At 36.4% G+C, this 72,089-nt stretch overlaps 1 long non-coding RNA gene across 1 annotated transcript; it reads right to left on the bottom strand.

Moving 5' to 3' along the window:
- Positions 1–41,075: 41,075 nt before the first annotated feature.
- LOC145279171 (uncharacterized) lies at positions 41,076–50,370 on the bottom strand. The gene is made up of 2 exons (XR_013868396.1): positions 50,282–50,370; positions 41,076–43,768 (listed from the first exon to the last, which is right to left on the bottom strand). It is a non-coding gene; the product is annotated as an uncharacterized LOC145279171 (long non-coding RNA).
- Positions 50,371–72,089: the final 21,719 nt, after the last annotated feature.

The raw sequence follows: 72,089 nt of genomic DNA, 5'->3' as shown, positions 1-72,089 counted from the left end.
GTGTATGTTTTAAATATATTTGTTTTTTTACCACTTTTCCATTCTGTTGAGTATTTTATTTTCTGTGGGTAATCTTGACTAAAGTCGTACGCAAGATGGTGGCCGCGAACAGATGTAAAAAAAAAAAAAATGAAACCGAACGCAAATTTTAGCCAGAACGAAATTAGCGATTCAACTGTACAGCCTAGCAAGAAAAAAATAACGATCTGACTTCTGATAACAACAACTAATATAATAATAAGCGTGTTTTAAGTTTAACTACTCTGTACGTGTTATGAATATGTTAATGATGAAATGAAATAACTAAGAAATGTTTTTTTTTCTTGTTTCAACTCGACTGTAACAATTTCATAATCAAAAGTTTAATTCCATCACATTTTCTCTGTATAATTACAAAAAGAAAACAATGAAATGAAAAATAAAAAAGAATAATGAAATTAAAAAATAATGTAATCTTCAATAAAAGTAAACAAAGCAATTTTAATGGGTTTTAAAAGAAGTGCGAAAAAATGTAAATAAATAAATTAAAACACAAAAAAACTTATCTAGTTAGGTAAAAAAAAAGTAACTGTGAGAAATTCCATTTACATTCGCCACCTTTTTTTGTTTAGGCCGCCTACGCAGTTTGGTGGTCGGATGTGATTGGTTAATTTTGAATGAGTCAAGTGAATTGCTTGGCGCCCTTTTTGTATCATACTTTTATTTTTGAGTCCAAGCAAGAACTCGGCAAGGGATGGACTCCAATTCAGCAGCTCCCACACGTGAAGGGAGTTACATCAATTTCTTCATGTTATATCATCAAACTGTTGGTGAACAAAGGATCACATTACAAGCAGAGACATTTTTATGTTGCTGAAATCATCATAATTACAGGATGACATTCATGAACATTTCTTCATGTTTTATTTACCAAATATTGGATCTTATGTCAATTCAACTAGAGTCCCAAGCGACTCGCATTATGTCTTATTATTGGCGCCAACATTCCCACCGAGTCCACCATGAATATATTATGGATCCTTTCGAGGAACAAAGACCTAACGCTCCGACAATAAGAGTTCATACTACCGGCTCTATGCTATGGAAGCAAAACTGGCCACCGTTTTGCAAATAGACTATACCACAACCAATAAACTTTTATTGCTGTTACTTCTTTTTTTTAAATCAATTTTCAACCCAAACAAGGCACAGTGCCAATTTGAAGTAGGGGGGGGGCTACTATCGGGTACATAAGTTGCAGGGGCATTATGAAGGGATATGAGTAGCAAGATGTTTGTTCACATTACATTTGAACTTCTGCATATCAGTACAGTTGAAGAAGCAGAATCTCGGAAGGGAGTTCTAAAGTCTTGCAGTTCTGGGTCTTGATAAGTGGTGACTCCTATGTAAAAAAAAAAGTTAAAAATTAAAACACGTTTATTATTAGTTGTTGTTATCAGCAGTCCAGTTATTTTTTGTTTTTTTCTTGCTAGGCTGTACAGTTGATTTCACTAAAATTTGCGTTCGGTTCCATTTTTTACATTCATTCGCGGCTGCTATTTTGTGTACGGTTTTTGTCAAGATTGCCCAAGGAATGGATGGCTTAAGATTTTTTTAGAAAAAAAAAAATTTATGTGTTTTTACGACAAACTCGTCCACCCCTCACAAAAGTTGAGATTCATGTAGAATAAAAAATCGAATGGTAAAGCTTGTTTATATATATTTTCTCCAAATCTACTACAAGTTGTATTGTGGGCCCCGAAGTTTTCAATTTTGAAAATAATTTTAATTTATGGGGGAGGGATTAAAACAAAATTAAACCTCCAGAAAAAAATTTATCCATAGAAAAATCAACAAAAATATGTCAAGAAAATCAATTTTTGCTTAATTGCCCTAAAACGCTAGAATAGCTCGAATATGAGGGTTTATTTTACATTAAATTTATATGTGAAAATGACCCCCGCTCTAAATTGTATTTTTTTTTAATTTCCTCTCAATTGGTGGATGATCTCTAAGACTATCTAAGAAAGCAGAAAAAGAGGGAGAAAAAGTAAATACAAAACGAATAAATGTTACCAAAGGCAAGATAACTCTTCTACCTAGTATTTAACTTTTACTACCTAGTATTTAACTTTTACTAAGGAAACAATTCGAACTTTCGCATTACATTAAAATACAAGTTTAAACATTAAACAAAAAGACAAAATATGTCAGTAATTATGTTTCAATTCATGAAACACATTTTTTATTTCTTTAAGATAGGTTTAAAATACATTTACATGTATTTTGTGCTTATGGAAAACTTGAAAACTGAATTGCCGAACAGAATCAAAAATATTATTTAACAAAAATAATTTCTACTAAGTAGCCAGAGATATTCTTGCTTTATATTGCCATCCAAATCCGTCTTCTCTCATGAAGAAATGTTGTTTTAGTAGACATTTGAACTGAAATCAAAGAAGAAATGAACCAACAAGTGTTGTCACATATAGGTGTGAAAAGTTTTGAATCTACTAATCCTATTAATGCGTAATTCATCTGAACAAATGCAGACATATAAACTGAAATCAAAGTAGAAATGAGCCAACAAGTGTTGTCACATATAGATGCGAAAGGTTTGAATTCATTAATTCCATTACTGTTCACTTCAATTGAGGCTAAAACTTTGAAATTATCAAGTTTGTTTTTGTAAGCAAACTTTTTGATAATTCCTTGTAAACTTTGCCAATGCTAGCTAGAGGACCAGACAAAAGCACACCGGACAAAAGCACACTGGACAAAAGCACACCAGACAAACCCCACCATCTTATCAAAACAAAACAAAAACAGATAAAATCCTAAATGAATCAAAAACATAAAACATCACTTTTTATATTTTTATTTTTATTTAATTAAATTTAGGAAAATTTAGACACTGGAGAACTAATTTTGGCAAGGTATGAAAATTAAGCATCGACAGAATAAATGTTAATTGAGGATAGATTTTAAGACCGTTCTTGGAGAGGATATAGAATTCATTTTTAACAGAAATATATATATTTTTTTATATTTACTCTTGTTTGAAAGCAAATAGGTCGATTTTTCTAAGTTAGGTGCGCGTTCTAAGACACTTTTCTTGTATTATCTTTTACAAGATAAAAATAAAAATAAAAAATAATTATTATATTAATAAAAAAGAAATAAATTAGAATTACCAGAGTTGATTCATCACAATACATTTCGGTTTAATCATAAATCAGCAATTATGAAATTTTGTTAATAGTTCGAAAAAAAATCAATTACTCCGTGACTGTTTGAAACTTGAAAGAAATTCAGCAGTATTTAAACTATCGAATAGAAAGCCACTTAAATAGTATTTGAGGTGTACTGTAGCGCTAGGTGTATCAGAATTTTTGTAGGAATTTTTGACACCCCTAACACGAAACAGCGAATAAAATATAAAAATCTCGTAATTTCTCTGTTAAAAGTGGGTTGTTTATTTTCTTTATGGATTATACTTCCAAAATAAACTATTAAAGTTGTTTTAAAAGTAATAGAAATTTTTTTTTTTAAACAGTAATGAATTTTCCGAACTCAATATTTTTCAATTTTTAAACTTTAAAAATTTATCAAAATTTTTCTATTGATTTTATTTTTACGATATTTTCAGAGCCAATGTGAAATTTTATGTTCTTTCCAATAAACCGAATATAATATTTTAGACAAATGTTTTTTTTTTTAATTCACGCCCCTCCCCATTTTCAAGTGTCTATTAAAAAGTAAATAATTAATTTACTCACCAAAAAGTAAATAATTAATTTACTCACAAATTGAAGAGAAAAGGTCAATAAATAATATATTCAAATTTAAAACAAAAAAAACGTAGTGTTTTTTAGAATTTTACCTGTAAAGTTTGAAGTTTAAAACCTTTTTTTAAAACCACGTTATTTGTTTGTTTGTTTTTATTTTGTTTTTTTTTTTAAATGGAACCTTGGTCCTTGCTCCTTTAATTGAAAAAAAAAATTAGGGCTTGAATTACATTTTTCGAGTAGTTATTAGCTTGGAAAGACAGGGGGTCGAATAATTCACGCCTCCCATTTTGAAATGTCTATTAAAAAGTACATAATTAATTTACTCACCAAAGTCTTATATATCACAAATTGAAGAGAAAAGGTCAATAAATAACATATTCAAATTTAAAACAAGAAAAACAGTAATGTTTTTTAGAAAATTACCTGTAAAGTCCGAAGTTTAAAACCTTTTTTAAAAAAAATCCCGTGTTTTTTTTTTAATGAAACCTTTATCCTTGCTCCTTTAATTGAAAATAAAATTAGGGCTTGAATTACATTTTTCGAGGAGTTATAAGCTTGGAAAGATGGGGAGGAATTATTCACTATTTTCACGAAATTTCTGACACACCTAGTGTAGCGCTTAGTTACTATTAAAATTATATCCCTTGGTAGGACGATCATAAAATCTGTTTTCAGTCGATTTTTATTCCCAAGTAGTTTAATGTTTCTACAATTCCAAAATTATGTAATTATCTGTTGCTAATGTTTCTACAATTCCAAAATTATAAAATTATCTGTTGCTAATTTTCCAGTGTCCAGATTTCCGTTGCATCATATAATTATCAGTGACGTTTGAAAGTATTTTTCTTGACAAAATGTTTAACTTTTAACAATATTTTTCGGAACATGTAAATCAACTGCTTCTTTGAAAGGTTACCTATAGAATTTATACACATTTAAAAAATGTGTTTTACAAATAAAATGAATTTACATTGTTATATTAAAAAAAATGAGTGTATGGAAGCAAAAAGGACAAACGAAGAAGTTTAGTTTAAACTTTTATTGAGGGTCAATCCAATCGTGGTGGATGGTGATGATATTGTCAGGGTGTGCCGGCGATGGTGGAGACGTCGATTAGCTGCTTGGAGTAATGATAGTGGTTGGGTGGCAGGCTTTTGGGAGTCGGTAGCAAAGAAGGGGTTGTCTGGATAGCTACTGTGGGTGTCGTCTAGGATAAGGTCGACGACGGCTGGCTGCTGTTGGTGCTGTGGGTTGGGGTGTTGCTAATGTTGTCTTAGGTGAGTTCAGCAATGGATGGCTGCTAATGCTATGGCTTGGGTTCCTGCTGGAATGACAGCGTCGACGGACAACCTCACTGCTCGGCGATCTAGCATATTCTGCATGGTTGTTGAAAACCAGCTGTATTTAGACTTGTATTTAGACTGGTATTTAGACTTGGCCTGCAAAAATTGTCAATCGCAATCCATATTGGCCTGTGGAAATTCGGTATTTTTATTTTTATTTTCAAGTCTCTAGCCTCATTAGTTCTTGTTGTTGTTGCTGTTGTTGTTGTTGTTGCTGATGTTGTTGTTTTTGTTGTTATTGTTGTCGTTGTTGTTTCTGTTATTGTTGTTGTTGTTGTTGCTGTTGTTGTTTGTTGTTGTTATTGTCGTTGCTGTTGTTGTTGCTGTTGATGCTATTGCTGTTGTTGCTATTGTTGTTGCTGTTGATGCTATTGCGGTTGATGTTGTTGCTGTTGTTATTGTTGTTGATGTTGTTGTTATTGTTGTCGTTGCTGTTGTTGTTTGTGGTTGTTATTGTTGTCGTTGTTGTTTGTTGTTGTTATTGTTGTTGTTGCTGTTGTTATTGTTGTCGTTGTTGTTGCTGATGTTGTTGTTTTTGTTGTTATTGTTGTCGTTGTTGTTGCTGTTGTTGTTTCTGTTATTGTTGTTGTTGTTATTGTTGTCGTTGTTGTTGCTGTTGATGCTATTGCTGTTGATGTTGTTGATGTTGTTGCTATTGTTGTTGTTGCTGTTGTTATTATTGTCGTTGTTGTTGCTGATGTTGTTGTTTTTGTTGTTATTGTTGTCGTTGTTGTTGCTGTTGTTGTTTCTGTTATTGTTGTTGTTGTTATTGTTGTCGTTGTTATTGCTGTTGATGTTGTTGTTGCTGTTGATGCTATTGCTGTTGTTGATGGTGTTGCTGTTGTTGTTATTGTTGTTGTTGCTGTTGTTATTATTGTTGTTGTTGTTGCTGTTGTTGTTTGTGGTTATTGTTGTCGTTGTTTGTTGTTGTTATTGTTGTTATTGTTGTCGTTGTTGCTGTTGTTGTTGCTGTTATTGTTGTTGTTGCTGCTGTTTGTTGTTGTTATTGTTATCGTTGTTGTTGCTGTTGATATTGTTGTTGCTGTTGATATTGTTGATGTTATTGTTGTTGTTGATGTTGTTGTTGATGCTATTGCTGTTGATGTTGTTGTTGTTGATCTTGTCTTTTGTCTGAGCGTTTCTGGTGTTTAAGTAATTATTGTTGCGTGTTTGTTGTTGTCCAATTTTCAGTTTAAATAATTGTTCTAAGTTACTGTGTAATGCGTTCATCCTTATATGATGGGTAAAATACAGAATTTACGGAAATTTATCAAAACCATGTTCGAATAAACTAGGGTTTAGTATTTTTAGAACAGCTTGGGGAAAAAGTAACAGTAATTCATTTTCTTCAATAATTCTGCAAACGAACGTTAAACATAGTTTTAAATTCCTTGGAAAAATATTTCTTCCAAAAGGAATGTCTTTTTCATAGACGAGATAAAAATATATGTCGACAGAAATAATAAAAATTTTCTAAACAAATGTCTTTTTTCTATAGAACAGAAAAATGTTGACGGCGAAGAAAAAAGTTCGAAACCTGTTTTTTTTTTTAGTAAGCCAAAATAATTCACTGACTTATTTAATGAGGCGAGCAATAAAACAATTCGTACTTCTCTCTTTTTGTATTTACGGGTGAGCCAAGATAGTGCCAAGCAAAGAGAAGAAAAATATGAAACTATTTTTACTTTCCACGTGTTTGCAATTCAAGCTTTTATGTCCATGCACTTATTTGTTTTGTGAGTTCCCCTCTTCCTCATTTCATCAGCGTTTTCTGAACACTTGCTTGGTTTAATTCAGCTTTCCTTCATGAGTTCTTTTGAATGCTGGGTGTAATTTAAAGTTGAACAAACTCTGTGATTTTGAAATCCGTGTCGCCATTATTATAACCCTTTTATGGGTTGCAAAGAAAAACGGAATGCCAAAATAAAAAAAAGTATGCATTGCAAAGCATACATATGTGAGCTGTTCGTCCTAGCCAGTGAACGACCTAGGTTGGTTCACCTGATATCGACTGGTTATTTGTTTCCCGCGAAACAAAATGTGACACAAGGTCGGTTTAATGTGGGAGATAACCAGTTCCCCTCAAAAGGGGAATTCTGCAAAAATAAAATTGCCGTAGTATAGAAGGGTTCCCCTTCATTGACTAAGGACAATTACTTTGAGTTCAGCATCTGAGCAGACACCACACTTCAGCCACCAGTCCAGTACGGGTACCAGAGATCGACTGACACCTTATGGCTTAGTTTTCCGGTATTTATTGAGATTGGAATAGTTTATTAGTAGGTAGTATAGGTTTGTTTTCAGTTTTTATTAATCAGACTTCACATAAATTGCTGCAGTTTTATACATCTTGGAAGAGATTGTCATGAGACTGAAACTTATTTACATGATAGACTCTTCCGCTACTATATTATGATGGGAGATAACACTCTCAAGGAGCAGTATTGTAATACTGTAGAACCAGAATGGGTACTAGTAGTGTTCAGTGACTACCCATATTAGATACGACACTACCCGATCATAAGCTCTACTTACTCTGTATCCTCTTGTGTCATTTTAGGTTAATATATGTCTCTTACACCTAATTTGTATTTTGGGTGTTCCTTCCGTAATTCCAACCTTGGGTCAATATCAAATATAATTTTCAATAAAACAAACATAATTTAAACTAAATCTTCTGGAAAATAATTTATGACACCAAAAGTAATTTTTATCAATTGTAAAACATTCTTTAATACAGAATAATTGTAGTGTCAGTAATTATTTTCAAGGAAATTGTTTTTCTAAAATTATGTCAGTATTATTGATAATTATGCTGTAACTCACAATTAATTTAAAAATTTATAAAACTAAAGTTATTTTAGACAAGTCTGATTAGAAAACTACTACTAGTTTACATGCAAATGGTCATTACATAAGATCATTGCATTAAGGCGTCGATAATGTAAACACTCTTTTAGATTTTTATTTTCGTACACTGAGAAAACTGAAATATCGTTAACAGTTTGTTTCTTGTTTTTAGGTCCCTAATGATGAAAAAGTGGTCATATTCCTATATTTATTGTCGAATTCAACATGGCAGCATCGACTTGTGACTTGATGAATACCTTTTTATCTCTTGTGTCATGGAAATCTGTATGCTATAGTTTATCGAAATAATGCATCCTTGAGTTCATACGTATTAAGCAATTATTTTCATACAAATTAAATAAAACGCAATAAAATATCGCTTTTTATTTAATATCAATAATATACAAGTTTGTTTACAAATAATTATCAGTAATGCAGAGTATATTTTACAAAAGTAAATTCTAATAAAAATTTTTTCTCATAGTTAAAGTTTGTATTGATGAAATATTATCAAATTTGTAACTTGTCTTGTATGCCACCTCAAACTATTTCTCTTCAATGTTTCCACATATGCATCAGCAATTTCTTTTATAAAAATGTTCGAAATATTCCACGTTGATATGTTTAAGATTCACCAGTTATATATGCCATATAATTTTTAAAAATATCTTTTCCATGATTATTTGAATTTTTCTTTAGTGTGTTTGCATGTGTATTAAGCAACTTGTAAAAGATGAGGAGTTTTGTAAAAGTGAAACACTTCAGTTCATTTTCCCTATCAAACACATTTTTATATGATCAACAAATACCAGATCATCATGTAAATAAATCTAATTAAGTAAAATCGTTTTCCATAATTTCCTTGTATTCGTTTTTCATATGAACTACAACATCGTGTAAATCTAACACGAATATTTTTATGATCTCTTTATATTTTGAAACATATCGGATCTTTATAAAAAAATCTAATTAAGTAAAATCTTTTCCTTTATTTATCATGAGCTACAATACCACAGAAATATATTGGTTTCATGTGATGCAAATTTATTTCTATGAAAAATATAATCCACACATTTCTCAAGAATTTGGCTTCTACAGATACCAAATCATCGTGTAAATGAATTTAATTAATCTTTTCTGTATTTTTCTTGTTTTTATGTGCAACAAAATAAGATTGATTTTCATACAAAATTATTTCTTTGTAAAATAATCCACACATTTCTAAAAATTTGGTTTCTACAAATTCATTTCTGTGTACAATAGAGCCAAAAGAATTTGGTTTCTCTCCAGTACATGTTCGCACATGTAGCATCAGATGCAATTTAATAGTTTTGATCATGCATGTGTTCACATATGTTGCAACATTTGCTGCTGATTTAGTAATGAACCAAATACATAATAAGATTAAAGCATTGCTTTAGCATCATCATACATTTGTTTTAAAATAACAGTTCTCATTATCTAGTTTCTATGCAGCAACTTATACATAATATATCTATGTAAAAGATGAACAAAGTATATGTTACAAGAAATGATTTTGTTTACAGTATGTGTTCACATGCAAGAAATTTAATTTCTTTTAAAAGATACAAATACTACATAGGATTATCGTTTATCTCTCTTTACAAATTGTAACATGCTCACACCCTCTATTTCTGTGTTTCAGAACCTATATTCGTCATTGTTGAGACCATTTATTTACTTAAAAGCATTACTAATCTAACCTTGATTTTGAACAGCCATTAAAATCATTTTATGATCATAATAGAGTGATCCTCTTTTTAGCCAGACTATTAGCACGTTCACCTTTGGTAAAAGCACTTTTTGCAAAAGAAATTCTTCGTATTATTTTGAGAATTTTCATGATGGAGTTTTTTTTGTTGGCTCTTGTTTTGTCATGTTTATACACTATTTTAAAATTGAGATTGTGGAAGCTCATGTAATATAGCTTAATAGTATGTTTTGGCATCTGTTGCAACATATGGTCTTCTTTTGTAAAAGAAGTGCTATGTAATAAACAAGAATATCATATGTATCATGTATGTGTACGCAAATGTTGCAGCATATATTCTTTCCTTGTAAAAGAAAAGCCACATACTTCACAAGAATATTGTTTCTTTTTTATTTTACTTTAGTTAGTTTTAAGAAATCAAGATAAAAAATCATAGAGCTTACATACGATTCCATTACAAATTAAGGGTTCTTTTAAGAACAAATGATGTTCCCTTTATGACTTCCAGGGACTGCTTTTAAGTATTTCTTAACGTTCTTTTTTATTAGGCACACTGCTTCTATTGCAACCGGGAAAATGTTTATTTTTCCAGAAACCTATGACTTTATTATTATTTTATTATCTTTTTTGTTCAGCTCTGTTAAGGCCAAAGTCATTTGGGACTGTAATAGCGCAGCTTTTCAGATTTGTTTCATATAATGTCTGGCTCGATGGCTTTGTCTTTTATGTATCTATATGTCTTTGTCATATAACACTGTCACTGTTCTGTTTGATGTTTGACGATTCCTTGTATTCCCAGAAGTTAAACGATCTGTCAAAATGCATCTCTCCAGAGATCTTCAAATCGTCATATTTACATACTTCGTTATAGCAAAAAAGACCATCTCCCAATAAGGTTTGGCATCCAGACATTGGGTGGCTGGGCTGTCAGTGCGTTTGCATGTTTGTCGCAAAATCACGTTTCCTTGTCAAAGAAAAGACACATACTTAACAAGAATATGGTTTCTCTCCAGAATGGGTTTCCATATGCTTCACCAAACAGGATTTTCGTGCCACAGAAAAGTCACATACTTTACAAGAATATGGTTTCTCTCCAGTATGTGTTCGAATATGTGTTAGCAAATCATATTTCCTTGCAGAAGAAAAGCCACATACTTCACAACAATATGGTTTCTCTCCAGAATGTGTTCGAATATGTGTCAGCAAATGAGATTTTCTTGCAGAAGAAAAGTCACATATATCACACGAATATGGTTTCTCTCCAGTATGTGTTCGAATATGGATCAGCAAATCAGATTTCCTTGCAGAGGAAAAGCCACATACTTCACAAGAATATGGTTTCTCTCCAGTATGTGTTCGCATATGTTGCAACATATGTTGTTTTTGTGCAAAAGAAAAACCACATACTTCACAAGAATATGGTTTCTCGCCAGTATGTGTTCGCATATGTGCCACCAAATGAGATTTTCTTGTAAAAGAACAACCACATACTTTACAAGAGTATGGTTTCTCTCCAGTGTGTATACGCATATGTTCTAACATGGCATGTTTCTGTGTAAAAGAAGAACCACATATTTCACAAGAATATGGTTTCTCTCCAGTATGTGTTCGCATGTGTGTCAGCAAATTAGATTTTTCTGCAGATGAAAAGCCACATATTTCACAAGAATATGGTTTCTCTCCGGTATGTCTTCGCATGTGTCGCAACATATGTTGTTTATAAGTAAAAGAAAAGCCACATACTTCACAAGAATATGGTTTCTCCCCAGTATGTGTTCGCATATGTGTTACCAAATGGGATTTCCTTGTAAAAGAACAGCCACATACTCTACAAGAGTATGGTTTCTCTCCAGTATGTGTTCGCATATGTTGCAACATGGCATGTTTCTTTGTAAAGGAAGAGCCACATACTTCACAACAATATGGTTTCTGTCTAGTATGTGTTTCCATGTGTCGGCTGATCTTTAGAAACAGAAATCAATTTTATATTCAATTAATTTTTATATATCAGATATAAATGATAATCAAACAATGCATAGAGATTCTCAAACTTCGGAAGGTTTCACAAACAAAAACAAAATTGTAATCTTAATCAATAGTAAATTTTCTCTTGTAGATGACGTAAATACTGTATTTATTAGCCATAAGTTCATCAGTCACATTCGCACATATTGAACTTATATGTGTGTGTGTGTGTGTATGTGTGATGTGCATCCATAAGTAAGGTTTATCCAGTTGCAAAATATAATCCAGCTAGATTTCTATTGAATAGGAGAAATACATTCAGTTGATAGGTATTTTTTTCCAATATATTGTCAAACATGTTATTTAATGAAAGAAAAAACGTATAGTTCAAAATGATTTCTTTCTATTTCAGGTTTTTGTCAATTTGCATTTTTCTTTTATTGATTGCTGCATCGTCTGCAAAAAAAATTAATTTCATGAAAAGATTGTACTTATATTCATGGTTTTGCAAAAAAAATATTTTTGACATTAAGGTAGAGGCAGTTTTTTATAATTAAAAATAGGTTTCAGCATAGCAGACTAAAGAATAGAATGATAAAATGCAAGACACTATTCTAGGTTGACTTGAGACATTTGCTTGAGAGTAGCTTAGAACGATCATCTGTGTAGAAGATCTAATAGAGTGAGTTGATACTCATTCTGTTGTGGAAAGAAATGGTCGCATTCCATTGCAACAGGTGTAGTTGTGGAAAACAATGGTTCCATGGCAGAAGATGCAAGCTGGCTCTGAGCAGTGCATGAGGACAAGCATATAAATTTAGCTGAACTTGATGCTGTGTTGCAAGGTGTCAACTTTGTATTGCAGTGGAAAACCAAAGCAATTTATTTACGAATGGACTATGCATGTATATATCAGTAGATAACTGACACATTGTCTAAACAAATGTTAATTAGGTGCCGCCTTTCCACACTCCAAGTTGGCCTCAGAATACTCACTGAAGATTAATGCAGAGCTCATAAAGTCTCCTGATAACAGAACCTACCAAGTAATGTTGGTACCACATCGGTGGTTAAATGAAATCCATAAAAAGACAGAATCCAGAGAACCTGTGTGTGATGTAGGCACAAAACACAATGTTTCTCACATACAGTCCAGAAGATACCCTGGTGTGATGAGGACGTTTTTATAACTGAAGTGAAATGCAGACAGTGAATAATGATTGCACAGAATGTAAATCCATAGATCCAGCCCCAGTTCATTAGAAGCCATGTTGGCTTCACTCCTCCAAAGTTAGAGTATGTTTTCTATGGATCTAACACATTTTAGCACTCAATTTTACCTGACGTTGATAGACTTGTCCTAACCATTTGCTATCAGAAAACAGTTGCACCAGCAATACTTTGTTAATCATCAAGCAGTTGGAGATTGTGTTCTGCGAAAGGAAGCCACCAATTGAGTTGCTCACTGATAATGGTGTGGCATTTTACAGGAGATTTGCTTAGTTTACACAGACGTGGGGCATCCACATACGATTTTGGTGTGTCCACGTAAGAAACAAATTTAGAGATCCTATTGCACAATATAGCAGATTGCAACAAGTCTAAGGAAGACACGATGGTTATGATTGCACCTATGCACATATAGGATCTGTTAAGTTGCTAGTCAGTACAAGGAGAGAGAATCAGCAGTTCAGCATGCGTACAGTGACAAAAATAGCCAACACTCAGTCTTAGTTAATGGAACACCATGCCACATAAAGGATGAAGCCTCACTGATAAATGAACGACCACATGAAGAAAGCTCCTCAGAGAATGATGCACTCAGGGATCCCAAACAGGAAGAGTTCCATAATGTGACAGGTGTACCAATGAGCTTGTATCATTAATGCGAGGTTTCAGGAAAAAATAAACTGCTCAACATTGTTATTCCTGTGACCTTGAAATCAGGGAAGAGTGTGACAAACAAGCACTAAAGAATTATGTGTCAATGCCTTAGTAAGGCTTACCTATAGTGAAAATGAGTTCATCCTATGGCTATAAAAAGCTGATACCAGAGTCATTCAGAGAGTATCTGTGGAAGTTGCTCAGTTGTTTTGACAGATTTGATCAGGATTGTGTTGTGTCGTTTTGCTAGAAGTGTTTGGTTTTGAATCAGCAGAGTTGTGTGAGATCCTGTCGAGTCATTTCCATGGACTTCTTTTGGATCATATCAGGGCATTTCAATAGTTTTTGTGTTCAAATGAATGGAAGTGTTTGGATAACTAAACAATGAATTTGTTACGTTTTCAATATCTAAATTCTTTTTGACAAGTTTGGAAAAAAAACTTAAAATATTTTTTTTTGCTGTCACTGTTCACAGTATTCTTCATTAAAAAATTATTTTATAAAAACTAAAATTTATTAATTGTTGTGTGTGATGTTTTAAGTAGTGGGTGGGAAGAGGTGTATTTTAACCAAATCCTTATGGTCTCCAAACTGTTCTCTTTTCTCATGCATCTACGTTTTTTTCTAGGTTTTTTTGCAAAATGAATGGCCAATACCAAGTATGCATAAAAATTATGGCCCATTACTTAAGAAAAAAAAATCACCAAAATCCAGGAAATCAACCAATTTTTTAAAGTTATAAGTATTTATTAATTAACGGTCACAGAATATTATGAACCCATTATATTTTTGTCAATTTTAGTGAAAATATATTATTTTGTGTAAACAAAAAACGCCTTTAATAATTTTATAGTTATATTCACTAAAAGTTATTTTTGCCTTTTTTTAAATAAAAATAAAGCATCGTAGATGTTAACAATTAACTTTATTTAAAAAAAAAATATACTATGAACATTCCGGAAAAAGAGCCTAAAGTCTTTGTTTATGAAATCCATATAACTTAAAAGAAAATTAATTTCTCGAATGAACGATAATGTCATTGAATCAAGCATAGTTTATTAAATATTTTAACAAAAACATATAATTGCAAAAAACATATTTCATGTGACTTTAAAATAACAATTCCAACTAAAAATTTAAATATAATATTATATTTTCTTTATACAATAGTTAAACATTAGCTTAAGAATCAAGAGAAATACAGATCTGTGCCTAAACCTAAATGTAGACTCCATGAACAAAGTTTCTTTCTTAGAACCGCACGCCTATGGAATTATCTTCTGTTTTCCTGCTTTCCACCTGACTACAATATGGTTGTCTTCAAGTCTAACGTAAACAATTTGATGAGCTGTACCATATAAGTTAACAAATTTACCGAATTTCCACTACTAATGATTACTATATTGTCCAATTGTCTACTGTACACTCTTTAAACCTTATCCTCGAGTGGCCTCTTGGCCTTGATAAGTGGTGATGCCTATGTACAAGAAAAAGAAAATTGCAAAAAAAAAAATGACAAGATTTGCATCCCAACGTATTCTACTTAATCTAATCCATATCTATAAAAGACAAAACGGTCGCACATTTTCTTGCATGTCCAGCAAAGGCTTTTTTTGCCGGGCTTCTCAGGGGATTACTATTCTTTAGAAATTTTTATATACTCCCTAGATTATAATATCTATGATTTGTGAAGAGATGTCGTCTCTACATTTATTTTGATCGACTTTTATAAACTTCATGCTATTCCATCCTCTCACGTGGTTTTTGTATAAAAGCGAAACTAATAGTAGTGAAAGTGGTTCGCTGGCCTTCTCAGCCAGGACCTCCAGAAAAGCATTTAGCTTTGATCAATGTGGGGAAAACCCTTCATATCAAACAATTGCTATTCATTTTGAAAGCTTCCCTTTCTTGGGGTAGCTGGTTTTCCCCAACATCATGGGGAAACAAATAAAAGGGCGGAAAGCTGAACTGGCCTTCAGCCAATGTGCATTTCTGCATTCACTTAGCAAGTCAACTTTTTGATTGAAATCACTAAATTTGAACGCTTTCCACTTCCTATGGTTTCATAACATTGTGGTAAAAGTTCATGTTTTCTTTTTCACCTTCGCGTCAAAGGTTCGTCACGGGTTCAAACTTGCCTGCCTATTAACACGTTTTTTTTTTCAAAAACACCCAAGCAAAGAATGTCACTTTTTCTTTGTGTTCAACACACATATCCAAACACCTGGCCAATGCCAGGTACCCTCGCTAGTCTAATATATAAAAGGCAAGATGTGTGTGTGTGTTTGTATGTCTCGCAAAAACTTCTGACAGACATGTCGAAACATGACGAAACCAGTATCGTTTTGAACCTCGATCATTAGGACGACAAATATTAAAAAATTGGCCAAAAGTATTAATTATTTCACTCTCAACTGGACAGTTTTCTACAAGAAGGGGTCGGTTTTTGCGTCGCCATTTTTGCAAGTTATCTTTTCATTCATCCTTTTTCGATTGACTACACTAAATTTTGACGCTCTCAACTTCCCGCTGTGTAATGGAGACATCAACTAAGACGTCACGTTTTTTTTTTCTTTCTTCGCATTACGAGTTCGAGCCTGCCTGCTTACTCTCACTTTTTTTAAACATCTCTTTCCAACCAAAATTCCAACTGTTGTTTTTCGGGCCTCCTTACTCCACACATCAAGGCAACGCTGGGTACCCCGCTAGTTATTAATAAATCTTTGTTTTAGCTCATGGCTGTTGAACAACCTACTTTTTTGTAAGAACACGTGATTTTTAATATACTTTCATTTTTATTTTAAAAGGACTCGTTTCATTTATTGTTACGGCTCAGTCAAAATAATATCAAGTCATCATACAAAAATGTAAATATTCTAATTAAAGAAACAGTTTCTTTTTATTACAACAAAATGGGATTACTTTAATTAATGAATATTTTTTATGATATAAAAATTAAGGTATATGTTTCAATTTATTCAAGAAATTAACAAACAAAATTGAATTTTTGACATTTTGGGCTTCTATAGAAAACCTACGCATCGCCTTTTTGTTCTGCTTTATTGCAGGGCAGTTTCTGTTACTAAACTCCAAAAGTTTGTTTTTTTCTTATAAAAACGAAATGTTTTCTTTTTTAATTCAGTAACTTAAGACTTTAAAAAGTCCAGAAAATAATATTTATCTTTCAAAGGATTTTTAGAATTAATTTAGTTTTCAAATTTAGCAGAATTGTCGAGTTTTCTCAGTCGTAGTGAAAACATTTTTTATTATAACTTTTTTTTTTTTTTTTTGTGTGTGTGTGTGTGTGTGTGTGTGTGTGTGTGTGTGTAACAATACATTTTTCCTCTTTAAGATGAACTTTGGATTATAATCTTTCAAACACAACCAAAAAGTCATCAAAAACTCATAAAAAATATGATAAGCCGGGTTTCAAAACCATGGGCTCAATCAGTTTGCACCATTAAATTACACACAACTATTTTTTGGTATGTATTTTGGGGCAGAAACAAATAGAACTCTTTTCTTTGTGCGTCAGTGCCTCCCCTGACTGCGATATGGCACATACTGACCAATCAGAGGCATAGCACAGGGACCTTCCTTACCCCCAAGGAACTCTAACTGCTTCCGTTCCAGACGAGAAAAACTCCTCCTTTTTCCAGTCAGACACCAAAGAGAGCTAACCTGTTTCCTCACTCTCTCTCTTTCTCTTTCTCTCTCTCTCTCTCTCTGCCTACAAAGGTATCGATGATTCCCACTTGGGAATAACTACTGGGCAAAGGCAGACAAGTTTTATCCGAGTTATATCTTTTTGGCATCTTACCCTGACTTGCTTCAATAAATCTTTTCCTTGTTAAGTTTTACGAAATTGTTTGTTCATTTATTCAGTAGCTTGTGTCGAATTATTTATTTTATTAGGGAGTACCCGAAAAGCACTAACTCATCTCCCTAAAGGGCCATTAGGTTAGCGTATGTTAATAACTCAACAACAAAGTTTCTTTTTACGTTTTCGGTACATGTACAGTTTAATCAAGAAAATATCGAAATAGGTTATATTGTACGTATCCGTTTTGGACTGAAGATCTCTGAAAAAAAATTTCATTTCATTTGATCAAGTAGTTTTTTCTTTTACAGTGGAAAAACACGTTCTGATGAGAACGCATTGAAGTCAGCCATTATGGAATTTGTTGAACACACCACGGGGAGATAACTCCAGTTAAAGCACCGATACTCCCTCCCCATTTTTTTATTACTAGCTTTTCTTCCTAAAAATCAAATCTTTTGCTCGATATCAGAACAAATTGTTTTTTTGCTGTAAAAAAAACCCCCCTACTTTTTTTCGATATTTTCATTTTTTTTAATGTCTTCATTAAACTGTACAAGTGCCGAAAATTCTTTTAACAGCATTCGAAAAAGAAGGAAACTTAATAAAAAAACCAAAAAATACCCGGTTTAAAAGCCTTCTATAAAATTACAATTCTTCGTTTACATTCAAACATGGAATGTTCACTCAGTTCTATATTGAAGCAAAGGGAAACATAATGGTTTGAACGAACATCAAAGAGCAGTTATATTAAATACTTACTTTTTGTTTGGCAATGTTCATCAACAGGAAAAAAAAAAAAAAAAAAAAAAAAAACGATTCTAAGATGTTGCAATTCAAACGAGATGAGTTTGACACTGGAAGTCGACGTTTAAGATGGCGAACGGAAAAACTAGTTCGCAGAAAATAAAAATAATTATTTACATTTATTGCGATTTCACGTTTGTTTTTTTATATTTTGTTGTCACGATTTGTGTGAAATTATAAAAGAATATATTGTTGAACATTTATTAATATTTTTTTTTTATAAAAAGAAATCATCTCATTTTTTAAAATGTAAACAATTAAACAACTTTTAATAATAATTTGGATGAGAAGACGATTTATCCGAAATAGGAACAAACAATGAAATGATCCCTGTTTGTTTTTGTCTCACAATGGGAGATAAAAGGTTTTTTTTTTTTTAACAAAGTACGAAAAACCAGAAGAACGGCCGACTCAATATCCGCAGCAAACGGTGTCCGATCAGATTCAATTAGTGATATAAAATTCCACCAGTAATATTATTTTCATCAAAAGTTCGGCGCTTATGGCAACAAAAACTCTGATCTAAGGGAGATAACCAGTATAACCATAGCAAAAATAAGCATATTTTGCAAGGTATAATTTGGGACGCTTATTATGAAGTATAAAATCCAACTTTTATGTTAGTCAAAAATTGACAGTTTAAAGGTTCCAAAATCACACATAAATATCGCTTAGGAAAGTAGAAATCAGTGTTAGGCTTTATATATATATATATATATATATATATATATATATATATATATATATATATATATATATATATATATATATAATTCAATAACTTGAGTGGTATTTCTTCTACCCTTCCCCTTCACACCAATAATTTCCTGGGTAAGGTTGACACTGTTGTCCAAACTTCCAACTTCCAAACTTTTGTATACGTAACGAACGCACCTTCTCTCAACTCCAAACGCACTTCTGCTGATTCAACTTATTTCTTCGAAATCCAACTCCAAAATGAATGTGCCCTCTAAAAAATCAACCCTCTTTTATCTCCAACCAGGAACATCTCATCTGCATATCGGGTGGTCACATTGCAGACATATAAAGAGATAAGGCATTCATTTTTGTTTCTTCTTCATTCATTTCGTTCCATGACCGACCCGTTGAATTATGCATATGTGCTAGTTAGGTAAGTCACACGTTTCCCTACACTATCCCCTGATCTCATGATCACACACAGGGCAGGGGGGGGGGCAGTCGTCTTTATCGGGTACTTCTTCGAAGAATCGGGGGCAGCACTTCCTCATTGCTATCTTTCTCATTAACACCGTTTTGCCACCAGTCTGTTCCATTATCCCCTCTTGTGGTTCCATATGTGGTGTTTCACAGTCAGGGCAAGGGGGCAGTATCCATCTTTGTCAGATACTCCTTCGAAGAATCGGAGGCATCACTTCCTTTGTTCCATCTTCCTCAGTATGTTCCATCATCCCCTCTCGTGGTGCTATAGGCGGTGTTTCACAATCATGGAGGGTGGGCAGTATTCGTCTTTCTCGGGTACTTCGATGGGAAACTAGTGGTATTACTTCCTCATGTCCATCGTTCTCATCACTATTGCCACTAGTATGTTCCATCATTCCCTCATCTGGTTCTGTAGGTAGTGTTTCTATGCTCACCTGAAGGGGCAGTAGGCGATCAGGATCATCCCTGAACTGTATGTGATCTTCCTCGTCGTCCTCAGAATCAGAAGGTGCATATCTTTTACATGACGTGGTACACCATCAATCAAGATGGTCTGAGGACTTATGATTTTGTCTATTTTTCATCTGCAAAATTTTACAGTGCACCCAGTATTTGGGAGTTTTATGCAAACACGGTCTCCTCCTTGATATGGTATTGACAATGCTAACCACTGATAGTGTGACATCAATTCCTTTTACATGCTGTTCATAGCGGTAAATCCCATTAGCTGGTACAGTTTCTGGTGTTGCATCGTCCTTTGGTGTCACATTATACCAGTACACAGCTTCTGGAATAGAACACTGCGTCTGGCCGCAATTCTTTGGATGGTACAGTGACACCACTCCGCTATACCGTTACCTTCAGGAAAATATGCACATCGCATTCTAATCCCCATTTCTGCGTGAATTTCTGAAATTCTTGACATTGAAACGTAGGGGTTTTATCAGTCAGAATTTCAAGCGGGGAACCATATTCAAAAAAGACAGCTCTCAACTGTCGTATAATGCTAGATGCATCCTGTCGTGTCAACAGGCGCCATATCGTGAAACGTGTCGGGCCACAATCTGTCAAGGTCAAAAAATGCTTGCCCCCATAATGTGTTACATCCATTCCTACTCGATAGCAGTTGTCCTCCACCTCAAGCTTCCCTTTTTGCCATTGGGACGGTGCCGGATCAATTTGCTGAGACTCTTCACACGAGCGTATAGCTGCCTTGATTGATGCTCTTGTAGTTGAAGGACACACTCTTCGGACAAAATATTTTGTCCTTCGAATTCCAGGATGTCCACTCTGCTGATGTATTGTACGGATCTGGTCAGATGTTAATTGATCTGTTACGGCAGCGCATGTCTGTTGTGGAGGATCAGATCCCTGCTTCATTACATCAATCCACCTCTTTGGTACTCTAGTCAAGCTATCAGCCAAATTCTGCATCGACGAAACTAAGGTAATGTCCACCTGCAAGCTGTATTCGTCAACTATACGCTTTATTATTGCCAGTCTCCTTCGTACTAACATCTCACTTTCAGCTCTAGTCTTAACTCGAGCCTTTCCAGTTAAAATGTCGGTCAACCAGTGGTAAACACACAACGAGTCAGTATGGAGATGCACAACCTTAGCTTGCCATTGCAATGCAAGATTAAGCCCTTTTAACGTGGCATCAAGTTCTGCCAAATTTATATGCTGGACATTATTTTTCAGATGAAGTCATCATGCTTCTTCCACAACAGCACCCAATTGTTCCAACACGACACCTGTAGCTAGTGAACTTGCATCAACCCATGTATTCAGTTCGTTTCCAGATACTTGCCACTCACCCTGGGCAGGGTCGTTTCTATGTACTCTGGACAACATTTCAGCCATCATTTGCTGGAGAGAACCATCATCCACCATGTCGTTCCACCCTTTGGTTACTGCAGTTACTCGTCTTTTTAACAATCCTGTTGCCGATTGGAGCCATCCACAGACAGGTAGATGTCCTACTAATTTACCGCAAATAGAAAACACAATGTCTTGTCAATACACTGGGTAACTCTAGAATCGTGCTCCCTCGCTTCCATCGCAAAGTATTGCCCTCCTTCCAGACCTCTGGGCCCAACACGAGCACCCCAACCTTTAGGCGCTTAGGGTCTTTACTTATTAACCCAAACGATTCCAGATTCCAGTTTTATTCTAACCACATCTGAAGACATTATATCCTCAATAACGTAGATGTCGTCAATGTAAGCTGAAGCAGCTTTTGCTGTGGTCTCATCCTGCATCAAAACAGTTTTAATAATAGTTGTCATTATTAAGGGTACTACGTTTAGACTAAAACCTAAACGTGTCAAACAATATCGTTTTCCCTTGATTATCACTGTCTGAAATGGCCATAATGACTTATGGACACGTATCTGCAGGTAGGCTCTCTTCAAATCCAGCAATGCTACATTACTCCCTTTCTGACACCACTCTCTTAGTTTAGCAGCGCACACATCTGTGTTTCCAGTGAAAGCATCAACATGTTGATTCAATTCTCGGTAATCCATTATGGGCCGAATTTTGTCTTTAGTAGGTTGTTCAACAACCATGAGCTGAATTAATCGTTTGGGGTTGTCCCAGACATTCCTGTGGGTACGGTATTAAACATCCATTATCAATCCACATCTGAAGTTCTTCTTCATATGCAGCCCTATTCTTTGTGGAAACTGCATACTCTGGAATGGTGTTGCACAGCCGACCTGGTGCCTGGCTCATAGTCCATTTCCACTTTGCAGTTCACGCCTTTTCGTTGTCGTCAAACGTAGCACAGAAGTCCTTTTCTTCAATAGACATGGCTGCACAGGCTTCTTTCCCTTCTCCAAGCATTACACCTCCAGTCGCCGTGATTATGACGCCTTCTAGTGCTTGTATTGCATCAATTCCAATCAACATGTCATAGCCAAGAGGTTTTTCTTGCATCACCAGAACGTCAACTTTGGCTGTGTCACCCTTCTCAGTACAGATCGTGACTGTCCCTTCGCCACAACATGCTCGGGACAAGACATTGATCGTCATACTACCGACTGGTTGCTCCCGCCACATCTGACAGTGATGTGCACTAACTATAGACCAGGAACACCCCGTGTCTATGAGTGCTGAACACTGCACATCGTCAATTTTAACTCAAATGACCGGTAATCCTGTGTTTATTGGTTGGCAAGGGGCAAGGGTGGCGATAGTACCTTGCCCCCCAACGTTGTTTTCCGAACAGTTGCGAGATATGTGCCCAAACTTATTGCAGCGATAGCATTGTACTGTTCTCTGTGCTCGTGGATATACACACCTCCTATTACTCCGGCACTCCTTAGCAAAATGATTGGCCTCTCCACATTTATAGCACATTGGGCCTACACGCTTATTACTACCTGGGAGAGAATCTACATTGCCTCCATGCGGTTCGACTGCTGCATGTCGAATACTAGTTGCTGCTGCAATTGGCTCCTGTTCCTTACAGATGTTTCGAGCTCGGGCTAATAACTCGTCTGTTGTCCATTCAACAATTCGTGATGATGCCCGCAACAGTTTGCTGATCTCCTCAGGTAAGCTTACTAAAAAGGCACAGCTTAATATCTTGTCGTTGACCCCACCAAATGGTACCGATAACTTTCATAGGTCGGCTAGGTACACGTCAACCGTTTCCTTGGGGTGAAGTCGCCGGCTCGTGAACTGTTGCCATGCAACAAACGGATCTGTATCGAACGCTGTATACAGACTTTGCTTGATTTCATCCCAGTCTGGTTCATCCCCAAGTTGCTGGTAAACTGCATAGGCCTCTCCTCCGGTTAACCTCAAAGAATGACTGTGGCTGGTTCTTTAATTCTGCACAGTTTACAGATCTTCTCGGCCTTTTCAACCCATTCGGCGACAGACGGTCCAGTGCCCCAGTGGTAGATCCGTCAAACTCAGGTATTTACTTTTTTAATATCCCATTTTGCTGTTTCGGATTATTTTACTAAAGTAAGTAAAGATTCATTATTTTTCAAAACTGTTTTTGTTTCTTTGTTTTTCGATATTTCGTCGATATTATTTAAGTAAGAGTGTTTAGCAGAAAAGCCAACAACCGACTACTCGAAAAAATAAATATACAAGAAATAAATGTTACCATAGTCAATAAAAGTTCAGTTCATGTTTTTTTTTTTGAAATAGTTTTTAATGCTCTTTACTTGAAATAATTTCAGCGAACCGAAATTAAAATGAAATTTGAGGCGATAACTACTTAAATGAATTTTTAACTACATATGCCATAATCGAATATTCCTCAAGCACAAAATAACGGAAAACATTAAAATATGTTTATAAATATTCCTTACGTTGAAGGAACTCTCTTAAAATGTTAACACAGAATGCTCAGGTGCCCCTCCTTCAAATTGAAAACGGGGCTCTCCATTTCAAAGTCGCTGCCATTTTTGATTTTTTTTAAACCGGTTTGTTAATTAAAATTTTTTTTTTTACAAACTACTTAAAAATACAAACCAATAAACTTTTCTCCCATAAAAGTCACTTTTATTGACTATGGTAATATTTATTTCTTGTATATTTATATTATTATTATTATTATTATTATTATTATTATTATTATTATTATTATTATTATTATTATTATTATTATTATTATTATTATATATATATATATATATATATATATATATATATATATATATATATATATATATATATATAACATTTTCTCTTTGTAAGGGAACATCATTTTGTTGGTCACTCTTGGCTACGAATAGAAACAAAGTTGACATAAAAAATATATTTTCGCGAAAATTATCTTTACTTTCATCATATTTTGCTTAGGGTAAAATTTACAACCCCCTCCTTTTCATAACTTATCATACTTTCATCAATCACAGTCCATTTTCTGTAGGCTGTTTTTTAACCCAGTAAACGACGGGTACTTCTGCTAGTGTATATATATATATATATATATATATATATATATATGTGTGTGTGTGTGTGTGTGTGTGTGTGTGTGATTTTTTTTATTACCGTTTTATCTGTTTGGTTACATATGTTTCAGATGTTGGATCATGTTTACGATCTAACAGCCTTGTCAGACCTTACAGAAGTTACAGACTTCTGTAAGGTCTGACGAGGCTGTTTGATCGTAAACATGATCCAACATCTGAAACATATGTAACCAAACAGATAAAACGTTAATAAAAAAATAAAAAACATATTTGCTCTGCAATAGTATTGAGCACTCTCTTCAGGTTTTTACTAATTACCAGTTTTACCATATATATATATATATATATATATATATATATATATATATATATATATATATATATATATATGAATCGCGTATGAAAAAAGAATAAACGCTTATAAAATTTTCAAAAAGTCAAAAACCTTTTAAAAAATATTTAAATATGTCATCCATCGAGACAAAATCGCGGTTAATTTTACTTTTTGGAAAATTTAAAATTAATAGAAAAAGTTTTATATTATTATTATTCAGAAAAGTTGCTCAAGAATAATGGATTTTAATAGATTTTAGTTCATTTAAAAAACAACTTGGTTTTTATTCAATTTTTGGCCGTGCCTATGTAAATATAGGCTTGAGTAGCTTTATTGACTGAAAAATGTTGACGTACCAAGCTGCAGTCATTTCACGTGTACGCTTTCTTAACATCTCTCTTATTGTACGATGTTTTATTAGTTTGGTTTGAAATTTCTAGTTGCAGTCTGCGCGAGCCTTTCCTAGTCTCACACAAAAACACGTTCACATTTCAAGCTATATTACTTGTCATATACATACGCGCATATACATACACACAGGACCGCGGCCTCACACCACTTGCTACTATGTGAGGCAAAAGCTAACAGACCGTACGTACACATTCTCATTCTTTCTCTCTCTATCTACTACTGGTCCCTGAGAACACCTTCGCGTAGCTGACTGCTAACTGACGTCAAACCTCTATCCTTTTCTTTGTCTACACGATGGACTGTCATTTCTCGTTCTATTACATTAATCACTTCTCTTCCCACGCGCGAACTTGAAATGAACACACATTTCCTTTTCTTTCTACAATACCAGTCCCGTAACGAACGATGGTTACGCCCGCGCGGACATGAACACATGTTATATCTAAAACATTCATTCTTTCAACAGTAAATAAGCGACTCGTTTATCTTATCCATCAATTGAGTTTTTGTTTCCTTCAATTCCATTCGTTTCATTATTCTTTTGTAACGGGATTGGGATTTATATATCCTAGTCCCCTACAAGTCTCAGTGCTCGCTTTCAGATAAAAGATCAATAAATAATATATTCAAATTAAAAAAAAAAGTGTTTTTTTTTTTAGAAATTTACCTGTAAAGTCCGAAGTTTAAAACCTTTTTTTAAAATCACGTTGTTTTTTTTTGGGAGGGGGGGGTTCTTAATGAAACCTTGGTCATTGCTCTTTTAATTGAAAAAAAAATATGGTTTGAATTACATTTTTCGAGTAGTTATAAGCTTGGAAAAACAGGGGGTCGAATTATTCAATATTTTTCAAGAAGTTTCTGACACACCTAGTGCACTAGTTGAGAGGGTGGTCACTTGATGGATGTGAATTTGGTTTCATTCTGTATGTTTTCCCATTTACTTTAACTCCTTAACTTCCCGAGCTTCTTTGCTAGAGATGATACCAAGTTTCCAATCGCTATTAGAGATCCGTGCTTGACATGTCACCCTAACAGACTGGTCTATAGTAATGGCCGGTAGTAGCTAAGTTCGACGGTCATAATATTTTTTTTTGCTACTTGTCTTTTATGTACAGGTGTCTGCTGTACATCGACTTGGACTTGTGGTGTGCACTCTATGGTTTTGCAATGTAGCATGGAGTGAATGCGCTTTGAAAAGAACCTTTGTGTTGGTGAACTGTGCATGCTAGGTGTGATTGTGTTGCCCTATTCCAGCATGGTTTTCCAGAAATCTGTTCATTCTTTATAATTTCTTTCATCAGCTTAATGCCGTTTTTAGCCCGTCCATACGATTGGTGGTGGGGCTGGGGCTGGAGTTATGTGCCTGACGTGTCAGGAATTTGCGGAAATCGCTGCTTGCGTAGTTGGCTGCATTGTCAGTGATCATTGTTATTGGTGTGGCATGTGTGGCAAATGTAGATTTGATCACTCTAACAAGGGAGTTTCCACTAGATCCATTTGTATGATAAGACGTTCCTCGGTATGTCATTCTTATGTCAGGTTTCTATTAATAATAACAGGACAAGGATATGTGACCGTTCAGACCAACATGGCCGACTGACGAAGTCTCGTTTATTCATGTTTACGTCCGAGAGTTTACATTATAAACATTGAACAAAGGGGGACAACTCCCACCGATCCAAGGAACATAACATCTCCCTTTTTTATTTTATTTAATAATGTTTAATGTTCTTTTACTATATGGTCTCTCTCTCTCTCTCTCTCTCTCTCTCTCTCTCACACACACAGACACACACACTTGATATATCTATTAAAAGAAAAGTGTTCATTTATTTACTTATATATATATATATATATATATATATATATATATATATATATATATTTGTATATACATATATTATAGGTCTAGTTTAATAGGCGGTCTTGACTGACGCCCAGATCTGGTTGTTGTATACTCTTGAGTGGGGCATGCTGTTTTGACTGTTTCTTCCCTAGGTAGATGACTGTCTTCATGGGTCTCCGACGTGTGAGCCTCGACCATTTCTAGTGGTTTGGGTACAATGTGTCGTCGATTCCGTCGGATTATTGTCCCTTCTTCTTTGGTCCGTAGAATGTAGGAACGTGGTGTATTTGCCATTCCAACAACGATGCCTTCCTGGTTTGGGGGGTCGGAGCTTCTGACCCATACCGGTGTGTCATTTTCGAGTGGTTGTAGCTCTTTACCCTTTTTTGATAGGCGGTGTGTGAGTTGCTGTTGAGCCTTCTGGTTCCTTTCCCCCTGTCTAAAATTCTCAAGATCGGGCCAACTGGGGTTTAGTAGATCCAGGTGAGTCGGGACGTTTGTCCTCAGACGTCGGCCCATTAACAGTTCGCTGGGGCTAAACCAACAGTCCATTGGTGTCGCTCTGTGTGCAAGCAAAGAAAGATATGGGTCTTTTGCCTTCTTTAACATTCCCATCATTGTTTTCACACAGGCTTCTGCATCTCCGTTGCTTTGGGAATAGCAGGGACTGTTTTTAACGTGCTGGGAACCCCAGTCATTTGCGAACTTGGCAAAGTCCTTCGAAGTGTACTGGCTTCCTGGGTCTGTTCTTAGGATGACAGGTACCTCATGTCTGGCAAAAATAGCTTTAAAACTCTGTATCATTGCGCTGGAAGTCATTGATGTAAGCATGGCGATTTCTGCATATCGAGAGAAGTAGTCGACAAGTATGACATAGCTGCTGCCTTTCAACTCAAACAGATCAGAGGCTACAGTGTGCCATGGTCTTGTTGGAAGCTCAGTTGTCATGAGAGGTTCAGGCGGTTGGTGTCTTAGCTCGGTGCATCTTGGACAGTTTTCTACAGTTCTTTTGATTTGTTCAGATAGTCCTGGCCACCATACGGACTGGCAAGCTCTTTGTCTGCACCTGGTAATTCCCTGATGACCAGAGTGGATTTTGGCAATAATAGTCGGTTTCAGTAGCGATGGGATTATGATCTGTGTGCCATACATCAGTAATCCATTCTCACACGTGATGCTGCCACGGTAGGCCCAATAGGGTTTAATTGATGCTGGGACATGATCCTTTGATGGCCAACCATTTCTTACATATTGTAATATGCAGTTGCTGATTTCATCAGTTTTAGTTGCTTCCTCCAGCTCTTTCAGACGTTTTTCTGTGGCAGGTAAAGATTCCATCATGGTGTGGACGAACGCTGTTGCTAACTCTTCGAGGTCCTTGTCTTGTTTAGTGGGTTCGTTGTCAGATACCGCTCTTGACAGAGCATCAGCTGTGTATAGTTCCTTACCAGGGACATAGCGAATTGTGTATGCATACCTCATTAAACGTATTCAAAACCTCTGTATCCTTGCTGGAAGTTCACTGAGGTCCTTAGTACCTAGTAGTGGCACCAGTGGTTTGTGATCTGTCTCCACTGTGAAGTGTAGTCGGACAAGATAGTCTGAAAAGCGTTCACAAGCTCATGTTATGGCTAGGGCCTCCTTTTCTTTCTGTGCATAACGAGTTTCAGTTTCTGACATGGCTCGTGAAGCGTAGGCGATGGGATGTAATTTTGTGTCATCCTGTCGTTGTAATAATACTGCTCCGAGCCCATTAGATGAAGCGTCGCTAGAAACCACAGTCTCACTTGATGGATTGTACAGGCATAGCACAGGTGCTAGACACAATGCTTTCTTGATGGAAGAGAATGCATCCTGCTGTTCATTGTCCCAAACAAACGCATATTTATGACTCAATAAATCCCTTAATGGTTTAGTCATGTCTGCTAGGTTTGGAATGAATTTTCCTAATTGATTCACCATCCCTAAGAACCGGCGGGTTTCTGTCATGTTCGTTGGTGTTTGGAATTTCGAGATACCAGTGAGCCTTTCCGGATCAGGTCGCAGGCCGTCAGCACTGAGTATATGTCCAAGAAATTTTACTGACGACTTGGATATTTCGCATTTTCCCGAATTGAGCGTAATACCAGCAGCCTGAATTTTTTTTCAGTGTGCTCTTCAGCCGGACATCATGTTCTTGTTGGTTTTTTTCCATATACTAAAACATCACCTTGCATGCATATGGCTCCAATTTCGGTCTCTAGTATTTGTGACATGCGTCCCTGGTAGATCTCACTCGCTGATGAAATACCAAACGGGAGGCGGTTGAATTGGTATCGTCCGAATGGAGTTATGAAGGTCGTCAGCGAACGAGATTCTGATGAAAGTGGAATCTGCTAATACCCGTTGTTGGCATCCAACTTGCTCATGATTTTTACTTCCCCTAATTGAGCCAAAAGGTGGTCGACCGTGGGGAGCATGTGGAGTTCACGTTTTACGCACTTATTGAGATTTGTGAGATCTACGCATATCCTAATCGTTCCATTTGCTTTTGGTACTACAACCATGGGGGAACACCATTCGGTGGGTGTGTCAACCTTGCTTATGACCCCCAGTTTCTCCATTCTCTGGAGCTCAGCCCGTGTTTTCTCCATCAAGGGTAGTGGTACGCGTCGTGGTGTGGGTACTGAGTATGGACTCGCATCCGGATGCAAGAGTATGGTACATTCTTCTCCAAATGTGCATAGGCCTGTGAATAAGTCTGGCATTTCTATTTTTGGGTCGAATGGGCGTTTCTGGCTGCTGATGGCATGTAAGTTTGGGTGGACAGTTACGAGCTTAAGTGCTTCGATGGCTGGCTTTCCTAACAGTGGCTCCTCGAGATTGGGGATAATAAATATCCTCTGTTCTGCTGAAAGATCTTCATGCGAGACAGTTGCAGTGACCACTCCGGTCACTTTGAATGGAATACGTCTTGGACCATGAAGAATTTTGTGGGTATCTGAGAGGTCTGGTAGGTCTCTCCGTAACTTATATATGTGCTCTGGAATCGCGGTCACATCCGCCCCAGAGTCCAGCTTGAATTTCAATGGCACTCCATTGATGGCGATATTGGTTCGCCAAGGCTAACTTATGCTGATCTCTGATATCGTCAGAACACCAAGGTACGCATTCTGATCGCTTTCACAGTCATCTGAGCTAGGTTTAATTTCATGCAGCCTTCGTGTGCGGCAGCACTGAGCATAGTGGCCAACCCTACCACAATTGTGGCAGGTGGTTGAGATGGCAGGACACGTGCGTCTCTGGTGTTGGGTTTTGTTACCACAGCGGTGGCACTCAGCCTCTGGTTTATACTGCTGTGTTGGCTCATTTTTTTGTCGATTTTCGTAGTGCAGTTCTCGCCCGGGTCTTGTCATGTGTTTACCCTGACCTTGTCTGCGAATTCGGTTGTCACTAACGTAGTGGACTGCAATATTATTGTCAGCTGGATCTTCAACAACGATATGTTCTGGGGACCGCAGGCAGGAGATGCTGTTGTGATTTTATTGTTTCACTCTGTCGTGCGCGTCTGATGGCCCCATCCAAGGTGAGGTCCGGAATCATTTGCAGACTTAGTGATAGCTTAGGACCTGTGCAGTGCACCCAACTACAATTCTATCACGAATTAATTCCTCGTGCAGGTCTCGAAAATTGCAGTTTTTAGCTAGTGTGTGGAGGTTAGTGATGAATGAATCAATGAACTCACCTTCCTTTTGACACCTTCGGTTGAATCTGGCCCGTTCATAAATTACGTTCGTATCACCCTTGAAATGGTCATTGAACTTTGCTACCACTATATTGAAGTTCTGGGTTTTCTCGGGTGCAAGTTTGAATGTGGCGGAAATGTCTTCGGCTTTATCACCCATACAATATATTAGAGTGTCCACTTGACAAGCATTTGGTTTTTCGCCAAGGCTGGACACTGTCCGGTAACGGTTGAACCGTCGTATCCATTTTTCCCATGACTCGGGTTGGTCGAATGAAAAGGGTTCTGGTGGACTTACGTGGCTATTCATACTGGGGGGTTATTATGGAACTTCACGTATTTCTTTTTTTTTTAACGGCTCTTAGGCTCGATATTTAGTATAACTCTTTCTCCGTATTTTTGCTCACATTTGTTTGTAAATCCCTTGTTCTAACACCATGTTATGTCAGGTTTCTATAAATAATAACAGGACAAGGATATGTGACAGTTCAGACCAACATGGCCGACTGACGAAGTTTCGTTTATTCACGTTTACGTCCGAGAGTTTACATTATAAACATTGAACAAAGGGGGACAACTCCCACCGATCCAAGGGACATAACAGTCATACTAGGCCATTTTAGAAGACAGTTAATCACGCTTTTTCCAGTATTCCCAGAGGCTGAGTGAACTGTAGTTTTTGTCCTCTGGCCAGCAATTTTTATGACTTTTATCAGTATCATTTACGTTGTGTCATGGCTAGTTTCTTCTCGCATCTATGAGGCGGTGGCCAATGACAAAGAAGCTATCTTCCAAATTAATTTTTACTAACTCTTCTGTGATTTCCTGTTTTTATAGTTACAATATGGCGAGGTTCTCTTCTGTTGTGGCTAAAGTATGGTGTAATGCTTGAAATAGTGTATCACTAATGTACATTTTAAAAACTGCTCCAAGACCAACTTTTCAACTATCACATTCAAGTGAAACCTCCTGACATCACAGCAGTGAAAAATAAAGGATTCAGTGATGAAGAACTGTTTGATCTGACTGGATGCTGTTTCATGTTTTTGTCAAACACAGATTCATAAGGCATCGCAGTGGTTCACATGTTGTACTGAGTTTAGGTACAAAATTGGTTAGGAAGTTAACAACTCCTAGTCATCGCTGACAACCTTGGATATATGTAGGGAGTTTCATCTGCGATACTGCTGTGACTTTATCCGGATCGGCTGCCAACTGCTGTGGTGCACTGGATATACCCCATGTAGCTGACAGAGTTTGTTTTTTTGTTGTTTTTTTTGTTGCTTTTTTGAGGTTGGGTTTATCAAGGTTGAGCTTTATTTGTTCTATGCGGCACTTTTCCAGAACTGCAATAAAAGCAACATCATCGCTTTTCTCAGTCTCCAGCTCGCAGTCACCGGAACGGTAGATTATGGTGTTTTCTATAATCACTTGGATGTTGCAGATTCCTTCGAAACATTGGTCGAGTCGTCGGTACCATTCTTGGAGGACTGAACTAATTCGGAATGGCATTCAGAGCCATCGTCTTCTGCCAAATGGGGTCTAATAAGTTGTTAAATAGGAAGATGACTCTTTAGCATCGACTACAGTATAAGCGTGCGTTCTATCCCAACTATCATCAATGGACCTGAGGTCATCTCGTCAACATCAGACAAAGCCAGACTTTTTGCCAAGAACTTTGCAGCTAATTATACCATATGCCACAATGACCATCAACTCCCCATATTTCCTCCTATAACAGACAACACGCTATGCAACATACACATATCTGTGCGTGCGTGAGGTCGCCAAGCTAATCAAGAACCTTGATTCCAGTAAAGCAACTGGCCCTAACGGCATTCCAGTTATAGTGCTGAAAAAGCTCCAACCAGAACTTGCCCCCATACTTACAAAACTGTTTAAGCGTTGCCTTAAGAAGAAGTGCTTTCCAACACCCTAGAAAACCTCATCAGTATTCTCTGTATTTAAGAATACAGGTGAAAAGTCATCTCCCTCCAAACGTAAAGTCCATGAGCAAAGCTTCTTTCTGAGAACTGCACACCAGTGGAACTCTCTGCCGCTTGCCTGTTTCCCACCTGACTACAACTTGGACGTCTTCAAGTTCAACATAAACAAACTCCTGAAAAACCGCCCCCTTAAGTAAGACACTCTATCAAAACCCCCAATACTAATGATTACTACAATACTATCTCATTGATTACTGTACACGCCATAACCCTTATCCCTGAGTGGCCTTCAGGCCTTGATAAGTGGTGACCTCCATGTAAAAAAAAAATCCACCAATTCATCGTTTTCTTTATAATTCCGTTTTCTTGGAAGAGGGATTTTTAGGCTTTTAAATGCTTTTAGGGCACACCCTAATAAAATAAATAACTCCATACAAGCTTCTGAAATGACAAACGCAACAACTTTATAAAAGGTAACACAGAAAATGTTTATTAAGGAGAATGTGATATGTTCCTTGTCAAAAGTTGGACTCCGGCTACCTGGTTCTATCAAGGTAGTTATTCCCCATGGAATCGTCAATACCGTTAGAAATCACTGAGGTGGAGAGAGAGAGAGAGAGAGAGAGAGAGAGAGAGAGAGAGAAGAAAAGGGAGGTCCGTTCTATTTGGTATCTCTCTCAGTAAGGACGAGTTGTTCTTCTTCAAACCGGATGCTGGCCGAATTCCTTATGGGATAGGAAGGATCAATGCGCCGTACCCCTGATTGGTCAGTATGTGGCCAAATAACACAGGGGAGGGGCATTGATTCGTGAAAGAAAAAAAGTTCCACTTGTTTCTGCTACATAACCCCCTGTTTAGGCAGAAAGCCGACAGAGAAAAAGGTAGTTATTCCCCATGGAATCGTCAATACCGTTAGAAATCACTGAGGTGGAGAGAGAGAGAGAGAGAGAGAGAGAGAGAGAGAGAGAGAGAGAGAGAGAGAGAGAGAGAGAAGAAAAGGGAGGTCCGTTCTATTTGGTATCTGCTACAATCTTCCCTTGCTTAGGCTGAAATGGCGAAAAATAAAAATGTCTTTTTGTTGTATTAATTTTTGCGAGAAAGAAAAAAATGTTCTTACTTTTGTGCGAAAAGTTGGGGAATATTTGCAACTTCTTGCAATAGAATATTTTTCTTTAAAAGAAGGGAAAACAAGGAAAAATATTTTCTTAACAGATATAGCAAGTTTTACAGTCTCTTCGGCCAATGTACCCATCGACCACTACGTGTACTGGTGACATGATCGTCTTCATTTGGAGCATTTACTTCAGGTGTATGCATGTTTTGATTCTGTGTGACAGTAGGGGGAATGTGTGGCTCATGTGTTTTTTTTTACTCTATCAATAGAAACAGTTTCTCCTTTACCACTGATATCTAAAGTAAAAAGTTTATCGGTACGTGAAAGCATGCAATAGGGGCCAGTATAAGGTGAAGTTAGGGGGCTTTCACGGCGTCCTTTCTAAGAAAAACATTGGTCCAAGACAAAATGTCCTTTGGGACCAAAGATCTAATGGTCTGTTCCCTAGTGTGTATCGGTGAGAACTTACTAAAATAAGCTCGCAGTCTGTTTACATACAGAGCTGAATCGTTTGTTGTTAACTCTATCGGGCTCAACATTTGGTCTGGCAACGATAGAGGTACTCCATATATAAGTTCGGCCAAAAAGTATCCCAGGTCCTCTTTGATAGCAGCACGACAACCAAGAAGGACAACTGGTACATATTCGCTCCATCGCTGTTGGTCAGGGTAAGCACGTAATGCTGCTTTCAATTGGCGATGGAAGCGTTCAATCATCCCGTTAGAAGCAGGGTGATAGCTTGTAGTGCGAATAAATTGGATCCCTAGAATCCTGGAGTTCCTGGAAGAGGTAGGATTCAAACTGTACGCCACGATCAGTGGTGATGATGGTGGGAACTCCGTAACGTGATATCAAGCCTGATATAAGGGCTCGCGCTACAGACTCAGCTGAAATATCTGTGAGGGGAATGGCTTCAGACCACCATGTGAAATGGTCTATACAGGTCAGGAGATAAGTAAATCCCTGACTGACCGGCCAAGGTTCAACCAGGTCGATGTGCACATGGCTAAACCGAGCGTCTGGGGTTGATGAATGTTCCAAGGGGTGCACGGATATGCTTGTGCACCTTTGACTTTTGTGCAGGATACACAGGAACGTGTCCAGGCAGTGATATCACGCCTCATATTTGGCCAGAAAAATGTAGCTGTAATCAGCTTCACTGTGGCTCTGCATCTGGGGTGTGCCAGATTGTGTAGGGTGTCAAAAACAACTCTACGATGAGTCATTGGAACGAATGGTCGAGGTAAATCCGTTGAAGTGTCACAAATGATTTGCGTGTCCGAGGTAGGCACGGACAGGTATGCGAATTTGCAAGTTTCAAATTCAGGTGACGATGGATCCAACGTGTCCAGACTTGGCTCGTCTAAGGCCATCTCCTGCAAGTCGATGTCCGGCTTAGAATGCAGTGCGTATGTAAGCGGATGGTGATCAGTGTAGATCACAAATTGACGGCCCTCATGTGAATGTTGGAAATGTTTCACTGCGAGGTACATTGCCAGGAGTTAACGGCCAAATATGCTGTAACGTTGTTCTGCCGGTTTCAGCTGTCTTGAAATTTATGTGAGAGGTTGTAACTGTTGTTGGTGCTGCTGTTGCAATACTGCACCTACAGCTGTGCCCGATGCGTCAACCATCAGTGAAAACTGGGCATCAGGTACAGGATGTGCAAGTAGAGATGTCGTCGCCAGTTTTTGTTTTCACTTCATTAAAAGCTTTAAGCTGGATCTCATTAAGTGAGATTTGCTCATTTTTTTTCTTCCTGTTATGTAACAGGTCGGAAAGAGGAGCTAGGAGATCCGCACAGTGTGGGATAAAGCGTCTATAATAGACCGCACAGTGTGGGATAAAGCGTCTATAATAGATCCGCACAGTATGGGATAAAGCGTCTATAATAGACCGAGGAAGTGCCTTAGTTGGCGAAGTGAAGTGAAGTGGGTGGTTGAAGGTCTTGTAGAGCCATCACCTTTTCTGGTAACGGAGATATACCGTCTGGGCTGATAATTTGGCTCAGGAAAACTAGTGACGATGCACTGAAAACACATTTACCAGGGTTAATCCTAACCTAGTATCGCTGAAACCGTTTGAATAGTAGGCCAAGGTGAGCGACATGTTCCTCAGGTGAGGCACTTGCCACGAGAACGTCGTCTATATAGTTATAGACGAAGTCCAAGTCACGCACTACTTCGTCCATGAAGCGCTGAAATTTTCTAGCCGCATTTCATAAATCAAAGGCATAGTTAAGAATTCAATGAATGGAGTCGTTACCGCAGTCTTAGGTATGTCAGCCGAATTCACTGGAATCTGATGGTAAGCCTTAACTAGGTCTAGTTTGGAGAAGGTATTACAACCATGTAGAGAGGAAGCAAAATCTTGTATATGTGGGATTGGGTAACGATCAAGTACCGTCATGGCATTGAGTCGTTGGTAGTCCCCAGTCGGACGCCAATCTCCGTCTCGTTTCGGGACCATATGCAAAGGGGAAGCCCATGGACTGGACGAGGGGCGTATTATTCCTAGCTGCAGCATATGGTTGAATTCTGCCTTCACTGCCTTAAGTTTATCAGTAGGGAGGTGGCGAAGGTGTGAGAAACCTGTGGTTTCGATGTGGTGTTTTTTGGTGTGCGTGGGTTTGCTTACCACAAAATTTAATAGGAGTGTAAGGCGGTCTGATACGGGTTATCTGAAGCGGCAATGAAGAATACTGGGCTGATAGAGGGGGTGTTTGTTTTCATACCAGAGATAGAAAGTTCTGTATTTGCGTCTATCAGCCGGCGTCTGCACATATCCACTATCAGGTTGAAGTGGTGTAGGAAGTCCGCGCCTAGTATGGGTAGGGTAAATCTGCAATAGTGGAGACTCACGTAAAGTCTCTCCGTAATTCTAAGCCTAGAGAACGAGAAATTTGACCGTACATGGGGATGGGGGAGTGATTTACCGCTTGCAGTGTGATGGACGACATTGGAGGCTTCTCTGTGTGAAGTTTCGGTGACCAGATACTGCAGGCCGCTCCGGTATCAACCAAGCAATGTGCTTGGGATAGGGAGTCTGTGATAAAATAGGCACGGTTATTTTAAATATCCCGTGGAGAGCCTGCCGTGCTCGGCTCCCCAGACCTTAGTTTCTTTGAATTTCCGCGCCTCCATACCAAAACGACTGATAAAAGCACATTGAATGTAAAGAGTTAGCCTGGAATCGTTGCCTGTGCAACTGCGGCTTCAGCTTGCCAAAGTTTTTTTTACCACGTGAGTGAGTCTCTCAATGGTTTTAAAAATAGCCAAATGATATCGTTAGGTTGTGACATCATTGCGAAGGCTCGCGGCAACTATTTTATATACTCGTATATATAAATCGACAACAGACCAAAAAAGATTAACTATCCGAAATATAGATAGGACATTGTCGAAAGACCACGTGAGGAAAAAGGGGATATATTCAACACGAGACAAAAAATACGAGAGAAAATACTTAAAGACGAAAAAAATAAAAGATTCCACAAAAATAAAATTTAAAAATATACTCTTGAAAGTAAAAGGCAGTGGTAAAAGAGTTAATAAATGCGTGTGTTTTTCTTTTTTTTTATCTGTACGTATATATATATATATATATATATATATATATATATAGAGAGAGAGAGAGAGAGAGAGAGAGAGAGAGCGAGCGATTTGTATATACGTAAAGCCTGAAGTTAAATCTTTTTAAAAAGGTACTTACGTTTTCTTTGGCCGAAAGATGAAGAGAAATATTATACAATGAAATTTGTAAATGTCTGCCGCCAATGTTTCAAGCACTTGTCGGCTGAATTGCTTTCTGTTGTAAAAATCCGTCTACTAATCTTTTATTCAATTAAGAATCTTACTATTCGTCTGCTTGACAAGCACAAATGTACAGCTTGGATTATCAAAAAGGAGAGAATCCATATTCACAACACTTATTTTCCGGATTCATACTGTCATATTTGAAATTTATTCATATAAAATATTTTCAGAATAGTTTATAAATCAGATCAAAATCAATAAGAAATAGCTTCATATATTGAGGTTAATTAACTTATTTTCAAATAGCTCAACACAAGAGTTTGGGCTTAATTCTAGCTGATATTTACTGTATAAATTTAAAAAGAAATCGTGCCATTATTTTATGCATATTTTGATGTATTCATTTATTGTTACTAAATCTCCCCCAAATATAATTATTTTGTGGAGGTTGTTTTTAACTAAATTTTCCAGTAAATTATCAAAATAAATCAAATTACTTTAGTTATTGCAGTTTTAAATGAATTGAGTGTTACAATTATCAATAACTGTATTATTGAAAACTGCATAATAATAATAAAAATAATAATAATAATAATAATAATAATAATAATAATAATAATAATAATAACAATAATAATCCTGAGTTCGTTTGATAATATCTCGCTGAAAAGGGTTTGGATTCATTCTCAGAGCACTATTCCTCAATCCTAGCTCCAAACCAAAAGCTTCAAACGTCAAGTAGTTTCCTAAGGGTATTAGTGATACAGACACTAGCAGAGGTTTAAAGGATATAGAACACATTAAGGATTCCTAGATTTTAAAAATATCTTTCCAGACAGACCAACTACTAATTACCCTTCTTGTTCTCTTTCACACACACATACACACAGCAACAATAAATTTATTATTGAAAACTGCACATATAATAATAAGAAAAATAATAATAATGATTTCTTTTGAAAACATTTCACTTAAAATATATGGGATGTATTATCAGGGGACTCTTCCAAGCCTTCTCAACACATAAAAATCAAAGATCGTGTTTCCTTAACTTTGTGGTTCTACAACAGCAGAGATCTGAAAGCCTCTAAACATTTAGGGATTCGTAGTTTTTCAAATTTCCTTCCATACGACTTCATATTTCAGCTAGCGTACCTACTACCACCACGATTACTTCTCGTTCTTTTTACCAAGAACAGCAATAATAATAAGAAAATAAAATAAACTAGTTTTCTATATCTACAGATTACTAAAAGCATAACTAAAATATTTTTCTTGTTTATTAAGATTTTAAAGTTTTCTTATTAACGAGTTAGTTCTAGTTCTTCAATCAGGTCTCATAAATTACTGAAGTTTTATACATCTTGGAAGATTGTGCGTGACATGATAATGATAATAATAACAATAATAATGATAATAATGATAATAATAATAATAAAAAGACAAAAAACTAGTTTTCTATATCTACAGATTGATAAAAGCATAATTAAAATACTTTTCTTGTTCATTAAGATGTTTAAGTTTTCTTATTAAATAGTTAGTTTTAGTTCTTCGATCAGGTCTCTCATAAATTACTGAAGTTTTATACACCTTGAAAGATTGTGCGTTACAATATTGTTGTGTGACTGAAACTTATTTTGATAATAGACTCTTCCAGTATGCGAGATAACAATATCAGCAGGATTACTAGCAGCATGTACGACTCCACATATTAGACACCACTTACTCTCTACCCTATCTTTGTTATCGGTTAATATATTTTTCTCATGCCTAATTCCTATTTCGTGTTTTTCAGAAAATTAGGTTATTTGGAAATTATGCTAGTATTCTTGATAATGTTGTAACTTTCAATTCATTCCAAAATTTATAAAACTCAAGTTATTTTAGACAAGTTTGATTGAAAAACTAGAACTATTGGAAAATCTATCAAAAATCATAAGCAAGAAAAGTATTTTATTTCGTTTCTGATCATCCATAGATATCGAAATTTTGTGTATAAACAAAGCCGATCATTGTGTTTTTACAACTGAGGAAAATGGGTTTTTATTCTATTAGAATATATTGAAAAATGAGGATTTTTAAAAATTCGTTCATTAAATCTCAACATTAAATCTAAAATCATTTAAATCACTTAAAAGACACTTATTTCAAAAATACTTTTGCATTTGCAATTCAAAAGATTATTGTATATATAAACGAGAAAAGGCAATATTAAAAACACAATAATCCTGAATTTAGTTCACCTTTTTACTTTATGAATTCACAGGAAGTTTTTGCTTTATTTAATATTTCAATTTCGATTGATAAATATTTTGTGAAGATTTGAAAAACTGAAATTTGGGAGAGATGATGCGCAAACAACATTTCCGCTCATATTTTTTATGAAAATCTTTTTTAAGAAATTAATACAAAATTGAATAAGTGTAAACCAGATGGTGGACCGGGAAATGCAGAATGTCCTTGCTGGCTGGGTTAGGAAGCGGTCAGCATCTGGGTGGTCCTTTGGACACAAGTTCTGGGATTTCACATTGTTGGATGTAACATTGATTTTCCATACTGTGAAAATTGGCAGTTAAGTTTTATTTGAAGGGCAACCAGAAAATCAAGTCAAGTAGATATATTGTGAGTGGATTTTAATTATTGGATTGACTGTGAAATCACTTTGGAAAGAAGGTCAACTATGATGACAGATTCACTTTTCCTACTTTATACAGATGGCCATTGGAAAACCAGCCTACAAGAAAAAGAAAAAAGGCAAAGACTTAACGAGAGTGGGAGTGAAGGCACTTAGGGCCTCCCTCTTTAGTAATGATGAGAGGTATGAATTGCGTGAGAAGAGAAAAAGTCCCTCAAAGCTTGAGAAGTGCAATTCTTTTTTAGATTGGTTTCTGCCGAATAGTGGAATAAAGTTCTGTTGATTGAAGGGCAGAGCTAAGCCTATGTGGTTCGGAATATAATAGAAGGCAACAATAGCCCCGAGAACACCTCTGCCTGACTGCCAAGAGACCTAGACCTCTGAGAGAAAACACATTTCACTTGGATCTCATTCTGCTCCAAACCACATTACGAAGAGAAAGGTCCCTCAGACTTAGGGTTAGTCACTCCGATTTTACTAACAAAAGCCACCAGTCCCTCCTCAAATATTTGTATTTGGAATCAGAAATGGTAAAAAATTGTAACTAATTATCTTGTTCTTGTTATACAACAAGCTGAGTTATCGAGTTGTCTTTCTTCCCTTCCTTTGTTTTGAAATGACCTCTACTTTCCAGTGACACTGACTTTGGAGACAAGAGCTGAACGGATTGCACACTCTATCAAAAACAACATGGGGAGAGTGGCAACCTATGCAACCGAATCGTTTTATCAGCATAGGTCCAGTAGTCATTCGAGATCAGAGCAGACCAGCCGGGTGGCATCAATCACTTTTTCATTCTTTTTCATAATTATTAGATTTTTTATTAGTGTGTTGCAATGTGTTGCAATGTGTTACAATGTGTTGAAAGCAACATGTAAGAGATGAATTTGTGGTGCTTCTCTAGTATGAGTTTTGCAAAAGTGAAACACACTTCACATTTTACTTCCTATCAAACACATTTTTATATGATCAACAGATAACAGATCGTGTAAATAAATAAATCTAATTAAGTAAAATCATTTCCATAGTTTCTTTATATTCGTTTTTTATATGGGCTACAACACAACAAAAATATATGCAAATGTAAAAAAAATCCACATATTACTAAAAAAAAGTTGTGTTTTTGAGAAATGTGTAAAAAGGAACCAAAAAGATTTGGTTTCACTGCAGGACGTGTTCGCACATGCAGCACCAGATGCGAATTAATAAAGTTTTGATCATGCATGTGTTCACATATGTTGCAACATTTGCTGCTTATTTATTAATGAACCAAATACATAATAAGAATAAAGCTTTGCTGCTGATTTATTAATGAACCAAATACATAATAAGAATAAAGCTTTGCTTTAGCATCATCATACATGTTTCAAAATAATGTTATATAGTTCGCATTTATATAGTTTCTATGCAGCATCTTATACATAATATATCTATGTAAAAGATGAGTGAAATATACGTTACAAGAAATGATTTTGTTTACAGTACGTGTTTGCATGCAAGAGATGTTATTTCTTTAAAAAAAACACAAATACTACATAGCAATATCGTTTATTTCTTTAAAAATTGAAGTAGACTCACACTCTCTACTTCTGTGTTTCAGAACCTATATTTATCAATGTTAAGACCGTTCATTTACTTAAAAGCATTATTAATCTAACCTTGATTTTGGACAGTCATTATAATACTCTCTTGATCATAACAGAGTGATCCTCTTTTAAGCCAGTCCATTCACACATTAACCTTTGGTAAAATCCCTTCTTTGCAAAAGAAATTCTGCTTAATAGTATGTTTTGGCATCTGTTGCAACATATGGTCTTCTCTTGTAAAAGACGTACCATATAATAAACAAGAATTTTGTATGTGTCCTGTATGTGTACGCAAATATTGTAGAAGAAAAGCGACATACTGTACCAAAATGCGCGATGTTTCATAGACAGCACTCGCTGCAGTGAAATAGAGTGAGGAGTATTCTTTCCTCATAAAACAAAAGCCAGAGTTTCCTTTATGGCTGCTATCCGTCTTTCATTACAGCTCAGTCTTCCAGGGACTGCTTCTAAGTATTTAGGAACTTTGTTTTATTAGGCCAGTGCTTCTATTACAACATTTGCTGTTGGTTTCTTAATGAACAAAATACATTATAAGAAATTTTTTAGATCATTTTCAAGTCCTGATATTTTGTTAGCTTTTCTTGTTCAGCTCTGTTAAGGCCAAATTCTGTCTTGATAGGCTTGTCTTTAATGTATCCGCCCACCTGTATGTCTTTGTCATAGAACTGTAAATTTTCTGTTTGATGTTATCATCGGTGGTTAATTTTTCCAGATGTTCGAGGATTCGTCAAGTTGTATCTCTCCACATCAGGTTTCATTGCAAAAACCCCCCCGCATCTTTAACAAGAATATTGTTTCTCTCCAGTATGTGTTCGCATATGCTTCACCAAACAGGGTTTTCTTGCAGAAGAAAAGTCACATATGTTACAAGAATATGGTTTCTCTCCAGTATGTATTCGAATATGTCTCACCAAATAAGATTTCCTTGCCGTAGAAAAGCCACATACCTCACAAGAATATGGTTTCTCTCCAGAATGTGTTCGCATATGTTCCAACATATGTTGTTTCTGTGTAAAAGAAAAGCCACATACTTCACAAGAATATGGTTTCTCTCCAGTATGTGTTCGACTATGTCTCAGCAAATAAGATTTCCTTGCAAAAGAAAAGTGACATACCTCACAAGAATATGGTTTCTCTCCAGTATGTGTTCGCATATGTTGCAACATGCTTTGTTTCATTGTGAAAGAAAAGCCACATATTTCACAAGAATATGGTTTCTCTCCAGTATGTGTTTGCATGTGTGCCACCAAATTGGGTTTCGTTGTAAAAGAACAGGCACATTCTTTACAAGAGTATGGTTTCTCTCCAGTATGTCTTCGCATATGGTCCAACATGGCATGTTTCTGTGTAAAAGAAGAGCCACATACTCCACAAGAATATGGTTTCTCTCCCGTATGTGTTCGCATATGTGTCACCAAATGGAATTTCCTTGTAAAAGAACAGCCACATTCTTTACAAGAGTATGGTTTCTCTCCAGTATGTGTTCGCATATGTTCCAACATGGCATGTTTCTGTGTAAAAGAAGAGTCACATATTTCACAAGAATATGGTTTCTCTCCAGTATGTGTTCGCATATGTCGCTCTATATGATGTTTATACTTAAAGGAAAAGCCACATATTTTACAAGAATCTGGTTTGTCTCCAGTATGTGTATCCATTATGCCGGTTGATCTTTGGAAACAGAAATCAATTATAAATGATAACCAAACAATGCAAACGATTCTCAAAATTCGGATAAGTTCACAAACAAAATAAAATTATAATCTTTACCAACAGTAATTTTTTTCTTTTTTTTTTAATTCTGTATTCATTAAAAGAAACATAAGTGCCTTAGTCACATTCACACGTGTGGGGATTAGTTATATGAACTTATATGTGTGTGTCATATGCATCCATAAGTCTTATGCAGGGGCAAAATATAGTCCAGCTTGATTTGTATTGAATGAGTCTACAAATAAAAGCAATACATTCACAGTTAATAGGTACTTGTTTTCAAATATATTTGCAGAAATGCTATTTGATGAAAGAAAAAATGTATAGTTCAAAATGATTTCTATTTCAGGCTTTTATCAAGTTGCATTTTTCTTTTATTGATTGCTGCATCATCTGCAAAAAATAAAAAATTAATTTCATGAAAAGATTGTAATTATATACAATTATACACATGGTTTTGCAAAAAAATATTTTTGACATTAAGATATAGACAGTTTTTCATAAGTTAAGGTAGGTTTCAGCATATTGAACTAAAGAATAGAATGATAAAGTGCAATACACTATTGTAGCCTGGTTGACATTCGTTCCATTGCCACAGGCATGGTTGTGGAAAACAATAATTCCATCACAAAAGACGCAAGCTGTATGAGGTCATGTGACAATTGGAATCTATGTTGGTTTGATGTCTTTCGAAATTGGAGAAGGGTTGCCATGGATATAACACATTTTTGCACTCAATTTTATGTGATGATAGACTGTAGCCCTAGCAATTTGCCATCAGGAAACAGTTGCACTAATAAAACTTTGTTAGAGTCATAAAGCAATTGGAGATTGTGTTCTATGAAAGGAGGCCACCAATTGCTCACTGATAATGGAGTGGCATTTTCCAGAAAGATTTGCTGAGTTTACACGGATGTAGGGCATCCACATACGATTTTGGTGTGCCCACATACCATAAAAACACGAATTGAGAGGTCCTATTGCACAATAAAGCAAATTGCAACAAAGACACAATGCACGATCTTAGAGACTGTGTGTTAGTACAACGTTATGCTTAAGGACGACACAACAGCTATGACTGCACCTACAAATGTATTATGCACATGAAGAAAGCTCCCCAGAGAATGATGCACTTAGGATCCAAGTTAGGAAAAGTTCCATGATGTGACAGGTCTACCATTAATGCTAAGTTCCAGGAAAAGATCAAGGAAGAGTGTGATGACCAAGCACTAAATAATTGTGTCAAAGAGTAAGGTTTACCTAGGGTGAAAATGAGTTTGTCCAAGGGCTACAAAAAAACTGATACCAGTCATTCAGAGAGTACTTGTGGAAGTTGCTCTGGTAACATGTCATGTTCAGATGTTTTGACAGAGTTGATCAGGACTGTGTCGTTTTGTTGGAAGTGTTTGGGTTTCAATTAGCAGAGTTGTGTGGGATACTGTTGGGTCATTTCCATGGCATTTGAATAGAATTTTCATGTTCGAATCAATGGAAGTGTTTGGATTCGAATCGTATATATGACATCATTCAGTTTTTGTTTATCATACAGTTGACTTGACATCACACTTATCACTGTCTGTGATCATATTTTATTTTTGCTCATCGTTGTCGCAGTTGTATTGCTGCTTGTGATCATATTTTATTATATTCTTGTCTCTCTTCCTTTGTGAAGCAATTCCTTAAACAATTTAGGTCTGAAAACCAGATAATTTGAGTCACCAGCTCTTGAAGGTTGTCCAAGATATCTCCATACGTTTCAGTGCAATGACATATGGCTTTTAGTAGCACAGGTTTATATCAGATTGAATAATGTGCACCTTACCTAATAATAAGTAGACATTATAAAACTATAAAGCGTGGAAGGAAAACTAATTTGCTTTCGTAATTAAGTTGTGTTAAATAGATTTATACAATATGGTTAAAAAATTAAATATTATAATGAAAATACTGAAAATTGTATAAAAATTGGTTGATTTCCTGAATTGTAGTGATTTTTTTTAATAAAAGAAGGCATCCAAATGTTTTTACATTTTGGAGATCGGCCATTAATTTTGCACGTATCTACATATCATTCTGAGAGGAGTATAATTCTAAGATGAGGGTACTTGGCAATAGAATTAAAAAAATTTTTTTTTTTACATATGTGTGACCACTTATTAAGGCCGAGAGGCCACTCAAGGATAGGGTTAAAGAGTGAACAGTAGTCAAAAAGGCAATATAGTAATCGATAGTAATGGAAGTTTGGCAAATTTCTTAACTTAAGTAGAACGGCTCATGAGAAACTTGTTTACTTGGGACAACCATATTATAGACAGCTGGAAAGCAGGAAAACGGAAGACAATTCCACAGACGTGCAGTTCTAAGAAAGAAGCTGTGTTCATGGAATCTACGTTTAGGTTTAGGCACAGATAAAGAGTGGGGGGAATTATTGATAGTGTTTTCAGCTAGACGAATGTTTCTTGTGAAAGTTTGGCGAGGGGAGACCATAGATTGAAGCTCAGTCGAACACTTTCCATGAAAATAAAGCAGAGACAAACTCGCAACATCTCTTCTGTGAGATAGAGGTTGCAGCGAAGAGAAAAGGACATTACCCACGAGGCCACAAAGTCTATTTTGAACCCTATCAAGTCAGGACAAGTCCTTTCTAGCAGCTCCTGCACAGATGTGGCAACAGTATTCCATCCTTGGACGTACCTGGCTCTTATATATATAGGGAATTGCATCAGCAGTGAGATATCTACTGGATCGATAGAAGGATCCGACCATTTTTCCAGCAGCCTTGGCAACAGATTTGATGTACGTATTCCACTTAAGGTCCGGAGTAAATGTCAAGCCCAGAAGGTTGTCAAAACTTGAGGCCTCCCCAAGACAAGAGCCATTCATTTTAATTGATACCAGATGGGGATCAGAACATTGATAATGTAAAGATAGAAACTTGGTTTTAGATGCATTAAAAGTAACCAGCCACTCCTTTTCCCATTGTACAACATGATCAAGATCAGAGGAGAGAGAATCGGAGAGAACTGTCTTAGATGTGTTACCATAGATGGTAGTGTCATCATCAAAAACGTCCACGAATGAAAATTACATAAAAATTGGTTGATTTCTTGAATTTTAGTAAATTTTTTATTAAAGGAAGGAATCCAAATAATTTTTACATTTTGGAGATCGGCCGTTAATTTTGCATGTATCAACGTATAATTCTGAGAGGAGTAACCGTGTACTTGGCAAGAGAAAAAGTTTAAAAATATATGGAATCATTGGCATTCTGAGTTTCTCCTACCAAAACAATGTTATTTGCTTGCCATAATGGAATAAAATCTGCTCATCCATGCATTTCTAGTTGTTTTTGCTGTCACTGTATTTTATTCACATCAGTGCAGCTGAGATAGGTGTGTATTTTTACTGCATTCTTATGGTCTCCAAACCCTTGTTTTCTCCATTTTTCATGTATTGTTGGGCCGGTAGCAGTCAGTCTACTATATTTGAACTGTTAGTGTTTAGGTTAGCATTTAGTCTACTGTATGTTAAAAACTAAACAATGAATTTGTTGTTTTCAATGTCCAAATTCTTTTTGACACAAAAAAAACTTGAAAGAAAATATCCACTATTTTTTGCTGTTACTGTTTGTTTTCACAGCATTCTTCTTTACACCATCAACGCTCTGATCCCCATCTGGCATCAATTGTAATGGATGGCTCTCGCCTAGGAGAAGCCCCATGGTTTGACAAGCTTCTGGGCTTGACCTTTACTCCTAATATGAAATGGAACACGTACATAAAGTCTGTTGCCAGGGTCGCTGGAAAGATGGTGGGTTCCTTCTACCGCTCCAAAAGATATCTCACTACTGATGCAATTCTCTATCTATATAAAAGCCAAGTACGTCCAAGGATGGAATACTGCTGCCATATCTGGGCAGGAGCTGCTAAAAACAGCCTATCCTGCCTTGACAGAGTACAAAATAGACTTTGTGGCTTAGTGGGGATGCCCTTTTCTCTTCCCTGCAACCTCTCTCCCACAGAAGAGACATTGCGAGCCTGTCTTTGTTTTACCGTTATTTCCATGGCAAGCGCTCGTCTGAGCTCCAATCTCTGGTCCCCCCTTGCCAATCTTTTACGAGAAACACCCGTCTAGCTGAAGCCACTGTCAAAAATTTTCCTCACTCTTTATCTGTGCCTAAATCAAAACGTAGATTCCATGAACACAGCTTCTTTCTTAGAACAGCACGCCAGTGGAACTCGGTTCCATCTGCCTGTTTCCCACCTGATTACAACTTGGATATCTTCAAATCCAATGTAAACAAATTCCTGATGAACTGCCCCCTTAAGTAGACACTTTATGAAATCTCAACACTAACATACAACATACTGTACATGCAATAACCCTCATCCCTGAGTGGCTTCTGGGCCTTGATGCATCTACATCTTTTCTAGTTACGTGCAAAATGAAAGGCCGATGCCAAGTATTTATAAAAAGTTTGGCCCTTTCCTTAACTTAAAAAAAAATCATCAAAATCCAAGAAATCAACCAATTTTAATAAGGTTTTAAGTATTTATGAATTGGTGGTTACAGAATATTATGAACTTATATTTTTGTAAGCCTTAGCGAAAATATATTTTGTGTAAACAAAAGCACCTTTAATAATGTTATAGTTATATTCACTGAAAATTATTTTTGCTTTTTTTGAATAAAAATAAAGCATCACAGAGTTTAAAAATTAACTTTATTTTTAAAAAATATTTTAGGAACATTCCGGAAAAAGAGCCTTAGGTCTTTGTTTATGAAATCAATATAACTTAAAGCAAAATTAATTTCTCAAATGAATGATGTCATTGAATTAAGCATAGTTTATTAAATATTTTAACAAAAAACATAATATAATTGCAAAAAATAAAACATATTTAATGTGATTTTACAATAACAATTTCCACTAAACTTTCGAATGTAATATTGTATATTTTCTTTATATGACAGATAAACATTAGCTGAAGAAGTACAGACGGGAAACATTGTGAAAAAAAGAAAGACAAGATTTTCATACCTCCACCGTATTCTACTTAATTATTAATAAGTATTTGTTTTAGCTAATTTTTTAATGACTAAATTGCCAGTATAATCAGTGATTTTAAATGTTTTTTACACTTAAAATGCACTTCTATTTATTATTTAAAAAAGAATTCATTTAATTTATTGTTACGTAACGGTTAAGAAAATATCAAGTTATAATGTAAAGTGTTTTTTGTTTTTTATTCAGTATCTTAAGACTTTACAAATTATCTTTAAAAGTTCAGAAAACTCAAATTTATCTTCCAAAGAATTTTTAGAATTAATTAATTTAATTTTCAAATTTAACTGAATTTTCGAGTTTTCTCCGCAGTAGTGAAAACATGTTTTGGTTATGGTTAACTTTCGTCAGCCGTTGTTTACAAAGCCATTTGCCGGAAGTGACGTTTTATCTACGGATGATCAAAACCGTATAGAATGAACTTTTTTTTTTTTTATATAAGTTTTATTCAAACAGGCTTTATTTGAACTTAATGGACTTTTTTTTTTTGTATTTATTAACTGTTTTATTCTTTTTATCAAACAAAAATAGAATTTTTATATTGACATATTATGGACTGTTTTTCGAACATCGAAATTTTAAAATTAGTTTTATTTAAAAAAAAAAAAATGAAAAACGGTGTTTTTTTAAAAAATATATTTAAAATAAATGATAAAATATCTATAAAGTCTATTTTTTATGTCTGTAAAAATTTGTTAAAGAGTTAAAATAAACAAAGACTTTTCGTTAATATCTATAAAGTCTATTTTTTATCTCTGTAAAAGTTTGTTGAAAAATTAAAATAAAGTTTAGAATTTAATTTTAAAAAAAAACACCGTCTTTCTTTTTTTTTTTTTTTTTTTTAAATAAAACTAATTTTAAATTTCGATGTTTGAAAAACAGTCCATAATATGTCAATATAAAAATTCTATTTTTGTTTGATAAAAAGAATAAAACAGTTGATAAATACAAAAAAAAATCCATAAAGCCTGTTTGAATAAAACTTATATAAAAAAAAAGGTTCATTCTATACGGTTTTGATCATCCGTAGATAAAACGTCACTTCCAGCAAATGGCTTTGTAAACAACGGGTGACGAAAGTTAACCATAACCCATGTTTTTATTAAAACTTTGTGTGTGTGTGTGAGAGAGAGAGAGAGAACATTTTTTTCCTTTTAAAGATTAACTTTGGGTTATAATCTTTCAAGCAGAAAGTCATCGGAAACTCATAAATATGATAAGCCAGGTTTCAAAACCATGAGCTCAATCAGTTTGCACCATTAAATTACACGCTACTATTTTTTTTTTTTTTAATGTATTTTGGGGTCGTTAGGTTAGCGTACGTTAATAACTAAACAACGGAGCTTTTTTACGTTTGCAATATGAAAATTGTTTTACAGCATTCGAGAAAGAAAGAAAAGAAAAGAAAACTTAATGATAATAAAAATACCCGATTTAAAAAGCCTTCTTAAAAAATACCAGATTGAAAAGCTTTCAATCAAATTACAATTTTTCGTTTATATTCAAACATGGAATGTTGATTCATTTCTATATTAAAAGCAAAGGGAAACACAATGTGTTTGGACGCGCCCATGTAGTAAAAAAGAATCTAAAAAAAAAAAAAAAAGAATTAAATTAAAGGTACTCATGCAGAGAGTGATCCGTGCTTAAATAATAACGTTATTATTTAAAAAGCCATTCTTAACATGAGGGAGTTGGGGGAGGGTGTTTTGTACCTATTCTGTACTTTAACCTTACAAGTGAATAAAAAAACATATCATAAAACTTTAATTAAACGTGGAAATACAATTTAAAAAATAGCGCGGATTACTCTCTGCATTAGCACCAAATTAAATACTTACTTTATGTTTGTCAATCTGCATCAACAAAGAAACAATTCTAAAATGTGTTAATTAAAACGAGATGAGACGTGTGGAAGTCGACATTTAAGATGGCGACCGGAAAAACTAGTTCGCAGAAAATTAAAATAATTATTTTCTTTTATCATAATTTCATGTTTGGTTTTTATTTTTTGTTGTCACATACTGTATGAAATTTGAAAAGAATATATTGCTGAACATTAATATTTTTTGATAATAAAAGAAATCACCTAATTTTTTAAATGCAAAAAATCAAACCACTTTTAATATGAGTGGCGATAATAAAAAAAAAATTCTGTGTGTTTGGGTGAGTCGAATCTATGTGTACAAACCCGACGATTATTAAGTATTATTTTTATTTGAGAAAAAAATCGATACATGATCATTTTATTTAAAAAACATAAATTGTGTTCGAAAAGCCAATGTTGATAAAATCTGAATAGAAACGAAATGTGATAAAACAATGAAATGACCCCCCCCCCATTTGTTTTTATGGGTAAAAATGGGTGGATAAAGTTACAGGGGGACATAGTTTTGAAAGCCAATTAATCATCATTTTTTTTCTAGTTTTCCGACTACTTTTTGTTTGTATTTGAAAGATTAAAGACTAAAGTTAATTTCCTAAAGCAAAAAAATATTTGTACACGTGGAAAAAAAAAAAAAATGTTATGAAAAATGTTTTCACGGTGAGCTCTAACCATATTTAGATGAATTGGTTAGCCTAACCAATTCGTCTAAATATTGAAGTTAAATAAATTCATTGCAAAAATCCTTTAAAAGATAAATATTAGTTTTCTGGGTCTATTTCAAAGATAATTAGTAAAGTCCTAAGATATTGAATTAAATAAAAAAATAATAAAAAATAAATAAAAAATAAATATATAAATAGATAAATAATAATAATAATAATAATAATAATAATAATAATAATAGTAATAATAATAATAAAAACAACAACACCTTGTTTGTAAAAAAAAAAAAAAAAAAAAATAGCTTAATCAGTCCTAAAAAACCAAGTACTTCTGCCGCTCACCAAAAAACGCAACAAATAAAAGTTTATAAACACCATTATACGGAAGCCCAAAATTTCAGCGAATCGAAACGGTCATGATAGTAAAAGGAGGTAGGGATGTCAAATTTCTCCCCCCCCACCCCACCAGACGTGCATACTGCATCCGTACATTCCTATTCTGAACGTTTGTATCAATTTTTTTTTTAATTTAATCATTTTTAAATTATTGTTCGAGATTATATAAAAAAATATGTTATGCTGAAAGTTTCACATTTTTGCAAGCAAGGAAATTATTAAAATCTTGCATATAAAAATTATGCGAACTCTGTGAAGTAAAAAAAAAAGTAAATATAGTTTTGCTATTATGATTTTTTGAGTGAAAATATTAAATAAACAATGCTTAATTCAATGGTAATATCGGTAGTTCGAGAAATTCATTTTTCTTAGAGTATATATCGAATTCCTTAATACGGATTTTAGGGCCTTTTTTCGTAATGTTCCTGTAAATTTTGTATTTTTTTTTTAAATTTTTATAATTTACAATGCTTATTTTCATTTAAAAAAAAAAAAAAAGCAAAAATAAATTCTTTCATTTTTTTTTTTTTACTACAGAAAACCATAACTTTAATAAAGGTAATTTTTGTTCGAACAAAATAATACATTTTCACTAAGATTTAAATAAAAATAATTAGTTAATTATATTACGTGGTCATTATTTTATAAACACTGGTTAATATCCTGCTTTTTGGTGAATTTTTAAGTAAAGGGAGGGGTCAAAATGTTTATACATTTAGAGCATCGGCATTCATTTTGCACGTACCTATTATACCTAAAAATAGGGGGATAAAGGTTGTTTACAAAGTACGATAAACCAGAAGAACGATTGACTCAATATCCGCGGCGCAGCGCCGTCCGACCAGATTCAGTTAGTGATATAAAATTCCACCAGTAATATTATTTCCATCAAAAGTTTGACGCTTATGTCAACAAAAACTCTGATCTAGGGGAGATAACCAGGATAATCATAGCAAAAATAAGCATATTTTTCAAAGTATGATTTGGAACGCAACACTGAGTTATGTACCCTTAACCCGAGCTCTCCAGGAAGGAGAGAGAAAAAGGACTGTCATGGCGGACCCAATAAAGGTACACATGTACGTCGCTTATCGAGGCTAACTACTGTGTCTTGTTGTCTTTCCCTTATGAGTGAGTCCTTCCCTCTTAATTATACATGGTGTCAGGAGTCGGATAAAAACAAAAATAACGAAACAAAGGAAAAATACAACGACCCATCCTAAAAATAAAACATGAAAATACGTATGAACGATGAAGGAAGGACGCACCCTCACCACGTGGTAAACTTTTTTCGTTTCTTTGTTTTTAATATCCAGTCAGTATACATATTCAATACTTTTTGACACTCTAGTTAAACACAAATATGTCTAACCCAAACGAAGCTTCACCAAAACATGCCCAAATCGACCCAATTTCTTTCATGTTACAAATGCAACAACAACAACTCACCATGCAAGAACAGATGACGAACCTCATGGCACGCCTTCTGGCCACCGGACAACACGCCCCCACCCCATTGTCGCACCATTCACGGGTGAAGCCCGAGCGACCAGTAATAGAACCTGACTCGTCAGACAATAAATGGATCATTTTTAAGGATGCATGGCTTCATTATAAGGAGATGACACAACTTAATGACCCCACAGAAATCCGGAATGAGTTACGATCTGCATGCAATTCATCTGTCAATGAGATGTTATTCAATTTTATTGGTCCGGATGCCCTGCATAATGCTACAGAGGAGCAGCTGCTGGAATATATTAAATTCGTTGCCGTGAAAACCATCCATCCCGAGGTATACCGTCAGCAGTTCTTTGCAATGAGGCAAAGTGATGGGGAGACTGTCACATCCTTTATTTCCCGGTTGAAATCACAAGCGATGCTCTGCGCTTTCAATTGTGCCGAAGACATGATCAAATCTCAAATCATTGCCGGATTACGGGACACCTCCCGCCAGAGCAAAATTTTAGCAGAGATTACGTCCCTGCCAACTCTAAATGACTTAACTAGACGTCTCTTGACTCTAGAATCTACCGCCAGAGCATCAAATCACTTCCGACCAGCAGAGATCACACAAGTAGCCCAATTTAAATCTGCGTCATCAAGAAAGTTTCCACCACCAGACAAGACCAAAAATGATAATGGCAAATGCAAAGGTTGTGGACACAAGGCACACCCAAAAGGACGAAGACAATGGCCCGCTTGGGGCAAATCATGCCACAAATGTGGCAAAGAGAACCACTTCTCAACCACATGCCATGGCACAGCATCGTCAAATGCCATAATGGGAGACTACCCAAATGACAGCCAAGATGATTCTTCGTTCATATCGACAATGACTGTGCAACCTAAATGACTAGAGGAAGAAGAGGGGATCCCGCATGGGTCATGGACCAACAACAAGTTCACACCAAGCCGACCAGAGCCACCTCCATTTTTCAATGTTACTATCACATTAGATACAAAGGCTCACCAACATCTCGGACGATTCAGACATATAAATATGAAACACCAACCCGTCCAATTGCTCGCTTTGGCAGACACAGGAGCTCAGACAAGTACAGCTGGTGTGGACTTATTGAACAATCTGGGGTGCACTTCTGAACATCTGCTGCGCACCAGACATCGGTTATGTGCCGTTAATGATGACAACCTGCCCATTAAGGGGGCCTTAATTGCCACGATGTCACTCAGTAAGGCAACATGTTCGGAGGTGATATACATCAGCCCAAGGGTTAAGGGCCTGTATATATCACAAACGGCCCTGAAAAAACTCAAAATTAGCAACGACGACTTTCCAGCACAAATTAATAGTCTGGTAGCTACAACGAAGATGGACCACAAACCAACTGACCGAATGTTAGCCCCATGCAGATGCCCATAGAGATCACCGTGCCCACCACTGCCAGACAAGCTCCCGTTTCCTGCCACACCGGAATATCGAGGAGAGATAGAGAGCTGGATCAAATGCTATTTTGCCAGCAGTGCATTTAATACATGTACACACCAGAAATTGCAGACCATGACCGGAGAACCGCTTACTATCACATTCCTCGACAACCACCAACCTAAGGCTGTTCACAAACCAATCCCTGTCCCTCACCACTGGAAAGAAGCTGTCAAATCCCAGCTTGATGCAGACGTAGCACTGAACATCATTGAACCAGTGCCAGCAGGGACACCAACGACATGGTGTTCGAGAATGATCACCGTGCCCAAAAAAGATGGCAGCCCACGTAGAACGGTCGACCTCCAAAATTTAAATGCAATGACAAGACGAGAAACACACCACACACCTTCCCCATTCAATCTTGTCAATACGATACCCCCAGGAAAAAAGAAAACTATTCTGAATGCCTGGAACGGATATCACAGTGTTCCTCTGGCTGTAAAGGCACGGGATGACACCACTTTCATAACAGAATGGGGCAGATACAGGTATTTGCGAGCCCCCCAAGGTTTCCAAGCGTCCAATGATGGCTACACAAAGAGATTCGACACCATTACAGAAGGTTTCCCTCGTGTTGCTCGCTGTGTGGACGACTCTATCTTGTGGGATGATGATATGGCACTATCCTTTTGGCACACCGTTAGATACATCATACTATGTGCTGAAAATGGAATAGTATTTAACCCAGAAAAATTCCAATTCGCAAAAGACAATGTAGAGTTTGCTGGCTTCGACATCAGCTTAACAGGGTACAAACCATCTCAAAAATTACTTGAGGGCATCAGAAACTTCCCATCACCGACAAACATTACAGGAGTTAGATCTTTCTTTGGTTTGATTAACCAAGTTTCATATGCGTTTGCCCAAGCACCCATCATGTCACCCTTCAGAGAACTACTGAAACATAACAGCAGGTTTTACTGGGACGATACATTGGAACAACTCTTCCAGCAATCCAAGGAAACAATCCTAGAAAACATCCGGGAGGGCGTTCGAACATTCGAAATAAATCGCCCAACATGTCTGACTACAGACTGGAGTCGAACAGGAATAGGATTTACCCTACTCCAAAAACATTGTGCATGCCCGTCCACAATGGACCACCGTTGTTAGCCAGGACATTGGAAAGTTGTATATGCTGGCTCCCGATTCACTAGACCTGCTGAGAACCGGTATGCACCAATTGAAGGGGAAGCTTTAGCTATAAAGTTTGGATTGGAAAGCTGCAAAATGTTTGTTTTAGGCTGCCCCCACCTGATACTTGCTATTGATCACAAACCCCTTGTGCCGATATTCAATGATCGTAGCTTGAATGAAATAAAAAATCCCAGGATTTTAGATATCAGAGAGCAGACCCTGATGTACCAGTTCAGGGCCATATCAATACCAGGTGACGCCAATGGTGGAGCAAATGCCATGTCCCGTATCCCTACACATACCACCAAGGTCGCAGCAGCGGAATTGGATAGCATGGAAGAAGCGTTGCAAGCTGGAATAGAATCCCGATACAACCAGGAAACATCTCCTATCAAGATGGTGCGCATACAGCAAGAAGCCGCGATGGATCACCAATACATGAACCTCGTGGAAACAATAGAACAAGGATTCCCTGAACACAAGGATCTTCTACAGCCAAATATTAAAGAGTTTTGGAATATGTGAAGCGACCTATACACAGTTCAGTCTCTAGTATTCAAGGAAGGCCGCATATTAATTCCAAAAAACCTACAGCGCGAACTCATCGACCAACTCCATGTTGGCCACCAGGGGGTCAACAGTATGAGAAGCAACGCCAGACAACGTTTTTTTTGGCCTGGTATGGGAGCACAATTGCAGGAAAAGCGCAATCAGTGCAAGCGCTGTAACGAAATTGCCCCATCAAACCATAAAGAACCTGCAATGGAGCCTGTCCACCCAGAATACCCTTTCCAGTCGACAGTAACAGATATTTTCAACATGGCGGGACGGAAATATATGATATATGCTGACAGATATTCAGGTTGGACAGAGGTATCTTCAATGCAACAAGACGCCAGGATCTCCACAGTATGCAACATCTTACGCAGGTATTTTGTGAATTATGGTGTGCCGGAGGAAATTGCTTGTGACGGTGGACCCCCATACAACTCTGATGAGTGGAGGACATTTCTCAAAACATGGGGCATATCCCTCCGAGTCTCGTCGGCATATTATCAACAAAGCAATGGCAGAGCTGAGGCAGCTGTCAAGCATATGAAGAGGATATTAACAACAAATGTTAGCCCCAATGGTTCACTGGATATGGATGAAGTGGCAAAAGCACTGCTACTCCATCGCAACACACCACGACCTGACATAGGTGCGTCACCATCAGAAGTTCTATTCGCTCGTCCCCTGAATGACCACTTACCAAACCCCACAAAATTTCGTCGTGAATGGTTAGAACTCGCCGACATGCGCGAGAGGGCCATTAACCAGCGTTTCCTCAACAACATGAAACACACTGAAAACAGGCAACAACTCAACCCACTAAGAATTGGGGAACATGTGTCAATTCAAAACCAACATGGACACAAACCACTGCGCTGGGATAACATCGGCACGATTGTTGAAACTCTCCCCCACAGACAATACCATGTATTAGTTGATGGCAGCAGAAGAACCACACTCCGAAACCGCCGTTACCTTCGCAAAATAAGCACGGATAGCCGCAACCTGGCTCATGATGACACCCTACCAGATGACCTACCAAACAGAATCAGGATCCATTCCCCACAGTCACCTACAAACTCAAACCCAATACGCCCAGACAGCCAACAACACCCTCAAATACAAATAACACCAACCCCACCTTCCACACCAGGTACTCAAATAAAGAATGAACCCCTGAAAATGACAGATACAGGGCAGAATGAAAGATCTGAAGCTAGGTCTAGACCTATCCGTAACAGACGATTACCGTCTAGATTTAAGGACTTCCAGCTTGGATGATAATAATAATAAAAATAATAGTGATAATAATAATAATGATAATAAAATAAAAAAAGACTTTAAATAAAAAAAAAATAAATAAAAATAACATGTAAACATAACACTGAGTTATGTACCCTTAACCCGAGCTCTCCAGGAAGGAGAGAGAAAAAGGACTGTCATGGCGGACCCAATAAAGGTACACATGCACGTCGCTTATCGAGGCTAACTACTGTGTCTTGTTGTCTTTCCCTTATGAGTGAAGTCCTTCCCTCTTAATTATACAACGAATACAAAACAAAACAACCTATTACAATTAAACGATGTTAATTAAGCAACAACAAAAATTAAATAAACTTTTTAATTAATGAAAATAAAAAATCACATCACATATTGCTCTCTGGTGGCAATAATTTTACAAGAGGAATACTTTACTTCTCCCTTTATTTTCTTTTCCGCCAAAGAAACTCCATGAGATGACGGTGGAACATCTCAGTTCCTGTCCCCAACAATTTTCTAATGTGTCTTTTGGCATGAGACCAAAAAACTTCATTTAAAAATAAGAATTTTGTCTTTCTTTATCTTAGTTAATCGTAAAAAAACAAATAAAAAAATAAAAAAAAAACAACTAATGAACCGACAAATGTTTATTCGTATATCTAGTAGTACAAATGAAGTATATTTGATGTTTGTGATTAAACTTTGATGTTAGTCAGAAATTGACAGTTTAAGGCTTCAGAATTGTAATGATACCTAGTGCTGCTGCTCTTTCGTTTCAGTAACTTTTTATATAGACTCTTTCGTTCTGGTTTCGTGATCTAACTTTTGTATGCACTCACGTATGTGCATAGCAATTAATCAATAAAGCGGGGCTCCCGGCTCCACTATTCAGTTCCCTTCTTACCAACCAAACACACGTGTTCCAATCTTATTCTTACACATCCATGCACAACACAGCATGACATGGTGGCAAGAAGCGGTATTATCATACAGCACACAATCTTATGACGTCACAGACAATTAAAAAAAAAATCTTATAACGTCACAGACAATTAAAAAAAATCTTATAACGTCACAGACAATTAAAAAAAATCTTATAACGTCACAGACAATTAAAAAAAAATCTTATAACGTCACAGACAATTAAAAAAAATCTTATAACGTCACAGACAATTAAAAAAAAATCTTATAACGTCACAGACAATTAAAAAAAATCTTATAACGTCACAGACAATTAAAAAACATCTTATAACGTCACAGACAATTAAAAAAAAATCTTATAACGTCACAGACAATTAAAAAAAAATCTTATAACGTCACAGACAATTAAAAAAAATCTTATAACGTCACAGACAATTAAAAAAATCTTATAACGTCACAGACAATTAAAAAAAATCTTATAACGTCACAGACAATTAAAAAAAAAAACAGCGAGTAAAAAAAAAAAAAAAAAAACGATTTTTTTAATATCTCGCATGCTGAACAAATTTTTTTTCTAACCTCCCACGCCACACAAATTGTCTGTACCTTTTTTCTTCACACATTCTTATCGTAATGGCCACAATTTCATTACAAGTCCCTAGTTTTGATTGGGGCTCGACATGTAACTATTTCGACAACGAATGGAAATTTACTTCACCGTTAAAGCGACGAAACATGAGGATAAAGTCCCTCTAATACTTCTTGCGACTGGCGAAGAAGTTTTACGCTGGTATAATAGTTAGTTGATGTCGGATGATGATCGCAAGGATCCACAAATATTTGCTGCATTTTTGGAGCAGCTAGAACTGGCAACAAATCACCATGTTTGTAGACTGGAACTCGGAAAATACCAGCAGAGACCAAATGAAACAACAGACATCTTCATCAACAGATGTCGACTGTTAGCAAAGAAATGTGATTTCAGTGCCAACAAATTAAACGAACGCCTCGTCGAGTTACTAATTGCCAGCACACCAATACCCAAACTGCAAAGGGAACTGTTAAAGAAACCGAAGGGTTACAGAATCGAGGAAGCTGTTCACACGAGGCTTCAGCAGTTTATGTCAGCCAGCTCCACCAGTTACAGGAATCATTACAGATAGCCGCAATAAGCCGTGGTACACATCAGTGGCAAAGGGTTGACCGAAAACGCAGACAAACCTGCCAAAATTGTTGATGCAGTCACCGTTTTGGCAAAGAACACTGCCCTGCCAAAAATGATATATGCCACACATGTGGCAAAAAAGGTCACTGGGCTACATTTTTCATCTCAAGGAAGCACAAAACCAAGGAAGGCCCTGGCATAACAGTCATAACCAACAACGGAAGCAAGAAAATAAACAGCGTCGCCAAACACGATGACCAAGCCATGATTGACATAGGCATAGCAATGGAGAATGTCAGCTTTAGCTTCATCACAACTAACAGTGGAAAGTCAGCAAACATGAAAGATCCTCGAAATGAGGCATTTGTTGATCTAAGCATCAAGCTAAAGGACCACCCAGCCTCTTATACCTTCAACCTGAAAGTAGATACAGGGGCACAAGTAAATACATTGCCTATCCGCATATTCCGCAACATGTACCCCAGCAGTATAGACGAAGCTGGAAACCCAATGCCCAGATCACTCACCTCAACACAATGTCTGTTAACAGCCTACAATACCAGAATAAACTGTTAGGTGCAAGTATAAAAACTCCCCATGGCTGGATACCTAATTCTATGTGGTTAATGTATCAGGAGCAGCCATATTGGGCATGCCAACATCAGTGGCTCTTAGGGTAGTGATAATGAACTGTGCCATCTCAGCCCAGCACCAACTCATCAATAGTGTAGCTGACCTAATGCATCTATACCCTGAGAGATTTGACCGTATTGGTGAATTTCAGAACACTCACAAGCTTGTTGTCAACCTCAATGTACCATGCCACATAAACCCACCGAGAAGGAGACCTATAGCCATGTGCAGAAAAATCAAATCAGAACTCGACAAGATGGAATGGCAAGGAGTCATTCGCCGCATCAACGAACTCACAAACTGTGTAAGCTCTCTCACTTATGTCACCAAACGTGACAACACAATTAGGGTTTGCTTAGACCCATGAGTGCTAAACAAAGCTCTCATATGGCCATACCACCAAATTCCAACTGTCGAGGAGCTCAACCACCGATTTGCAGAAGCAAAATTCTTCTCAAAGTTGGACGTTAAGTCTGGGTACTGGTCTATAAAGCTCGACCCTGAAAGTCAGCCACTAACAACTTTCCAAACACCATTTGGAAGATATTGTTTTGAACGACTGCCATTCGGTTTGTGTGTCAGTCAGGACATCTACCAACTCGAGATGGACAGAATACTCGAGAAATGCACTGGTGCTTGTAGTATAGCTGACGATATCACCATATATGGGTCGACAGAGCAGGAACATGATGAAAACCTAAGACGTTTCATGGAGGTCGCTACCGAAGAAGGCCTTACCTTGAACGCGGAGAAGTGCAAGATCAAATGCCATGAAATATCCTTTTTTGAAAACGTGTACACACACACCAGACTAAAACCAAACCCGGCGAATGTACGCGACCTACAGAAAATGCCTGAACCACATAACAAGATGGAACTACAACAATTCTTGGGTATGATGACATACCTGTCTCGTTTTGTCAAGGACTTCAGTTCCAAGACAGCAGTGTTGCGTGACCTATTACGCAAGGACTCTGCTTTCCGGTGGGAACCACACCATCAGGAAGCTTTCAAAAAGATAAAAAGTGAAATAATTGAAACGTCCATGCTCCATTATTTTGACCCTAAAAAACCGATATACATGCACTGTGATGCGAGTTTACATGGAATCGGTGCACCTCTGCTACAACCAAATGAGGATGGCAATCTATCGCCTGTCACATATGCTAGCAAGAGCCTCACACAGGCAGAACAGAGATACGCATATATCGAACGTGAGCTACTGGCCATCGTATTTGGCACACAGAGGTTCCACACATACCTCTATGGCCACCATTTCCAAGTCGTCACTGACCACAAACCCTTCACTATGATCATCGACAAACCGCTCACCTCAGCTCCGGCACATCTGCAAAGAATGCTAATAAAACTCCAAGGATACAACTTCAGGCTCACATATAAAAGGGATCTGACAACATCTTGGCTGATGGATTATCGCGCCTACCACCACCTTGTAATGCGGACCCTATCGAATTTGATGTCCAGGTTGATACAGTTCGTTTTTCCACTAATTACATCGAACAGCTAAGACAGTGTACGACAGCGGATCCTCTGCTTAACCAGCTTAGAGAAACCATCATCACGGAATGGCCAGAGACAATCAAGCAGCTGCCCACTGATATTAGAGTGTTCTGGGGCCTAAGAGATCAGCTCTCAATTGACGATGGTCTTATCCTCAAAGGACAACAAATCGTCATCCCCCAGACACTTCAAAAAGACATATTAGAGCAACTACATGCTGCTCATTTAGGTCAAGAGAAAACAAAACTCCTTGCCAAGGACACTGTTCATTAGGTAAACATAAACAAAGACATTGAACAGTTCACAAAGTCATGCAGTATCTGTCAACAGCATCAGCCCTCCCAAATGCAAGAGCCGCTAATGCAACATGACATCCCAACAAAGCCATTGGACGTAGTTGGCACAGACCTGTTTGATCTCCACGGAAGTCAATGGTTGATCATAGCTGATCATTTCTCAAAGTACCTTATAGTCAAACGCCTACCTGATCATTCACCAAGCAGTGTCATAGTGAACATCACACGCCAAATCAGCGATAACGGACCACACTTTTCAAGTAATTTCTACCGCAAATTTGCTAAAGAATGGGGCTTCCATCATGAGACCACGTCACCTCAGAGACCACAAGGGAATGGCTTCATAGAACGTCAAATAAGGACTATCAAGAATATTCTCAAGAAAGCCAAACAGTCGGAAACAACTCCTGAGATCGCACTGCTGCACTGGCGCTCCACCCCTATTTCAAGTGCCATACCAAGCCCTGCACAACTACTCATGGGTAGACGAATCCAATCTCCACTGATCACCAAAATCAGAAACGACAACCATGATCAGGAGCAGATATACAGTGCATTCCAACAACGCCAACAGAACCAAAAGAGGTATTTTGACCGACATGCACTTAAGGAAGATCTACCACCCCTATACCATGGTCAACGGGTAAGGGTACAGAATCCTGTGCCTGGAAGCTGGGACCCAGCGACTGTAGTACCCCAGGTAATTGGTCACCGCTCCTATCTCCTGGAGAATGTCAATGGGCATGTGCTGTGAAGAAACCGACAACACAACATGAGAAGTATTCCAGTGACGCCTACCCTACAAATGTCGCAAGACCTCCCAACACAGCTCCACAAAAATGTGCGACGTCTGTGGATCCACTTGTATGTGCATCCCCAAACATACCAAATGACACTCAAAAACGTACCCGTAGGGTAGGGTGGTACGACCATCATCAAAAATGAACTTATGGTGAGCAAATACTCATAACATCTCATGGGGCAGAATAATCCCCATGCTACCCTGAACCAGCTTTTCCATTTTCTTTGTTTTGTTTTACATACCTAAGTCATCTTTGTTTTCAGAGAAAGGGAGATGTAATGATAGCGCTGCTATTTCGTTTCAGTAACTTTTATATAGACTCTTTCGTTTCGGTTTCATGATCTAACTTTTGTATGCACTCACACATGCACATAGCAATTAATCAATAAAGCGGGACGCCATTATTCAGTTCCCTTCTTACCAACCAAACACACGTGTTCCCATCTTATACTTACACATCCATGCACAACACAGCATGACAAGAATCACACATAAATTTCGCCTAGGAAAGTAGAAGTCGGCGTCAGGGCCAGGCTTCTTCATTTTTTTTTTATCCATGATAATAATAATGAGGTAAATGTGTTTACTTCGTCATTTGACGGAGATTTTTGAAGTATTTAAACTGTCAATTTCTGGCTATGATTAAAGTTTAAAGTCAAGCATTCTAGTTCACTTGTCTATCTTTGGCTGCGTTACTATTATATCAAGAAAAGGAGAAATTAATCCAAATTATTCAGACAAAAAAAGAAATGAGAGAAATTGTGATGTTGATTTAAATTTTTTTTTAAATGGAGAAAGAACCTGCTGAAATAACGTTATTTCGAAATCCATTTTTAACATGGGGAGTGGTGTATTATTTTTTACCTATTCTTTAGCTTTACTTAGCAATTAATAAACAAAATATATCGTTAAAATTAATTCCAGAACCAACCTCATTCAGGTACTGTTTGATCGCTAACTTGTTTCCTTTTTCTAAACTGTTTCAGCAATTTCCGGGACTCGGCTACAGTAATCGTGTAATCATTCCCCCCCCCCATTTAACATTTTTTCATTGTTCTATTGTTTTATTATTAGTCATTTAATTAACTTGTTTCCTTTTCATAAACTACTTCGGTAATTTCCGGGACTCGGCTATAATATGCATGCAATCATTTTTTTTCATTTAACATTCTTCTATTGTTCTACTGATTATTTAGCGTCCCAAATTATACCTTGAAAAATGCGATTATTTTTGCTGTGTGTATGCCGGTTATCTCCCATAGATCGAAGTTTTTGTTGCTATAAGCGTCAAAAGTTCAATATCTCAAATTTTTAATTCATTTATTAAATTGTTAGACAAAACTACAGAATAGTTAACAAATCCCTCCTTCCTCTGCTAATAATGGCTTATTTAAAAATAATAATGTTATTATTCAGCATGGCCAGCAAACTGCAGAAATTATATAGATAGCCATTCTTAAGAGGGGAAAGTAGAGGATTTTGTTAACTATTCTGTACTTTTATCTTAAAATATAATAAAGAAATCAATAAATTAAAATTATAAACACTTATAAAATTTTCTAAAATACGATTCGACCTATAAAAATAACATCTTTGTCGATGTGTCGATTGGAAATGTCAGATTAAAAACAATTTCCTGCAGTTATTATTTCATAGCTGATTATTTAAGTATTATTTCCTCAATAGGAATTTTCACACAAATCACGAGCAGTGATTGCTCATTGGCAATAACAGATGGAGGCTGAGTGACAACAATGTATTTCCAGATTTCTAGCACTATGCATTGTGCAAAGAACATTGCAATTTAGTTTATGTTATTGCAACAGCCGTTTACTATTGATTTCTTGCTGACGGCGGGTGTTTGTCTTCTACGGAGTTTAAGTGGATGTGGTAAACTTTACCACTGGTAAAGTGAAATATAAGAATCAATAAGATCAAAAGGCCGTGTTGTAAGTATAAGCATGGTCAAAACGGAAGAAAAAACGGAAGTAATTGTATTGTGAGGAAGGTGAGGATTGTCGATTAAACAAATAAAAACACTTGTGCACGTATCAGATTTTAAGGTTGTAAATCCAAATATTGATAGTGTTTAATTTTTCATCTTTTGTTTTTTGAAATGTGAAATTCGTTGAATATATTTTTAATAAATATTTGAAAATTCTTTTTGGGGTACAAAATTTAATGATGGTGAAATAAAGACCTGTGCGGCTAAAAACACCTTTAAAAAATGCATTCATTCCTTGTTTTTAAAATAAATAAATAAAACCCAAGTATGCGCGCAAAATGAAATTAATAAATTTCAGAGCCGCAAAGATTAAACAAAAATAAATACACCCATGCAAATTCTGCGGGGAAGAAAACTTAAAATATGTTTTGTTCGGCGGACGTAGTTGAACACATGCCATGTGACAAAGATGTACACTTTTTAACCAATCAATGCTCAAAGACTTAATTTTCAAGCCTTTTTCCCCAACTCGCCTGAGAGCTTATCGAAAAATATATAAACGATGAGTGAACTCTTTTCAATCTCACTCACTCACTTTCTCTCGTCAACTTCCTCGCCAGCATGACAAAACCCACCTATTTACATGTTCGCACGCACGCAGAGAGAATAATGCCGACATTTAGCCAAGCACAGAAACATGTACTTTCTACCTCTCTTTTCCCTTACTAATGTCGTCGTTGCTGCTTGTTCTCGCCAGCATGACAAAAGGCACCTATTCAAACGCACACGCACAGAACAATGCAGATATTCAGCCGCGCATAAAAGCATTTACTTTCCTCTTTTTTCTCATATTATACAGAAAAGATAAGCCTGTTTCCTCACTAAGAAAACAAAGGACATTCTGTTTCTTTCAATACAACGAACAGTCTAAATAACTTTCACATTTATAAGAACTGTCTACCAAGACACACTTTTTGGACACTAGTAAAAAATGATTTGTTTTTACTTGTTACTTTTGTGTAAATAAATTTATGGCTTAATACGGACCAATTAACATGATGATTTAAAAAATCAAAAATGAAAAAAAAAATAACTAACCAGGTTTCATTCCTCGCTCAACAGAACTAAATCAAGGAAAATTATGATTTTAAAAAATTGTCATACATATGGCAGGGGAAATTCAACAATATCTAAGGGGGGGCATTGTTGCAAAAGGTCTTAGCATGACGTTTTTTTATGACGTCACAAGACGAGAGAGAAAGACAAAGAAAAAAAAACAGACGACTTGTTATGAATAATAAGTCTAAGTTATAACAACAAAAAAAAAAAACACCAATTACGTGTTACATCAATGTGGAACCGTGAGTGGCCAGTATCATCGTTGTTTAATTTCGGAGGTTATGTAGGCAACACACACACACACACACACACACACACACACACACACACACACACACGAATCGCTTATGACAAAAAAGGGGAATTTTTGACACCCCTAACACGAAACTGCGAATAAAATATTAAAAAAAAAAAGAAAAACTCGTAATTTCTCCTTCAAAAGTGGGCTGTTTATTTTCTTTATGGATTATACTTCCAAAATAAACTATTAAAGTTGTATAAAAAGTAATAGAAATATTTTTTTTATTAAAAAAAAAAAACGTTTTTACGTAATGAAATCAATTGAATTTTATGAGTTAAATATTTTTCAATTTTTTAATTTTAAAAATCTATGAAAATTTTTCTATTCATTCAATTTTTACGATATTTTCAGGGTCAATGTGAAATTTTATGCTCTTTCCAATAAACCGAATATAATATTCTAGACAAGGTTTTCTTTTAATTCACGCCGCCCATTTTGAAGTGTCTATTAAAAAGTAAATAATTAATTTACTCACCAAAGTTTTATATATCACAAATTGAAGATAAAAGATCAATAAATAATATATTCAAATTTAAAACAAAAAAGAAGTTTGTTTTAGAAATTTACCTGTAAATTCCGAAGTTTACACCTTTTTTGTTAAAAACCACGTATTGTTTTTGTTTTTTTAATGAAACCTTCGTCCTTGCTCCTTTAATTGAAAAGAAAAATTAGGGGTTGAATTACATTTTTCGAGTAGTTATAAGCTTGGAAAGACAGGGGGTCGAATTATTCAATATTTTTTTCCGCATTCGTAAGGGCAAGTTTCTGACACACCTAGTGGTGTGTAGTCTATGGTTTTGCATTCCTTTCACACGTACAGTTTCGTAGTTAAAGCCGTAGCTACGTACTTCATATCACAGTTTCTGATAGAAGATAGTCCTAAAATAGTATATCCTTTTGTTGTCGTAGCAAATAACTTAAGCGTCTTCAACTCTCTATAAATCCGTGTAACGTAATAATAGAACAATTAATAAAACTGTTGGTTCATCTTTTGTTGATGTACTCATCAGATGGGGGAACATGTTCCAGTAAGTATATAACGGTGCTTTCAGCTATTGTGTCAACTTTAGCTTTCAGAAGGTTCTTGTGAGGGTTGAAAGTTTAGTAAAATGTTTTATCGAAAGAACGTTATCACCGATCACCGGTTGGGAGAGCCTTCCCTGGGCGGAAACACTTAAAACGTAACATGCTGTCTCTGTAAATATTCTCAATAAACTTCTCTATTTCTTTATTACTTCAGAACCTCTTTATCCATTTATTTCCCTGGTGGAATATCTTTCTTGAATATCCTTTTATTACGGTCACCCACAGCAGGATATATCAGTTTGCTTGTAGGTGTCATGCTGCTTTCTCATTTTTGTTGGTGCAAAGTTTGACCTAATTATTTTTTCTTTAAAAAATTGAATATTTTCCATTGATGAACGTTCCACATCGTTTATAATGCTTGCATTTCAGTATTATCATTTATTTTAATGATGTTCATTTCATAATTCCTCATTGTCAGCGGATTCTGATTTTATATTCGAAGCTGCCCTCTATAAATAGAAGGTTTCCCCAATCTACAACTGGAGACGCTCTCTATGGCTTGAGGATCGCATATGTGTCACCAAATAATGTTTTCTGGCAAAAGAAGAGCCACATATTTCACAATATGGTTTCTCACATTTTGTTTTATTTTACTTCAGTCGAAGTTCTCAGAAATCAAGTGGCCCACTACATGGGGCTAACACTTGAAATCTATATGAGATACATAGATATTCAAATGTTCCGTTAAAGTTCTTTATCTCTCAAACATTTAGTAAAGAAATTTAGAACATAAGTTCCCACTCTCCAATGAACCATTTTCATATATTGTAGTATGTCTTTCGTTTTGGTCTTACTGGATTCCAGGACAATAAGTTATCTTGTCTGGTGTAGTATTCAGCTCTGCGTTATTACTTGAGGTAACATCACTTGGAGAAGGTGCACCATTCCTTGTAAAAGCTATTATGGATTAGACTAGAGAGTAGATCTTATTTGGGCAGCGAATACAAAATGTGATTTTGAATATTTGGTCAGGGTTTACTTCTAGGGAAAAGTATCCTCACGCCAGGTTTTTCTAGCAAACCCCTGTACAGAGAAACACTCGAGGATAGTGTCTAGTAGGCGTTCAAGTTCTCTCTCGTTTCTTGCCAGCATGGTTTCGCATATGTCAGCAAATCGGATTTTCTTTTAGAAGAAAAGCCACGTACTTCACAAGAATATGGTTTCTCTTTTTTAAAATTCTTTTTCATCTTTTTTGTTTGTATTTTGGTGTTTATTGAGAGGAAGCATTTTGTTGATAATGTATAGTCCAGCTGCATATGGTATATTATTTAGTTGCCTGAAGTCTATTTCTTCTGGAACAAGCTTTATGAGTGAAATATTTACTTTTATAATCAATGATTTCAAGCTTCTTGAAGTTTGTATTTTAGGTAACCTTGGCCTTTCCTCCATACTCATATTGTTTACTTTCTCTATGTGTTCGCACATGTGTCATCAAAGTATGTTTCACTGTAAACGAAAAACCAAACTTCACAAGAATATGGTTTCTCTTCAGCATCTGTTGGCATATTTGCAACATGCCACTTTCTGTGTAACAGACGAGCCACATACTCCCAGCCGCTATAAATGGTTTTGCATTTAATTAAACTAAAATGTGAAATCAAGTCAAAAAGCATATCTTTTTTAGGAATGATATACAGTGAAAATGGTGTCAGCCTAGACCCAGAAAAGCTCAAAGACTTACAAAACATGCCTTACCCAACTTGTAAGAAAGAGCTACAAGAGTTCTTAGGCTTTATCACATATTTTTCATCATTCATTCGTAACCTGGCTGACAAGACACATACAATAAGATGACTATTAAAAAAAGATGCACCTTTTCTTTGGGAAGAACACGACAATAAATGTTTTGAAAACATCAAAACAGTAATCATTCAAGACTCTACACTAACTTATTTCAACACAGCTGAAATAGCAGTACTACAAACTGATGAAATCTGAAAGGACTTGGAGCGGCATTAATCCAAAAGAAAAACCCATCGCATATGCACCAAAGTCTCTAACAGATACTGAGCAGCGGTATGCATGCATAGAAAGAGAATTTCTTTCAATTGTATTTGATGTCCAAAGATTTCAGATATACCTTTATGGGCGTAAATTTAAAGTACTCACCGATCATAAGCCACTTGTCATGATACTACAGAAGCCACTGACTAGTGCACCGCCTAGACTACAACGAATGATGATTAAATTACAGGGATACCAGATGTAAATAAAGTATATATCAGGACATGAAATGACTCTAGCTGATACCCTAAGCCGTCTTCCCAGTGCTGAAAACACTGATATGATTGACCTGGATCGATTTGGTGAGATCCAGGAGTGAACGCCCGAATAAGATAAGAAAATAAATAAAAGCTGTTTCGTCTGCCTGCTTCCCTCCGGACTACAACTTGGATGTCTTCAAGTCTAATGTTAACAAATTCCTAATTAACCGCCCCCTTAATTAAACACTTCATCAAATCTCCACACTAACGTAATGTACTTGCAATAACCCTTATCCCTGAGTGGCTTCCGGGCCTTGATAAGTGGTGATCACTGTGTAAAAAAAAAAAGAAGCTGATCCAATACTTGATCAACTACAAGAAATTATGTTATAATTACTTGTAGTGATCAAACTCAATTAAGGAAATACCGCCAAAAATACGGTTATACCGAATGCTGATATCGAGAACATGATTAAGGAATGTTCAATATGCCTGGAAAATCTTCCAGCACAACCAAAGGAAACTTTGCAGCCACATGACATCCCGACACAGAGCATAGGAAGTTGCTGGCACGTATTTGTTTCTCTGTAACGATCAAGAATACCTAATAATTACTGATTATTACAGCAAATTTACAATTATATTGAAAATGACTTGCATGACTACAAGCAATATGGTCATCTGAGCAATAAAGCAGATTTTCTCTGAACATGGTATTCCCACCAGAGTTGTTAGTGACAATGGACCGCCATGAGGCATTCAAAGAATTTGCTCAACAAAGGGTGCTGAAGAAATGATTGTAAAACGGAGATTAGAGATGCTTGGAGAGTTAATACCTGAATATCAACTGCGGATAAAGGCAGTATTTGCGCCTTTAGAGAGAAACAAAGCAGATGCATTAACATGGATAAAAAAGTGGTTAGTTGAGAAAGAAAAGGTCCCGATATGCTGTTTAGGAATTGGTGAACTAGAAGAGTTGCATGATATGCACCACGGGAGAGAATGTTATATTTGGCGTGGAAAGTTGATCCACATATAAAATGGGAAGAAGTTCAGAAAGTGGTTAGGAATTGCCTGTCAATCGATTGATCCTGCCCCAAATTTACATGTCTTGATTGGGATTATGAAGAATTGGACAAGATCAGAAATAGACTATCGTGGAGGAGCATACTTGTCAATGATTGATTGTGGTCCTGGAAGACTGGCAATATGGAGGGAGTTATGTGCGAAATCGGCATATTCGGTTGCAGAGGACGTGGAAAAGGTAATGCTTGAACGAGGTCTTGTTGAGGAGGTGATAATGGACAATGCCACTGTTTTTCGCTCAGAAGTTCTCCAGACGATGCTAAAAAATGAAAGATAAGAAGCTATTACAGGGCAGCCTATAGGCCCGGAGGAAATGGAATAGTAGAGCGATATCATCAGACGGTGAAAGCAATAGCTAAGAGAGGAAGGATATCACGTGAAAAGGCCACATTCTGGTACAACATGGCTCCCAGGGTCGGACAGAAAGAGGACACCATGTCAAAGAGATCAATTTTTAGTTACGAATGAAGGCATCCAAGGGATACGTTTCCAGAAAATGATGAGCAAAGACCCTCCAGAATCCAAATAGGATAAGAGGTTTGGGTGAAACACCCGAATGCGTGATGTACGACACAATGGTGAAGAGGAGTGCAATCTCTTAACAACTTGAATGTAGATGGAATGCTGCAGAACATTTTAGATTTAAAGCGTGTGGTCCATGAAGATGATGAGGTAAATGGTGGGCCAGGAGGCAGTGGAGATGAACCAGTAGAAATGCACAGACCACAGAGAGCTTGTACCGAGCCAGCATGGGCACGGGATTATGTAATGTAAAATGATCCTTAAAAATCAGTGGTCTGAAATGTTTAAGAAGTTGTTACAAACCTACCTTGTTACAAATCTGGGTGGACCAAAAATGAATAAAGAAAAAAGAAATAAAAATGTCCACCTTATCTCTTTATATGCCTGCAATGTTACCATTTGATATGCAAATGAAATGCTCTTGGTTGGAGATAAAAGAGGCCTGATTTTTCAGAGACGGCGTTCGTTTTGGAGTTTGATTTTGAAGAAGCGAGTTCGATCAGCAGAAGTGCTTATGAAGTTGAGAGAGTAATAGCAAAGAGTTGAGTTTTTGGACTAAGGAAATTTGGCAGCAGTGTGTAAAATCTAACAATTGTGACTTGACTAATTTAACCACAAATTCATATTCCAGTTTAGGCTCTGAGCGACATTGTCGTGTCTCCATTTTTTTTTATACTGATGGGTATTGTCGTTCTGGAAAAAAAATCGATAAAAATCGTAGCAACAGACCAATAAACGTGTGGCTTGAAATCCAACATATGATTAACACCGACTGTACTTCCTTCCATTTACATGTGTGAGGCGTGATTTTGCAAGATTTTACAACACCATAGTTCATACAACTACTAGTATCATCTCTGATCTCTCCCTTTCTCGCACCCAGTAAGACTTCTGTTTTCCTTTCTCTTAACTTTAGACGACAGGTATTATTATTTAGTAATCGTAAATAGCTACTAAGAATGGCCAGAGATTTTCAAATATAAACACCCGAAAGCTGTAAATTCGATGTTAAGCAGAAGTGCGGAGGAGTGTTGTGTGCAATCAGCCTTTCTCCCGTTTTCCTGATTCATTGGTATGTACGTACAAGTTTTGCTGTATCGGCGAGACCAATTATTGAAGGGTTTAGGAGTGTTTGAAAACGGCATTCAGCATGAAAGAGAATTACTTCATCGTTTTAAATTCAATTTTTACCCCAAGCAAGGC

This window comes from Euprymna scolopes, chromosome 1 (genome assembly GCF_053919585.1).
Source record: "Euprymna scolopes isolate OS-2025 chromosome 1, ASM5391958v1, whole genome shotgun sequence".
In the NCBI taxonomy this organism is placed as follows: domain Eukaryota; kingdom Metazoa; phylum Mollusca; class Cephalopoda; order Sepiida; family Sepiolidae; genus Euprymna; species Euprymna scolopes.
The sequence above is the reverse complement of the archived record's forward strand: the minus strand, read 5'-3'. Positions and strand labels throughout refer to the sequence as shown.